Source organism: Anopheles nili, chromosome 3 (genome assembly GCF_943737925.1).
Source record: "Anopheles nili chromosome 3, idAnoNiliSN_F5_01, whole genome shotgun sequence".
NCBI lineage: Eukaryota > Metazoa > Arthropoda > Insecta > Diptera > Culicidae > Anopheles > Anopheles nili.
Genome location: NC_071292.1, coordinates 271,528 through 335,311, shown reverse-complemented (window position 1 = coordinate 335,311; position 63,784 = coordinate 271,528). Strand labels below are relative to the sequence as shown.

Genomic DNA, 63,784 nt, shown 5'->3' with positions numbered 1-63,784 from the left:
CAAACGACTGGAAGATAACCCGTTTTTAAACAAGGTGTGTGCAAATAAACAAATATATATAACAATATATATATATATATATATATATATATATATATATATATATATATATATATATATATATATATATATATATATATATATATATATATATATATGTATATATATATATATATATATATATATATATATATATATATATATATATATATATATATATATATATATACATATATTCTATTTCGAATTTTGCAGGCTATGCCGTGGGGAGAATTGTCGATTGTACAAATGGATCCACGTTTATCAAACGACGGACCAATCCTGTGGATAAGACCAGGAGAGCAGCTTGTCCCAACGGCGGAGATCAACAAAACTCCTATGAAGCGGCAAAGGTAAAATGAAAACAAATATCTACCCTATACTTATGGTGCTGTATTTTTCTTTTATTTTATATGACCTTTCACTTTATTTTCTAGGACGAGAATAAATGAATTGCGCAATTTACAGTACCTTCCACGGCTCTCAGAAGCACGTGAAACCATGATAGAAGATCGAACAAAAGCACATGCGGATCACGTTGGTCATGGACATGATCGCATGACGACAGCCGCTGTTGGTAAGAAATGTTTCTATTTACACTAGATGCATCGGATACGCAGTAGAGATCAACTATTATCATAATTTATATTTTTTAGGTGTTTTGAAGGCTGTTCGTTGTGGTGTTCCAGATAATTTAAATCGAATAACAAAGGATGTTGTGGCCTTTGATGCACATTGTTTTCCACATCTAGTAGAAAAATTGCAGCTGGATCTTCATGAGCCTCCAATATCACAATGCGTTCAGTGGGTCGAAGATGCTAAGCTAAATCAGCTTCGACGGGAAGGAATTCGGTACTCCAGGATATCGCTTTATGATAATGATATCTATTTTCTGCCCCGAAATATTATTCATCAATTTCGCACGGTAACTGCTGTGACGAGCATTGCGTGGCATTTACGTTTGAAGCAATACTATCCAGATCAAGACATTGTGCAAGAGATTGCTAACGGTTATGAGGTAGATCCCCCACACTACAAAGAAAAGCAAACCATTCTACCACATCCGGTGTCAACAGAAGAGAAAAAACACACACCCATGAAACGCACGCATGATGGTAAACCAAAGAAAGCAGAGCCGAAAAAAGATCCTCTTCCGCATGCCTCCCAGCCGTCACCGGCAGATGTATCATCAAATTTCGAGGAAAAGAAATCGAAAGCAGATGATTCCATCGATAAATGTTCGACGAACGAAGCAAAAATTGATATGAGAAAACTGATTCGCGAAAATAAGGTTTTGTCTAGCGAATCAATGCGTACGCCTAGCAAATTAGGCAAAGAAGTTTCGGTGTCGACAAATATTTCTGAGTCAAAAATAAGTAACACTAAACAAATTAGTAGCTCTAGTAATCGAGAGCATAAAGGCTCTCCAATTGCTGCCCAGAAGTTGAAAATTGATGATGGATTAACGAGTAGCAGCAAGAAGGAAAAACATGTATCCAGCAGTGGTACTAATCGGGAGCGGTACCGCAATCGTGACCGAGAACGTGGGCAAGAGCGAAGGAACCGAGAAGATTGTAGTGGAACGAAGTATAGCAGTAAAGATAGAGAACGGGATCGTGACCGAGATCGAAGACGAGATCGAGAAAAAGATCGAAGACATCATAAACACCACTCCAGTTCTTCGTCGTCAACTAGCAAAAAGTCATCCTCGCAAAAGTCACGACATGAAATGACATCAACTGAGAAAATTGATCACAGTATGCGCAAATCTTTGCCCAATTCAACGCCATCCTCCCATAGCGGTAGTGCCAACAGCAGTAGACGTGAATCTACTTCAAGCTTGCCAAGGGACAAAGAGCAAATGGCCGGTCCGCTGCCTATGGTACCAACAATAGCAACAGAAATCGAAATCGATTCTATATCAGCATGCACTAGTACCAAAGCAACCATTGTTTTTCCCACCGAATCGCTCATTCAATCTTCTTCTGAGAAACTGAGCAATAGTAAAGTCGATGAAGAAAATGTTAGAGATGATGGAATGAGAGGAAACGACTCGAAGCAAAATGGCTCCGAATGTTTGGATGATCGGTATTGGAGCCAAAATAATGGCTGCGTGAACAATGTAGAGACTGTGATAGCTCCAATTGAAACACAAATGATGGTGTCACGTGACCCTGCGCACACATCAGATGAAAAAGACTCTTGGAAAACGGACAAAGACGAGGTGAAACAAGAAACGGAAACTGATATAAATTCTACCAACGTAAACCTACAAAAAGTTAGCCAGGCATTATCAAACGAGGTAACCGCTCCTGTATCGCATCTATCGCCGAATGTGTTGAGTTCATCATTGTTCCAAACACTTCGTATAACATCACCTCCCGGGGATCATACGCCGACGCCCCTTCAAGAAAACTGCGAAAAAAAGATTTTAACAACTAAGGAGTATAGTACTTCATTCACAAGCGATTCTACAAGTAGTATTCGTCAGCTTGCTACCAACCACAGCAATAGCAGCAGTAGCAGCAACATCGATAGCAGTAGTCTTAGTTATAGCGATAGTAATAATGGCAATATTAACAGTAGTAAAAGTTGTATCACTGAGTACAGAGGCGATGCTGCTGGTCACATCCAAAAACAGTCAAGTGATTTACTAAGCACGATAATGTCTGATATGCAAGGATCGGGATCGGTGAATAGCAAAGCTTCTAAATTTTAGTAAGATGTTTTCCGTTTAACATGATGTGGTTTCGGGATATGAAATCCTTGAAGAAGTGGCACAAAAAACTAAATTTTCTTGATAAATCTTTCTTTAAGGTAAATTTTCTTTTACCGATCTGAGAAGCTAATTGTGATGAAGGATGGAACTTTAGATCATTCCTCAAAATTATCAAGCATTGAAGAAACACATGCTTATTTGCTCCCTCAAACAGCTATTTTCAAACTATGGACCGCAAAGAGTTTATAATTGATGTAAAGATTGTAATATTTATAGGCATTTTGCCTATAGGAAGCTGTGTATCGTCATTTTGGTTGTTACAGAATAAAAAGGATCACATGAACTCCTTGAAGCAAATGTTACTTGCAATTTTAAAGTCATATCGTGCTACTTCACTGTATTATAGTAGTTTTTTATCAAGCCTTCGGTTTGGTCGTTTAAGTAACTCTTCCTTCACAGATTTGTTGATCACTTGTCTGATAGACATTGTTTTCGAATTGAATACTAACGAGACGAGATGTAATGTACTTATCTGTAATATCATTATTATATTGCATCTTAATAACTAGTAGACAGGCAAATACCATACAAAAAATCACAACGAGACAAATATTGCTGTGTCGTACTTTGAGTCTTGTTTGATCTCTGATAAGCTACTACATATTATGCTTCACTGTATCAGGTAAAAGCAGCTTATGTTTCTTGAATAGGACTGGTGTCATCCGCATCAAAAAGTGTGTACAGATATAAAGTTTTTAATGTATATTATATTGTGTATAACAGTTTTATGTTAATGTTAATCAACTTTCAGAGTAATCAATGATCTTTAATATATTAATTTATCTATCGCAGTCAATAGAGTAATGGAATATTTTTTGTAAAGCGCATGCGATACGATATAAATCACAGATAACGTAATCGAAAGATGTGAAATTTAATTGATAATATGAAATCGAAGATGATGAATAGAGTGCAGTGTTAGTAGTTTAACTTCATTTCGTAATCCTTAGCACACAGTAACACGCAATGATCGGTTTTTCTTATATGGGCATGAAAATTTTTACAATCCTTATTCTATGCCTGCGTCTGCCTTAGATGCATCTATGCGCGTTTGGATTTTAATGCTAGTTATTTTTAACTTTTATTCATCCTCTGAATTTCTGTTTACGTTACATTCACAAACGATACAAGGGTGGATGATGTTAACGTTTTATTGATTATCAGTAACAATGTCTATAAACATTGAATCTATTACCAGATACAGATACTTCATGATGCATTTTGAGAAGTGGCATGTTCTCGCATCCAGCCGTGCAACGAGCTGAGTGTTAAATAATAGATGGTATTGTTAAAAAGAAAAAAGATTTACATACATTGAATACATAAGCTTTCCCCGAAAATTGATTTATTTTCTTTAGATTTTCATAAAACCATACCATTTTCAACGAGCTCATGGTTATGGTTACAAATTATCTCTAATACTATTGGCAACTAGCAATATTGGCAATAAATTTTAAATCGACAGATTACTTTTTACATAGGAGTTTGGCTTATCTACTAGATTGTCTAAACTGAACGTTGCAAAACACATGTTTCAACTACTTTCGCTAGGCAGAGTTCTAGTTTCCTTTAAAGCAATGATTAATTCAAATAATTGGTTTGATTTTAAAAAAATTTAATTTTGTTTCTATAGCTACAACCATACGGGAAACGAAAATCATACTTAACTGCTACCCGTACTAGATTGACAAAAAAAATGATAGCAAAATCATTTGAGAGCGAAAGAATGTTATTTCGTTAATTAAACAATTTTACTTATACATTCTTGAATTAGTACCAGATCATTAATATGCTAATTACTAGATAACGAGCAGTTATACTTTGTTTTGGTAAATAGTTCATGAATTTTCAGACAGATATAAGCATGTAATTCATGGTAAGATACACTTATGATTTTTAAATAAACGATATAATTTAGAAAGAATTGTACCTGGTAGCGCATAATATAGAGAAAAAGAGATTAAACCCAAATTGAAAAAAAAACACATATAATATGCTTTTAAAATATACCCCAGAAAAAGGACACTCATTTTTTCCATAACTTGTAAATAAATGAGAATTGTTTTACTTATGAAGGATGATCATGTAAAAAAACAATGTGGAACTCAAAAGTACATCAAACTATTGAAATTATGCATTTATATTATATGTAATAGGACATATATTTTAGATTACTCCATTTATGTGATCATAAAGCGTTTAGTTAATTATTGGTAATAAATAACGCATATTCGTTGATATCGATACATGTTTAAAGTATACTAATAGTATTAAGCGGATAAGTTTTTGGAAATACAAAATTTCACTAACTTAATAAAGTCAATTGATAATAAATGAACAATGTATGAGTTCATAATTATCGTTAAAATGTGAGTATTGTTTTGGGTAGTCTTATTTATTCGAATGCGTTGAAACTTACCCAGTTATACGCAAAATAATAATGCATTTTTTAAATCAAGTGAACCAGATTATCGTTTCTTGAATTTTTTAATTTTCGAATTGGTCTTGAAACATTAAAGCGATTTAAATCTTGTAATATAGACGCGTTCAATGCCTATGTTAATTACATGATTTGACGTCGTGGGACGATACAGATAAAACCAAAAATTTAGAGTCAATATGTTACAAATTATACAAATTTATTTTTCTTGTAACGTATTTCTGAAAGATTTCTCATAATAAGTTTGTCTAGCTTAACACTTTAGGTTGTCCAAACAGATACGATTTTGAAATTATGTTTCACTTGCGAAACATTTTGGTGTTTACGACTGTTCAATGTCGATGCACTGTCATAACCACTTGTTAAAATGTTTCGATTTGCATTTTCGCAAGCCATTTAACAAACATTTGTCGGTATTAACGGTAAAAGTGCAACTCTTCTTAGTATCGTATAACGTTTGTTAAACAGGAACGCTTATACACCTTGCTGTACTTTTTATGTTTCATTGCTATTGCAATCATCGTTGGAGTACATACATAATTTCTTCGCGACTAGCTAATATTCAATACCTTTCTTTGCGTTGTGTTGCGAACATCAAAGTGCATTTGTAATAGCAATTAATCGTACCCTCGTGAATAATAATCCGTTCATAAAATGGGTTTTCGAAAAGTCTACGTAGTTGGCGTTGGCATGACGAAGGTAAGTCAGAGTACAGAGTCCACTAGGATTCAAAGTTATGTAGGTATTACTGAAGTACATAAGCTTGATAGGTTGGGTTGGTTGTACTAATTTGAATTATTGTTTTTGTTGTTCGATACTCTAGGGTATTGTGTGAAATTATAATACGAAGGATACAAGATAGATTGTATCTACCTTCCAATAAGAGAATGATCATCGACTAGAATTCCAAATTTTCTAAGGTCTATAATCTTTAGCATTTTTGAAAAAAATCAAAACCCCATACCTGATACTATTGTTCCTATTTTAATCCACTTGTTCAGAATACAATCAAAGAAACTATAATTTTAAAAAATGTTCAATCACAAACTTTGTTACTAGTTACTCATCACACAATGCTTTCCCGTGATACAACTGTTCCTGTTCGAAACGCACCGCAGCCACAGCAAATGGTTCACAATAAAATTGAACAGGTTCTTCTCCTCACAATTTCTTCTTCTTTTGTATTCTCCTTGCGCTAGAGAACCAAACAGGCGCATACAGCAAGTCTCATAATGATTCACGATTCATGTAATATTCGTCACAATGAACCTGAGAAGGGGAAAGAGCACTGCGGTACGTCCAGCTCGAAGTAGGTTTAAATCATTATGCAATCCAATAATGTGTGGTCCTTCATACTGCTGCTCGCATTAAGCTTTGGACCATCCTCGTCACGAGCTGACTATGTGCAATGTTGATATGCTAATTGAGGATCGAAAGGATATAAGTTGTTGGCAACTAGGAATCTTGTTTAAGATTTGGACTTTGTATTAATTTTTTTTTTGGACCTGGTACTATAACATTTTTGATAAAATAATCAAAGTCATTTGTTGCTATATACATGAAATTTACTTTATCTACTAGATAAGGATTTCGTATTTCACTGTTTTGCTCCCTTTGGTCGCGTTTCGTCAGCCAAAATCCAATTGAACTCTTTTTTTTAATAACGTTTAGCGAATAATGATGGTAATAATAATAATTGTATAAGTTAAATAAGTTTTTCGCATTATCTTAGTATGAAATGTTCTATTGTCAGCGTAAAAAAATGAGTTTTTAAATGTTTTATACTCTTATCTTATCATGTACAAAAATGGCCTCACATATACCATTGAATTGTTACGGCTTGCGACCTAATAGACGAGTCTGGTAGGGCAGCTTATCTCACAGTTGCGCGTCAAGATTATTCAAATGACACAGCACAATTCATGGAGTTCACCCAATGCATCGACCCTTTCGCGTTCTAGGATGTAAGCAATATGTTTTCACATAAATGAAAATCGACTGATGCATTTATGTTTTCCATTCTGTTATAGTTTGAGAAACCGGGTCGCCGAGAGAACTTTGATTATCCACAAATGGCCAAAGAAGCGGTCACGAAGGCGTTAAACGACGCTGGTATTCAGTACAATGAAGTGCAGCAAGCAACGGTTGGCTACGTGTACGGTGATTCGACCTGTGGACAGCGAGCCCTCTATGAGATTGGCTTTACAGGCATACCCATTTACAATGTTAACAACAACTGCTCGACGGGCTCGACTGCGCTGTTTCTTGCTAAGCAGCTAATAGAAACCGGTAGCAACGACTGTGTGTTGGCGTTGGGCTTTGAAAAGATGGAACGCGGCTCGTTAACATCAAAGTATATGGATCGAACTAACCCAGTTGAACTGTTGGTGACGGCGATGGCAGAGAACCATGAAATCACCGGCGCTCCCATATCTGCTCAACTGTTTGGCAATGCCGGTGTGGAGCACATGAAGAAATACGGTACCAAGCCGGAACATTTCGCCAAAATTGCATATAAAAACCATAAACATTCCACCAACAACCCGTAAGCGATGCTCGCCACCCATAGCTGTAACGTTAGCTGTCGGTTATTATGATTTATATTTTTATATTCGCATGCTTTGCAGATACTCTCAGTTCCAAGATGAGTACAGCCTCGAACAGATCCAAAAATCGCCGGTTGTGCACGAAATTCTTACCAAATTGCAGTGTTGCCCCACCAGCGACGGCGCCGCATGCTGCATTGTGGCTTCCGAAAGCTTTGTCAAGCGTCATGGGCTTGAGGCGCAGGCCGTAGAGATCATTGCAATGGAAATGTCTACTGATGTGCCCAGTTCATTCAGTGTAAGTTCTCTCAAGGAAGTTTTATTACTGCAGGCCATGACGAAGGTTGATTTGATTTGCAGGAAGGCAGTGCCATGAAAATCGTCGGCTACGACATGACTCGAAATGCTGTTCAGAAAGTATTCGCCCAAACAAATTACAAACCGCAGGATGTCGACGTTGTTGAGTTGCATGATTGTTTCTCGGCTAACGAACTGATAACTTACGAAGCGCTCGGTTTGTGCGAACCGGGCAAGGCTGGCGAGTTTATCGACCGTGGCGACAACACGTACGGAGGACGCGTGGTGGTGAACCCCAGCGGAGGTCTGATTTCCAAGGGACATCCTCTTGGAGCGACGGGATTGGCGCAATGCTCCGAGCTCTGTTGGCAATTACGCGGAAAAGCAGACAAACGTCAGGTTAAGAATGTAAAGCTAGCGCTGCAGCACAACATCGGCCTTGGCGGAGCGGTGGTGGTTGGGCTGTATCGACTTGGTTTTCCGTACGCAAAACGCCCTGTTAACACCAGTCTTACGGCTGCTGGAAAGCTGAAGGATTCACCGGACGGTTTCATGGTTGCGCCGTACATGAAGCTGCTGGAAGAGGCGATGCGTGATGACAAAGACAATCTGATCGAAGGTGTGCGAGGCATCTATGGCTTCAAGGTCACCAATGGTCCGGATGGCGCCGAAGGCTACTGGGTTATCAACGCAAAAATTGGTCGGGGGTCGGTCCAATACCGAGGCACGGAAAAACCTGACGTTACTTTCATCATGAACGACATTGATGTTGTCGATTTGATCTCTGGTAAGCTGAATCCTCAGAAGGCATTCTTCCAGGGCAAGGTAAAAGTACAAGGTAACATGGGCCTTGCAATGAAGCTGATGGATTTGCAGAAGCGAGCCAATTCGCGCATCGAAGAACTTCGGGCTAAACTGTAAATTGAATGCACTGGGACGTAGGAATCATAGGTATGGGAGAACAACGGTTAAAATCAAAACATTTTTTTAAACTATTGTTTTTTATACACGGTGAACAACTTGGTTTTCTAATTTTGTACGTTCTTTTTCCTTTTTTATTTGTAATAAAAACAAAAACATGGTGATTGTTAAACAACATTTGTCTCTGTGTGCAGTCCATTCCCTTAAACATTGAAGGAAACTCGAAATGGAATAAAATATTTAACATCTATTGAGGATACAGCTTCGAGCTGATGTTTAGTTAGTTTTGAGTTTTTCATCACTAAAGCCTGAAACGCCTCGACAGCAGACACGCTTAAACAGCCATATCCAGCACGCATGGTAGATCGCCAGGAAGGTGATCGTCACTATGTATACGTCGAACTGATGATATTGGTACCACGGAAGTTCACTGGAGTAGGACTGTGCCAGTGGAAGACCTCCGGTGGCGGCCACATGCTCACACCACCAAACAGCCGACTGTAAGGAACTAATTGGGCGATTTCGATAGGAGAATGACACTCGTTTGGCGTTTTCCATCGCCTCGGGTTCGAGTACTTTGCGCAGGGATTCGTAAACGGAGTTGACAGTGATATCCTCGTATGCCAATACAACGCCCATGCCCCGGTTGGTCATGGCAGCAGCATTGTTATACTATAAAATAAGAACCATTCTCTCACCATACTTCTTGTTTAGAACAAGTTTGAAACTCACCTGATCGCCATACATTGGCGTGGCCACGACTGGCACCCCACAGTAGGCGGCTTCGGACGATCCTAGTAATCCTCCATGGCTCATAAATACGCGAACCTTGGGATGACCTATTGAGAGATAGATGAAGAATTTCATCGCTATCGATCTTCCTATCCGTTTCAAATATCACCGCACAGCGGTTTCTCGCAGCGATTCTCTTCGCAAAGCAGACAGATCAACGACCAAAAATAATGATCATTTTTCGAATGGCTTTTTCTCCATAGTGAGCATTTAACCTTGAAAATCTATTCATCTATCTAATTTGCATACATCTGTTGTGTTGAATAAGATGGTAGTTCGTTTCTCTCTTTTTAACAAAGACGAGATGTTAAATGTCGTTCAAAGTGCTTCTACGTATTGTAAGAATGGTTAATTAGTCAGTGATAACTGGCTGCTGTGGCTTGTAATTTCAATAAAAATTCTAAAAATAATAGACTGAAGGCGTTTTTTGTTTAATAACAAATATATCACTTTCAACTAAGAAAAGTAGAAAATGCTCAATCACTCCTTGGAGCGTTTAATTGTCTTCCTCTTGTGGTGTACGAATATCGTATATCAGCGTATCTTTGAAACTCCTTTTCCATTTTTGATGGAGGTAGAAAAAATGATTCTCCTTTGGTTAGTTTTGCTTACATTTCGAAACATGTGCAAAACAACACAACAAAAAATCAATATCTACCAACATTTCTTTTGTGTAGCGTCGAGTTCCGTTTATATTTTCCATGAGGCACGAAACTTGAGTTCGCATGCGTTCAAGAAACTTGTGGCTGTACGTTTACTAAATAACCAACAAATATGAATGCGTATAGAATCAACATTTTGGTCTTAACGTTTGCCCTCTGCTACAGCGAGCAAAAATAAATTGTTACTATGCCCATACTGATATTAGATTACAAACAATTGGCCATGAAGCTTTGCTTCCGGCATGGGTAGCGAAAAAATGGTTGCCCTATAAAAAAACTTTAGCCAATCATAGGCTATGTTGCAAACATGATATATTTGGACTCATTGTTTTTTTTTATCAAATCAAGTCATCTACGATAGATGATAGTATGGTAGAAGAGATCGTGTACGTTCGTTTGAAGATCGGAAATATACCGAGCCAAAAAGGTAGCTACCAATTTCAAAGCAATCAAGTCCTCACGTTACTACTTGATTGATGGATATGTGCCGTAAAGGAAATGAATGGGCGAAATATCGTGTTACTAAATAAATGGTTGCGATGGACTAGAAGTATAACAAGCCTGTAGCACGTTATTGGCAACGATTTGCAATGGTGGCGCGTGGTTGTTTTCGCCGTTCAATGTTTCGTCACACTCTGGCGATCCACGCGATGTACGGTTCGCAAATGCAGCCAATAGCGGTAAAAAATGGAGAACCTGTCGTGTTCGCTGTTCCGAAATCGTCAAAATGTTGGCGTACGCCTAATCCAGTCGCGTAACTCCATTGACCGATTGGCGATCGGTTTCGGTTAAAAATGCAATGGCGATCAACATGCTATGGCTGACAAATATCAGAGAAAAGGTTACAAGAAATACGCCAAATATGCGATATGCGAAGAATGAGAATCCGTTTCCGACACCATTTCATTCATAACAAATCTTTGAATAAATACTTAATACTTACAGAGAATCTCTCGTTGTGGGAGCCATTTCCGAATATGCACATTTGAAGGCTGATTTGGTAGGGTTTCGTTTTCCCACTTCCAGATAACACGCTGCTTGAATCGGCCCAGCGCCTTCAGAAGAGAATCTCGTTTCTCTGCTGGCAATGTTTCCGCACGTATCATCGAGCCCCAACTGATGTAGATGACGCCGTGATCAGCCGTGTCGAGCAGCTTCTGAAGGTCTGCATCGAGTGGTTGAAAGTCTTGAATGTGAATGCCACCAATCTCCAGCACGGCTGGGCTGAGCGGTTTGGCGCCACTGAGGGAGTAGTGTTGATTCACGAACATCATTGAGGTACGCTGCTGCAACTCGCGCACGTCCGGAATTGCACCTTCGCCAAATCTCTCGCGCAGCAATTTGTTGGCCGCGGCGTCGTTAAACCAACTGTACAATGCCTTGAACGACTGCACCGTGATCCAGTTAGCCAGTCGCTGAGAGAAGTCCATCCGTTCGGTGTATCCCATGAAGAGACTCGGAACGTATGAAGGCAGGGTTGGGTTACCGACTCGATCGTAATGCCAAGGCATTAGAGGGCAGCTGCTAAGACCGATGTAAGGTGCGTTCAGCTGATGTGCAATGCCGAGCATGCAATCGCTGTTGAATTGCTCCACCAGGATCAAATCATACTGAACCTTGGATTCAAGCACCGTTTGAATGGCATGCGAGTTGAGAGCGTTAGAGCACGCTTCTTTTCCCCATCCATAAAGCATGAAAAACTCCATAAAGTGCCCAAAACCTGGCCGGTACTCGAACAGCTGTAAGGAAAATTGTGAAACGGGGTAATACGTCCATTTATTTTACATTTTAAGCTCCAGAAAGTTTCTAAAGAGTATCACTGGCGACTGTATATATAATTAATATAGTTCCATAATATTATTCTCTCAAATTTGTGTTAGGGCATCTTCATAAACAGTTTGATTAAACTGCACGCGAGATTATAGTCAAGTATATTTATAAACAGTACTATTACAAATTGTCAAAACCACACGGTTATCAATAAGGAATGTAAAACAAGATTATTTTAACGAACGAATAATCTCAAACGAACCGTCTGTTAAGCTATGGTTGGGTCAATCAAAAGCATTAGAAAAATTAGTACCATCAGTAATTAACGCTTTTAAGGAAAGCTATATTATGCAAACGAATAATGGGATTTCTTAAGTAGAAAATTTATATATTTCTTATTCTACAAAGGTTAGGTTTCTCAACATCACATCGCGGCTCTAAACAATACTTCTATTTAACCTACCTCAAAGCTTACAGAATCCGAGAGTGATGTCATTCCTTCGAGCGGTATGTCATGATAATTTGGCGGTGGGTTCTTATGAGGGAAATGGCTAACGACCGTTACTTCGTGTCCAGCCTCCACTAGGCCTTTCAAGACAGGTTGAAAGAAATGGAAATGACTCTGGCCGGGATGCGGGAATAGCCCGAGCACTTTATATCCTAGTGCATTATGGTACACTGCTAGTGCCAAAAATATCACAATTCGCAACATAGTGAGGTTTTCTACCGAGTCGATAACGATGATCCAATCATACGAATCCTAAGCGCAGAGAAAAGAAATTGTTTCTATTTCAAATATTGATTCCACTAATACAGCGTATAGAAGTATTTTTGAAAAACTCATTATCAAGGTAATAGTTTTTTTTTACTAAATACTATTTTAAACGTTAAACAACCCCTGTGAAATTTGTATGAATACCATGAAAAAATGATTCAATTTTTAATCTCATTTACGGTACATACATTCTGACTCTACAGATTCATTTCCTCGAGGAATAGTTTCATACGTGCTATGTTCAGATACGATGGTCTGCATTATGAACGGAACGGGTGATCGGTCGATCGGTTTTCATTGGTGTCATTAAGCGTAATCGTTGAGTCCGGACGTTGGATCTTCTACTTAAGTAAGGCTTAATAACAAACACTAAGCTAAAACACTAATTATGCACTACGAACGACACTTCGTTATTTGAACGGCACACAGCTTAGCCCCTGACCATGATGTGATTAACTAGATCGACAGTTTAACGCTGCCTGTTGCTGTCAATCCTTGGAGCTCACATTCGTTCCTATGCATTTTAAACTACTTTTTACCGGACCGAACGATCACTAGTTGCTTGTCTTTGAGGGATGGTATAGTTATGGTGTAGAAAATGTTGAAGCATTTAGTCATTTCCGCACACTACAATTTCACAGTGCCCACATTTTTGGTATATTGCGAAAACATAAGTTTGCGCACTACCTAGCTTAGGATAACGATATTTGTGTGGTGATATCAGTTACATAGGTTTAGGTTACCACATGAACTCTTATTAAAGGCTTGTTGTACTTTTATGTATTGCTAAGCAAATACCTTTTTCACTCTTCATTGGTTACCATTCCTGCGCTTAGCCGCCATCCATCCGCATGTTTCTATTGCGCAAATCACTTGCGCTCTTTGTGCACCATAGTGAAAGCAACAGAAGAAACATTCACCGCCTTTATGCTCTGCATTGTTACTACCAAAAACATTTCCTCAGAATTATGTAACATAAACACAGCATATTGGTAGTACGTTTTAAATATTTTTTCTGTTTGTTTTTGCTTCAATATATAGTTGTTGAAAACGGGTAAATTTGTGCCACGCCACGTATATGATGGACATGCTTGCCGGTAAAATTAAAAACCTTCAAGGCGACCCTTTTTTCTATTTTTGTTACGACCTTCACCAATTAGCGTCGTATAGGGTCAAATTGCCAAAAATAAAAGTTACTGAGATAGATAACACAAATGTATGCATCGAAACCACGCTAAGTTTTGCCCTATTACATAATACTGAGTGACTAATAGGTTCGATTAAAGCACTAGACTATGGAAGCAACGAAAATCAAGTTGAGTGTTGATATTAAACGTGATTTTTATTGAACACTACACCTAATATAGGTTTATTCAGTGATCCGTATGGAATGTGCTGTTGCATTTAGATAAGATAATGAAGAGTATCCCCAGTAGATTCCATATTGCTTACATTTATCACTTGGTTCAACTGAATATTCAGTTAGCAATCGTGCTGAGTTAGCAATCGTCTAGCAAGCCACAATACGGGCCGTGATTTTAGTCTTCAAGTCACGACAGCACAACGTCCGTTGCGATCAACACTTTGCGGGAAACTGCTTTGCGATTTCTTAGCGCTCTCGAGGCACCATCTTCCGCGAGGTAAAGTTCCCGTGATAGGAGAAGCAACTAATATTGGAGAGAGGAAAGTTGTGTACGCCTTTGTATTACAGAGAGCTATGGTAGGTGTAGTTTACTATATAGTAAATTTCATCGAAGGATATATGAATAAAAGAAAATGGAGTTGGTTCAATATTTGAGAAGGCATCAACACTGACAATTTTAAATTGAATGGCACTTGCACTATTTTAAATTTAATAAAACTCCCGATATATTGTACACATTCTGCCTAGCCTAGCACTGAAAGAACGGTATGTGTTCATATCATGCGGCTTATGTATAGTATTGATTTCAAACCGAAATGGAGTATGGAGAATTTTAATATTCATCGTTTGCATGCTTAAGATCCTCATGCATTCATCATTTAGATTAATTTTTATTCATCATCAAGAAAATTTAGATTGATTTAAAAGTTTATCAAATTTGATCTCTATAAAGGATTAATTAGACTAGTTATAAAGTTAACATAAGATACATGATTAGTCGTCAACTATTTTTTGAAAACACCTACGATTTCGCGATAATCAGCTTCGTAATTTAATATACTATTTTCCAAAGAATAAAGTACCAACAGAGGATATACACAAATTGTTCATATTGGATGCGAAACGGTTAGTTTAAAATAAAGAAAGCAAAATATTTTATTTAGTGAATACTTTACTATCTTTGCAAGGGCATACTGTTCAGAGCAATAAACCATTGACCAATTTCGGGTCCACGTAACCCGTATTGAAACGTCAAAAAGCCGATGACAGTTCAAGTAAAAAATACAATTTTAATAAGTGATGTGGCTCCATAGCAGAAAACCATGAAAAGGTCTATAGTTAATTGTTTTGTACAGTTTTTGTGTTTAGTTATAGTGTTCCAAGTTGCTTACACGTTAGGTAAAGAATGCGGCGACCCACAATGCAAAAGTAAGTTAATCTAAATGATAAAATGTGTTGACTTTAAAGCTCTCTCTGGTCTGGCAGCAGGTGAAGGTATTAAAAACAGACAAAATTGTGGGTCATTTAACGGCTGGCAAACATTTCGTCTGCTGATTCGTGATATACTGCCCAAAGTAAAGTTGTATAGCAATATTAAATTATATGTTTGTGAAATTATCAAATTGAAAAGTCTACGCAAATGCATCGTAGTTGAATTTTTCATTTGTCTGTAATTCAATAATACTGACTCTCCGCATATGCAAATGTTTACGTCTCATGCATTTTTGTTACATTGTTCTTTTTGCAGGTGTAATAGCTCTAGGCAGGGCAGTCATGAACTTTCGGGGCGGTGGTGGGCAAAAAGTAAATCTGGAACAAAATGAATCGCTTGAAATTTTGGCGAAAAATGTCGGCAAGGATAAAGATTTCTTTGTGCGAACGTCCAAAGGCAAGGAGGGCTTAGCTGCTAAGCAATTTATACAAGAAAGTTCGATCGTGATAAAAAAAGCCGACAGACTTTGGTTTAAGGATGACATACCTCGAGTAGATCTTGATCCTATCAAATCAACGCCATCGACAGTTTCTGGCAATGGTGTCGAACAAGAGATAGTAGTGGATGGAGCAGTGTTAACAAATGATGTACCGAATAGCTTAACGCCAAAAGTTCCTATAGAAAATGCGCATGCTAACGCCGAACCAATACCATCTTTGGAAGTTGTTCCAAATTCGCAAGCTCCCAAGGGTGAAGAAACGAATGAGCAATATGTTGCTGATGATGAGAATGGCAAAGAAGAAAATATTGAATCTGGAGAAGAATTGAACAATGAAGAGGAATACGATGACGAAGAAGCAGAAGATATCAGCGACGAAGATGAAGACGAAATCCAAGAAGATCAAAGCGAGGAAACAAAACTCATGAAGAAAGTTGATTTTATTACTCATCATAATGATACAGCGAAAGACTTTACCCAAAAAGAGCAAGCCGGAGATAGCTCTAGGATGACCAGTTCGAAAGAAGAAAGCCAAGAGACATTGGCTCATATATCCAATCTAGATCAAAAACAAAAGCTAACGGCCACAAAAAACGACCTTGAGAGTCTTGCTGCTCTTCGAGAAAGCTCCGAGAAGACCCATTCAAAAGCAGAAAGCCAAGAGATTTTACAGTATGAATCCAATTTAGAAGAAAAGCAGGAGCTATCGGATAAGCAAAACAACATTGAGAATCCTACTGCTCTTCGAGATAGCTTCGGAAAGACCCATTCGAAAGCAGAAAACCAAGAGACATTGCAGTATGAATCTAATTTAGATCAAAAGCAGAAGCAAAACAACATTGATAATTATGCTGTAATGCATGATTTTATTAGTGATAAACAGGAAATATCCAATCAGAAAACACATTTAATTCAGGGTGTGAATAATTTAGAACATGACGTTTCCTCAACTGCCCCCGAAGAAACGGAAAATCCTTTGAAAGCTGCAATAACTTATGTATCAAACACACAAGAAACGAAGAATGAATCATTTGAAGAAGTTCAAAATATTGAACACGCTGGAGCAATAAAATTGTCCAAAGATACAAAAGAAGCAATTTCTAGTACAGACAAACCAGTTTTGTTGGATTCGAAAAGCATTCCAAATGTGGATATGTTACCTGAGGAATTTTTTACTTCGGATTACTCTCAAAATGTATTCACCACAGAATCTTCCGTATTGGTTAATGATGAAACAGCTGCATCGGCTGCAATATATCCTGACATTTTTGAAACAGTTACTCCCGTGGAAACAACTGCTGATAATATAAATCCGGTAACAATTGAACCTGCACTTAACACTTTGGAGACAGTTGCAAGTTCTGACAATCAGCCTACTCATCCTAGTCGTATCCTTGCTGGTGGTTTAGGCAATATTCTTGCTCATGGCCATCTTCATCATCATGGTCATCATCATCATCATCATGGTAGTCATTCACATCATGACCATGCAAATGATAATCACCATTACGCTACCCAGGATAAACAAACCACACCTGAAGTTGATCCAGTCATGTCGAATGCTCAATCAGATGATGATAAACATCTACGACATGTAGTAGAACAAGCAAAACCAGATCAAGATGATAAAGATTCTTTAAATAAAGACGCTGATTTAGTCGAACTGAGTACACCTCTAACGCCGGTTGAACACGAGCCTACTGGTTTCAATGATAAAGGTAATTAAATGGAAATGGATAATTTTTTGATCGTATCAGTAATTCAGTGCTACATAACAGTTCAGATTTTTTTAGATTAAGAAATGATCAATGTTAACGTTACTTACATTTCTAAAACAAACGAAAAGTTTTATTTGGAAGAAATCATTTGAATACTACTTTTTCTTCCTTTTCAGTGCTTATGGATAACGAATATTGTGAGAATGACGTAACCGATTGTTCCCCAATCGCAGCATTTGTTCCACCGTCGATACAGCATTCAAACGGCGATGCGGATTATATGAATTCACTAGCGAAACATCCGATGGAAGAAACTGTCAAAAGAAATGGAGGTGGTATTGAGGAGCTTCAAGATGATGGCAACAAACAGCAAGATTTTCTAAGCTTTGAACAACAGCCCATTGGATACTATTTAGAAGTGTTTGTACAAGAAGCATTAAGATTGAGCGATCTTATTTTAATGTTAATGATCACTTCATTTACCTTGCTGATGTTTTCTCTCGGGCATTACTTAATCAACAAAAATCGGCAAGACAAACGTTTAATATATAATCTAAATTTGGCTGAACGTGACTTGATGACATCTTACAAAGAAATCACGTTGCTAAAAAATGAGCTTCAGGATACGAAGCATAAACTCGTAAGCATTGAAAATAATTCGTTTGGTTCTAACGATATGGTGATGGCACTTAAAGCTGAATTAGAAACTGCCGAGCAAGTAAAATTAGAGATGCAGGATCAAATTTCGGGTCTGGAGAAGGAACTTGAAAATGCAGCCGAAGCTGGGCTAGAGTTGAATAAAATGGTAGCGGAGTTATTGAATCAAAACGGTAGCAACTCGATTGCATTAAGCGTCGAAGAACTTCAGCGACAACTGAATGAGCAACAGCAAACAATACTCTCAATGAATGTTTCGCTTGCAGAAAAAAGTCGTGAAAACAGTCAACTACAAATTAATTTATCCAATCAGGCGAGTAAATTTAAAGATCGCCTAGAAGATATGGAACGAGCAAACACCGAGCTGATTGAACATCGCTCACAGCTTCAACAACAAATAGATCAGTTAAAACATGAGAAGTTGACTAGCTTGAATAATCTACGCCAAGAAACCAGTGTTGAAATTGAACGACTTACAAAAGAAGTAAAAATTTTCCAGGGTAAAGCAGATGAAGGTCGTAAAGCATTTGCAGTGGCTCAAGCCAAATGTGAGGCGTTAGAGCAGTGCCTGAAAGAAAGCAAAACCGTAACCGGAACTTCCGGAATGCAAATAATTGATTCGATTGAATTGAAAACTCAAATTGCACTCATAACAAAAGAAAAAACTGATATCCAAGATAAACTACAAGGGGAAATTGTAAGTGCTACCGTTAGTAACAATCAGCAGCGTATTGCATAATTTTATTTATTTTTTTATTTATTAAGATTGCACGTCAGCTTGTAGAAGACCATATGAAAATGGTTAATGAAGAAATATCTACGCTTAAACGAGATTTCAGCACGATAGAAAAGGATAAACTCGAAGCGGAAACAAGGCTTCAAGTGCTGTCGTCCTATTTCAAGGACAAAGAAACCCAACTACAAAAGTATGTTTGTACAAATAGTTTGGAGATAGCTCTAGCGTCGTGAAATCCGTGTTTTAATATATAATTTTTATTATTTTCAGAGAGTTGAGCGTGAAGGAAGCCATGTGGATGCAACAACAAGGTGAAACCACCTCAACAGTAGAGAAGATACGGCACATGCAAGATGAAATTCAGCAATTAAAGTAGGTTACTTCATTTCAATTTAACAATGGCATAGTTCTATCATGTTCTGTGTATGCCTGTTTTTTAGATCACAAAACGATAAGCTTCGTGCCGAAATTGAAGCTCAAGCTACTGCTCACAAGGCTCAATATACAACACTTGAAACCCGGTCTCACGATGCTTGGCTTGCAGCTCGCCAAGCGGAACGACGCTTGGAAGAAGCACGTAGTGAATCTAGTGCGTTACGGCGTAAGCTTACAGCTCTGGGTGAAATTTCAACTACCAGCGGTAAGTATTTTTGGTTAATTTTTTTCCAATTTAGGTACTGTGAATCAAATTTGTCCAATTCAGTATACTGTTTTGGGAATCTAATCTAACCATCGCAAAACTGATAGTTCAAAAATAATTGTTAATATATTTTTACTTCTTTCAGATGGTTTACCGAATGCATCCATCACACAAACTGATCTCGGTTTAACTGCCCCATCTCCTATCCGTGTCGAGTCGCCAAATGTTTCTTCATTATTGGGCGTACTACCACCTCCTCGATTCATGCCGCCTTTTATGCCTGGCCCTCCTCCTCCATTTATGACACCTTTCATGCCACCTCCTCATGGGCCAGGAGAAATGAGACCACCCCCACTTGGACGGCTTATGTCACCACCTCCTCCACCAAACAACCGATATTCTCCTAACAGCATAATCGATACTCGAGGTCGCTACAGTCCCGATCGGGGCCGGTATTCTCCAGACAGCCGATACGACTATTCCGTTATGTCTACGTATGAAACTGAGAATGATTTCAGTCCTCCACCGTCGCCACCGCACCATTCGCGTCACGCAAACTATGATCGAGATCGAGATCGAGATCGAAATCGTGTCAATGATCGCGAAAGACCTCATAGAGAAGGACGTAGTAGTGGAGGATATTCGAGGGACTTTACTCCAACTGGTATGCGTACTTCTCCACCGATACAGGATCCGAGGAATAAAAAATATGCAGGTACTAATAATAACCATTACTCAGATGATGAATACGACGGTTGGTAGTGATCGTAATGTATGGTGATAGTGTAGTATCCTACACGTGCTGATGCTGCTATGTAATATGATTTATAATTCGATTTTGTATGTTTGCTTAGGATACCTAAGAAAATTTAATTGGATTGAGAGTATTGAAAAAATCACGATGCAAGAGACGGGGTTGATTCGGTATTCTCTAAAGCATTCGACTAGAAATCATAAAAAACCAGCCTTCGTTAACCATATCATCAAGCACTAATAATCACATTTAAAGGCTAGTTAGGATACCAAATGGTTGCATGTTATAAACATGCTGATAATGTGTCCAGTCAATAATACACTGATATCCATTTCATTAGACACCATATCCAATAACTTCAAATTAACCCATTAATTTGATCATACTGTCGCTACAACGAATACCTTTGTTCACAGCATATCGTTACAACATCAACCATTGATAAACATCATTTGCGCTTCTGTATTCTAGTGGATATTTCCATAATGCTTTGTTTATCAATTTGCAGTCAAATTATATCTAGCCTCATGCCTCAGTTTGTTCATGTCGTAGGTTTGCAATATAGCGGTGATTAAAAATGGTAGCAGATAAAGATGAATTTCTTCATTTTTATACGCCTTATTGAGTCTGTACAGAGCTTTTTACGCAAAGGGGAGTTAACACGTCAGAAGCGATATTGGTCGGAAATGCAACGAAAAACGGAAACGTTAGCGTCAACAAAGTGTTGATGCATATTTTGGTAGTATGTATCAAACTTTCGTTCCTTCGTGCATGCAACTAACCGGATGTCCAACTATTACTTAATTCTACATGCTCAATTGTAGACCAAAACCTTTCAATCATGTTTCTAATTGCATCTATTAGAGAAATATAGTATTTGTTTTGCTTGCTCATATTCAACAAGAATTTCTAATTTTTGCTAGTCTTGCATTTCACACATACAAATTATTCTAGAATAATCGGGCTTGCATTTTATCAAAGATACATTAAATACTTCATATATCTTAATTTGCTTATGTTTATTTTCGTAATCTTTATATAAACGAAGATAGGCGCCTATATTCGGCCTCTTCGTTTCAATCAAGAATAACAAAAAAAGTTTTGTTAATTGTTTTGCAACCTCGAGACTTGATTATTGATTTATTTTTTATATATATTTCTGTTCTCTTTGCATATTTGTGGAATGGTCGGTAAACCTCCCTCTTCCGGCATTATAATGTCATCTCTACTACTGACCTTGGATTCGTTTCGCGTCCATCTTAAACATTAATTTGATTATGTACAAAATAATAAAAATCACTATTATGATCTACACAGGAGACTTCAGTTCCGGCTCGCAGGACTCATTAGGAACTCGAAAAAGTTCAGGAAAATATAAAACAACTGGCAAGTCACCGTCATAGGCAAAAGGATTCTTGAAAAGAAAAAAACGATTAAACATGCCTTTATTGCAGCATCGCATTCAAAAAAATCGCGTTTTACTTATAAGGTGTTACTCTGAAAACTAGCCCATAGAAGCAAACATGTGTGTGAAAATGTGGTAAAAATGTTTGAGTTCATCAGATACATGAAAACATTGAAAGCAGACAAATAAACTGAGCTCAAAAGTGAAACTGGAAAAGTATAAAAATAAAAAAATCTCGATTGTTACAGTTCCTTGTTTCTAGTACATCCGACGGTTGTCGAAAATGGAAAATAAAGTTTGCTGATGTGTGGTGATGGTATCAAATACTTGCACATATTTATGATACATTTAGCTACATTGCTATGACAATTTTTCAATACATTGCCCAAAATCACATTCGATTTATTTAGCATCAGAGCAAACATTGCTGAATTTGTAATTCGTGCATACGGCGCGTCAATGTCTGTTAGTTTCTTGTAAGTAGCGTCGAATCCTAGAAAAATGGCGAGTTTTGTAAATTTACAACCATGTAAAAAAACTTCTGTTGGGGATGTGTTGCGGAAAAACTCTGTGTCACCATATAGTCATAAAACATCGCATGAAATGGGACACTACATACGTGAAGCTAGAAAAATTACCCGAAATAATACATTCATTGGCCTAGAAACTTCCAAGAACGACAACGTTAAACATGTAGGAGATCTAACGGATACTCTCAATCGTTGGAGCAGTGCCGAGCATTTGTCCAACGACAGAAAAAATGATGTCGCGTGCAATCCTCAATCTATCAAAGGATTGGTAGAAGTTTCAGGATCATCGATTTTTCAAACATTTTCTGAATGTACTAACGGGTCGGATTCGAATGATGATGACAGCAACCAGCTTAAGGAAAACACTTTATCTGATCGTCGTTCCAGCATGATTCCTTTAATGATCCAACCAAACATTCGCCAGAAAACAGCAATATCATATTCTGATAACGAGAATTTGCTTGCAAAGCGAAAAATAGTTCTAGCTTCAAAAACGTTACCAAAACCTAAAGATTCCGTGAAAGTCTACCGTACAGAACGCATGAATGAGAGAAAAATGGAGATGGAACAACAATTTGTCGAGCTAAAGGAACAAATTGCTTGCAATGAATTACGTCGGCAAAAGGATGAACAAAAAACTAGAGATAATATCGAGCTAATGAGAAATGAAATCTTTGATTTAAAGTATGATTAAAGTTCTGACTGCATCGTGAAAATGTGATAACAAAGTTGTTTTTTATTTCTTTTTCAAACCTATTACAGATCTATTTTGGAAAAATCAGAAAAATCCAAGAAGAACCATGATATCGCAAGCGACTTATTGCAAGAAGAATATTCTCTTTATTCCCGTTCATGTGAGATGTCGAAAAGAATTCTTACAAACACATTCAGAAGAAAGAAAAAAACTAACATTTCCCGGGCTTCATGTATGCAATCGAACGCGAGCAATGATCAAAATACTAACTGCACACTTGAAAATGATGTGCAACGTCTTAGCAATAATGCTTCTAGCTTAAACGAAACTAACGTTGCTTCTGAGGGTGGTGGGGACTATAATCAACTCCATCCTGATACCAACTCTCCAATTAATGTGGTAACGTCTCTATACTATGTTTCAAAAATGCAATCGGTTGATATGCAAAACATGGCACAAGAACCAGATGGCGCTTGTGAGTAATGAATGTTTTTAAAAATTTAACGACAAGAGTTTAAAAATATTTTTAAACCGTTTTAATAATTTTTCTTGTTGTACTCTTATTACCTATCCACCACAGCTTCGCTTGAATCAATTGAAAAGGATTTATCTTTGAAAAAGAAGCCGGGAATCTTTAAAATCGGATGCTGGTTCAAGTCTACTAAACATTAGAAGGTCTTGTTTCTTAATATTTATTGTTCTTCAAAATTGAATAAAATTTCAACAAAAATGTTTTCTTCTCAAATGTTATGAAAAATGTTCCACTAAAAAATGTTTACAAGTTAGACAAATAGTTTACAAAGTATTCGTCAAGGCATTACATTCCAAGCTACATGTTGAAGTGTTTCAGAAGCTTCTTTGTTAACGAAGCGCTCGATGAATTTATCTTGACAAGCAGTACGAATGCGCGCAGAAGTGGCCGGCGAAATTAATGTAAATTCTTCATTTAAGGTTTCTTCCTTCCTAGCAGCAGCTATTGCATCCCGTATTGCGAAAAAGATTGAAGATGCCAGGAAAAGAGGCGGTTCACCTACCGCTTTCGATGAGTACACGGCACGAGGATTGGGAGCTCCAGTTAACAGTGATACGTTGAATTCTCCGGGAATATCGGCAAACCCAGGTAGTTTATACATTCCAGGCCCCCGCGAATATACGTGTCCTTGGGGTGAATATATCATTTCTTCTAGAGCAAACAGACCATAACCCTGCATAAAACCTCCTTCGATTTGACCAATGTCGATTGCTGGGTTAATGCTGGAGCCTAGATCCATAACGATATCAGTGCGTATTACTTGATGATCCCCCGTTAAACAATCGATTTCCACTTCCGAACAAGCGGCACCATATGTGTAGTAGTTAAATGCTTTTCCTGCATTTGTGGAAAAGTCATATCCAAGTTCCGGTGTGGCATAGAATCCGGCTGCCGATAAAGACACACGATTGAAGTAAGCCTTGCTGATCCAAAACTCCCAGTCTTTATCTGGGTATTGCTTGCGTATGGGTTCCAATCGTTTCATGATGATGTTGCATGCGTTAAGCACTGCCGCGCCATTCAAATCGGAACCAGCACTAGCTGCTGTAGCGGATGTATTTGGCACTTTGTCGGTTGCAGTTTCGGAAACGTGGATTCGATCGAATGGTATTTCTAGGGCTGATGCAGCGACTTGAATCATTTTAGTGTGCAGCCCCTGTCCCATCTCAGTGCCGCCATGGGTGAGAAGAACCGTGCCATCCTGATACACGTGAATAAGTGCTCCACTTTGATTGAGATGTAGTACGGTAAATGCAATGCCGAACATGGTTGGAACGGAATGGATACCGCGTTTACGCCAGCGATTTTCTATATTGAAATTATCCACCGCTTCTCGACGACGATAAAAGTCGGATGATTGCATCAATTCTTTCCAACACTTGCCAACATTGCAGCCCTCGATCAGCTGGTTGTAATGGGTAGTGTCACCTTCCCGGTACATGTTGAGTTCAATTAGATCAACGTAGTCTCGTTTAAGCGTTCGTGCGACGTGACGCATCATTGTTTCTGCCACCATCATGCCTTGTGGTCCTCCAAATCCACGGAATGCAGTGTTTGAAGGAAGATTTGTACGGCAAACCCATCCTCGCACACGCAAATTTGGAATGCGATAGGCGTTCTGAATGTGAAACATGGAACGTTCCAGTACAGCAAAGGAGAGGTCCATAGAATGACCAGCGTTGTTGTAAGCCTTAAAGTCTCCTCCAACCAAAGTGCCGTCTTTGTTGACCCCTACCTTGTAGTAAAAATAGAACGGATGTCTAGTACCTGATACAGCCATGTCTTCATCTCGATCTAGCATACAACGCACAGGTCTTCCTAACCGATAAGCAGCTAAAGCAACAGGTATGGCGACGATCGCAGCTCGAGACTCTTTTCCACCAAAACCTCCTCCGAGACGTTTTACTCGTGACACCACCTTAGAAGCAGGAATGCCCAACGTTTGCGCTACATGCATCTGTATTTCTGTAGGATGCTGCGTGCTGCTGATTACCTCAATCTCGTCACAATCTCTGGGTACAGCGAGGCACGCTTGGGTTTCTAAATAAAAATGCTCTTGTCCGCCAAGGCGACAGTCACCTTCAACTATAAGATCTGCCTCGGCTAAAGCTTTGTCTACGTCACCCTTGGCGATGGTTCGAGGAAAATCAGGAAAGAAAGACTCTTGTTTGATGGCGTCTTCCAGTGTAACTATCACTGGCTCTAAATCTTCGTACGCAACTTTCACCAATCGTGCTGATCGCTGAGCGATTTTTTGGTTGTCAGCTACGATAGCGCCGATTATCTGTCCCTGGGCAGTAACGGTGTCCTTTACAAAAACAAACTCATCATGAAACACAGGACCAGCTTTGTTTTGTTCTTCGGTCAAATCTGCTGCACTGAAAAATCGGCTAACACCCTCAACTTTTAACGCTTCCGAAGCATCAATAGATAAAATTTTGGCATGAGCCTTTGTGCTGTACACAAATGCTAGGTATAGTTCGTTCGCGAACTTTGGAATATCATCACAGTAGACAGCTTCTCCCGTGGCTTGCTTGAAGGCCGATGCGTGTACCTCTGGTCGTCGGATTGGGTTGGTGATCAGCTGATCACTTGCAACCTTTTCAAAAAGCTGCGCACTTTTGGGTGCCAATGTATGGAAGCTATTGGACCCACTCTTTTCGCGATCGCAAAGAGGCTGCCGACCTGGAATTAGTTGTTTATCGAGCGCCTGAGCTATTGCGAGATACGCTTTGAAAAAGAGGCTCAACGTCAGTGAACGACGATACACAATCATTCCGCCTGGGGCCGAGGGACTGAGAGGGAGTTCCTTCACCAGTAGATCGTTGCAACGTTCCACTAGCAGTGCATCCCATCGGGCCCCTATCAAAGCGTGTGCGGTCTTCTTGGCCAATACCGTTGTAGGCGCCATACCACCGAATGCCAAATGAAGCTCCTCAACGACGTCCGAATTCGGCTCAAAACGGACGTTAAATGCTCCGTTCACAATGGCTATATCATCGTCTCTGCGTTTGGCTTGCTTATGTGCAATAAAATGTTGATATTTCGTTGTCCGTGGAATGAACACCGATACAAGGACTTCATGTGATTGAATCACATTCTTTCGATAGCCTGTAAAAAATCCATCACCCATGTGGACCGTGCGGATTCCTCCACTCAAACTTGCCACCGTCAACTCAACTGCAGCCGCAGTGAAGATAGGATTTAGATCCGAAATGGGGCTCCCAGTCATAATGTTTCCTCCCACCGACGCAACATTACGAATTTGTTTGCCTGCGAACCAGTGCAGCATGTCGACAATAGCCGAGTACAGGCGCGTCGCTGACTCCGGTTCAGTTGCAATTTCCTTTCGTAATGCATTTTCCATGTCCTTCAACGTGACCGCTGACCCTATCTTCAAACCATGATCATGACGCTCTATGGTAATCAGCTCCTTTATCTGGCATGGGTAGGCAAGAACGGGATACTCGAAATGTTTGAATTTAACCTCGACGCCGACCTCCGTGTTGCCAACTACAATTTTTGTCTCTGGATGCACTTGCTTTAACGCAAGCAAATCATTAAGAGTTGTTGGTCGGTACCAGGCGGTTTGAGAGTTTCGAAAGACAAATGAATTCAAATCCAACTTATCGGAGAGCTTCAGCTCTGGTGGGAAAATCGGTTCTTGTGACGGATCGTACGGAACAAATTCCCGGGGCTGAAAAAGCACAGTTGCTACCTCCAAACGGTCTTTGTTACTTGCGCAACCGTTGCCGTTTCCATTGCGACAGCACTTTTCTCCCATAGCGCAGCTGTTACCATATTCGTTGGTGAAAGTTTTATATCCCTCCAAGATTGGGCGATACCCGGTGCAGCGGCATAAGTTACCCTGAAAGGCCACCTCGAGCTCTTTCATTGACGGAACGGGTGAGCTGCGGAGCAGCGAATACATCGACATCACAATGCCGGGAGTGCAGAAACCACATTGCGAACCATGGGCTTTGGCGATGCGCTCCTGGACAGGATGCAGACGGGTTCGAGTACTGCCGATTCCCTCGACAGTTGTCACGGCCATCCCATGGACTGCACAGACGGGCGTGAGGCAGGCATTGACCGCAAGATGATGCAGCAAACCCGTTTTTCTGTCTACCTTTGACACCATGGCGGTACACGCTCCGCAGCCTCCCTCAGCGCATCCAAGCTTCGTGCCGCAAAGTCGCAGCTTTTCCCGCAAATACACAAGTAAGGTACATTCCGGGTCAGGACTATCGTCGATAATCTACAAACAAGGTAAAATATTGTAATTAATTATTACTCGCGCGATTGAGGCATCAGCTACTCGGGCGAATTAATCAACGCAATAAATGAGAAGCTCGCTAAATCAAAAACATGCACAATATCAAAAAATGACTTCAATCGAGCTGTAGCAAAGTGAGAGTGATTTGCTGTACACAAGAGTGATACGAATGCAGTAGAGTCTAGGATTTGATTGACCATCGACTCACACGTATGAGATGTTTACGGTTCACAGCCGCAGAAATCTGTCGTCGCTACTTTACACGCTACTACGGCACTGGTTGCCTGGTAGCCTCTTGCTCACATGTGTACATTGTATTTGATTAGTGCAAATAGCCGTTATCAGCGCATGCCATCGTGTTTGTTGCCGGGTTTCTCTACTAAGAGTGATTTTCATCGCCTACGTTGGTGGACATTGGAATTATCATCACTTTCATGATCTTCGACATTGTGGAGGTTGAGTATGATTACAAAATCTACATTATTAATTTACCTTCTTTCCATTGACAAAAAATACCAGGGGTTGTTTTGTAGCGAACCGTTTTTCCAGACTCTTGAGTTCTGAGCAGCCATTCGTTGGGTCCATTATTCGTCTATTTTTTGCAACGTTTGCAAAAGAACACTCACAGCTGTGGTTGGTATCACTTGGTGTTTCAAATGATTGTAAGGAAATGCACACACGTGTGAAACTGATACTGTAAGTTACTGGTTCCCAGCGCACAACCGTATGTTTTCACTGCAACCGCTCAAGCACAAATAACTCTTTGAGACAGGAACTCCGTTTAATGTACCTACCTAAATTAGTGAGCGATACAGACTAAGTGAGACCCAAGGGGAAACTGATCTGAACATGCCGTACGTGTTTTGATCAGCCAACCATGGCGCTATCAGTAATGAGTATCATCCTGAGAGTAGAGAGTATTGTTGGCTATCTCTTTTGAGTTGTCCCTACGAGAGTAATGCTCTTAATAATGTGCTGGTATGCTCAACGCGCCGAGCATATTGAAACACGCCACACGTCCAACGAAGCCGATTTTCTTATTATGCGCATTATGCATTCGCTTTTGACCTCCCCCTCAACTTTTCGCTTAATTTTTGATTATGATTTTGAAGGCTTTCCTATCAATGCAAAACGATCAAGAAATTAGGAGATAAATTGTACAGATAGCGATGTGTAGTGTATGTATTTTAAAAATTCTAAAGATATTACAAACAAATGCACCAAATGTAGAATATGTGAGCATAATAGAATACGTTAATATTAAAATATAAAACTACAATGTGTGTTAACACGTGGAATATGTTCGCTTGGACAATCTCAATTTATTTCCAGTAAGTTATAAATGGTAAAATGATTTCATATTCAATGTCTCTTGAATAAACCAGCCACTAACCAAAGAAATGCACAAGTCTCAAGTTGTTTTTTTTCTCTCCTAAATATCACTATCACTTGCTACGTAAGGCCTATCATATCCACAAGCTTTTGTCACATTCTATTTACATTCAAGTGAGACGTTTGCTGTTCTTCTAGCAACGAATGAAACAATGAATCGGATTGCTGTACAAGATCACGCGGGGCTCCATGCTCGATTACCGTGCCATTCTGCAAGACCAACACTTGATCGGTGTCTAAAATTCCTCTCAGTCGATGAGCCACCATTATGACAGTCCTACCACGGAAAGCATTTTTCAAAACTAAGTGAATGGCGGATTCTGATTCGAAATCTAGGTTTGCGGTTCCTTCGTCAATTAGCACAATTTTTGATTTCTTTAGTAAAGCACGTGTTAGACACAGCAGCTGTTTCTGTCCCGCTGACAAGTTTGCTCCGCTTACGTCTAAAGTGGCATCTAACCCACCGAGTGCTTGTACGAGTGGGCTTGCTAAACAACTTGTTATGGCTTCCCAAATTTCTGAGTCGATGTGCACAGAGCGAGGATCTAAATTCTCTCTAATTGTACCGTTGAAAAGAAACGGGTCCTGAGAGATGAGAGCAATTCTACTTCGCAATACATCCAATGGCAATACGGCTATATTTACAAAATCCACTGTTATTGAACCCTTGTCCAAAGGAGCTACACGCAGCAAGGAGGCCAACATAGTAGACTTGCCGGACCCTGTCCGTCCAACAATACCGATACGTTCACAAGGCTTTACACTCATATTGATCTTTTTAATTGAATACGTCAAATGCTCGCGGTAACGCATGTGAACGTTATCAAACAAAACTACGCCTTGAGATGGCCATCCAAAAGGCGGGTCAGTTGATCCATCTGCATTTACTTCTTTCTCGAGTTGACAGTATTGATTGATTCGTTCAACTGCAACAAATTCTTGTTCCGTTTCAGCCACGGCATAAAGCAACGCAGACAAAAGTCCAGTGACAGACAGAGCGTATGAAATAGCCAACCCTACTAGCTCTGGCGAAGTAACATGCGCTGAAGTAACAGCCGCTAGCAATCCGGATCCCCCAACAAGAAAAGCGCCCAATAGTTGTAATCTTAACCCGAGCCATTGTTGAGTAGCGGCTGCGGATAGTTGAGCCTTGATACTTTCCCCAAGCTTGAAAAGAAAGTCTCGTTGAAATCGTTTTTCGCCGCGGAGCGCCCGAATAGTGCTCAATCCTTGTAGTGTCTCGGTAAAGTGAGCATATAGCGGAGACAGGGCGTTACTTGAAAGGCGCTTAATGTCACGAGAGGCATGGCGATATTTGTTCTGCAGTGAAAGATATATAGGAACAAGAGGAATAATCAATAATCCAAGCCACGGCATGGCATAAAGACTGATGAGCAGTGCACCGAGTAGCCCAAAAAACTGAGCTAGTAGAATATTCATTATGAAGGGAAGTGTGTCGTCAACTGCGTAGACGTCCGAGGAAAACCGATTCAAAATTCGTCCGAGTGGTACAACATCAAAGAATTGAAGTTTGGTCTGTAATGAAAACAAAACACATTATTGTTCTCTTCGGTATGCTTTGTTTTGAGAGTTTATGAAGTACTTACGTAGAGCACACTATTCAGCAAACGATCATGTATGTATTTGGCAGCCTTTAAACCAGCGAAAGCAAATATAAATGCTCTTACTAGCGTAAGTAAACTGTTGCCTATTGCTAGGCCCGTATACACTCCCAGATAGTAGAAACTTGCTGTTCCATTGCGATCCTCATTCAACAACGGATAAATTAAGTGATCTATTGCTGCTACCATTCCTTCCATTCTCTCTCGTGAAAGCACAGTTGAATCTTCTACCAGTTTGGTTTCATTAGATGTATTTTCGTTTGACAAGCCTACCCAATACGCTAGCCACGCGTCGGTTAGATTACGAGATATCTGCATCATCAATACTGCTAGAATGACCCAAAAACCAAGACCACGGCCCATTGCTTGCCAATAAGCACCAAGTACTGTTCTGTCGAGGTGACCAAATTCTCGTGTTTCCTCCATCAATACGCTATCGTTGCTTGGTTGATCATCGTCTTGCCTTATTGCTGCGCACGAAGAAACATCTCCAACTTTGCCTTGCGTTACGATGGTATCTTCATCATAATCATCGCAATCGCTTAATAAAGATCCAATGTTTGAGGAGTCGCTCTGAGTAACTTGGCCATCTTGAACGTGCAGGATTTGTGTTGCTCGATTTAGTAGCATTGAGTGCTGCGTAACTAAGATGCGCGTTTTGTGTTTTAACAGTCCAAACACACAGTGACGAATGATGTGTGATGCCACGTGTGCATCCAAAGCTGATAAAATGTCGTCCAGAAGGTAGATGCTCTTGTTCTGATACACAGCACGTGCCAGCGCAACTCGGGCCTTCTGTCCGCCGGAAAGGGTTCGACCTTGCTCTCCAACCGAAGTATTATCGCCCCGCAGTGCATCTAAATCGTATTGTAATGCGCATGCATGAATGACCGAGTTATACCGAGACTCGTCATATATTTCTCCCCAAACGATGTTATCACGTATTGTGCCCTGCTGCAGCCAGGCACTTTGTGCCACGTAACCAAAGCCTTCTTCAACTTCTGTTGATATCGCTACCGCTCCCGCGGTACAATGTAGCTGGCCCATTATTACCTGCAACAATGCTGTTTTTCCACCGCCTACAGGTCCTTCTAGGCAAACTAGTTCCCCCTGATGCACATGAAGTGTGAGATTTTGAAAGACAAAATCGATGATATCTTCATGTACCAATTTCAATTCTTTGCGACTACGCTTTACTTCGAATTCAAAGTCACCATTTTTAATTGCCAGTACAACTGGACTTTTCGATGAATTTGCATATGATGCGTCCGACATGGTTAGTGGTCGGTAGTATTCAGTTAAGTTGACATTGGGTAAATCTAGTAGTTCCTGAACGCGCTGTAACGAGACCCATGCTTCAGTCAATCCATTGATTACCCAGGGAAACGCATTTAGAGGACCGATAAGCATATTCAACAGCGCAACACTAGTGTAAGTCGAAGAAGCAGTCAGCCGACTACCGAGCAGAATCGATGCACCGAAGGTAAACAGACACATCAGCACCGGCGTTGTGGCCCAAAAGTACACACACAATGCATCCAGATACTTACGCTTGGCAAGATAACTCAATTCTTCGTCGCGGTTTTTTTTAATTTTGGTAATAAAAACGTCTTCCCACGCGTTCAGTTTAATATCTTTCGCACCACTGAGAGTTTCCATGGTGATCATAACTCGCGCGTCCTTTGCCGTCATCAACCCTTGCGAAAGATGCCCAATTTTCTGAGCAATCTTTCTATTGATTGGGATTAGCAATATTGCAAATAGGACGCCTGCAATAAACGCGATGCCAAGCTGTGTATAGAGTAGGTACAATGTGGTGAACAGTTGAAATGGGATACTCCAGAACGAGTGAAAACTTATGCACGAGTTTACGATACGGTCTGTATCTGTGGACATCAGATTCAGTATTTCTGGACGAGCCGTTTGCAGTTGAGTCGCTGTCAGTGATTTCTGATAAATAGCCGTTACGATGGACATACGCAATTTGCTACTGATGAAAGTCATGCGCCAATTAAAATGAACTGCTGCAAAAGCACTAACAATAGCTGATCCGAACAAGCCGAGAGCATAGTAATATGGTCGAAAATCGATAGGCCCATCAGTCTCCGACGGTACACCCGGTGTACTAATATTGCCATAGTTCTCCGCACGCAACAAACCACCAAGCAAGATCGGACCCGCGAACCCTGCTAGATCTCCTAGCAAACGTAATAATCCTATCGTGTAGAATTCCCATCCGAAGCATCTATGCAAGGCTTTCAACAAAGAAGTTGTTTCGTTGAGTGCTTTTTGTAGTTTATCTGTTATTCGATGTATAGTAAGTCTTTCTGGAAGATCGAAAAGGTCGTCGCTGCGCCTTAATTTTCCGCTGACACCTTTAGCGATCAGTGGTCGTACCCAGTAAAATAAAAATTTGGAAATAATGTTGGCATCGTCCTCGATTGGTCCCAGAGCGTTTTCTTCAATGTCATCGAAGAAACGTGTGTAGGAGAGCAGTGGCTGCCGTTGGTGATCCAATCTTTGAAGACGTACGTAGTGAGCATTTCCTGGAGCAATAAGAGTTCCACCATAGCACAAGTATATCAACAAATGGGCTGCATACCACAACCAATAATCGGTATAAAGATTCGTATGCAACCAAATAGTGCTCAAGGCTAATAGCGATGTCCACAGAACAATCAGAGCCAGAGGTCCACGGTGACTAATTGAACCTTTTCGTAAGGATGATACAAGAAAGCAACAGTGAATAGGCCAAGCTACAAGTTGCACACACGCTAGTAGTATATCCACGGGATACAACAGCTTATGAATGCGGAAAATGTAAATAACTTTTAATGCAGGCAAGATACTGAGCCCCAACGTAGCGAAAATTCGCACTCGTAAGGAACGCACTTGAGTTTCATTTCTAGACACCGTACGTTTGTGTGTTCCATAGTAATATGATGAAAAAGTGGCAAAAACAACGAGAATAGGAAGCTGTAGCACGAGCTCTTGAAAACACGGTGCCAAATCACTGTTACTTTCTACCCATGGTCTGAGACCAGTTGGGCAAATGTTGTCCCAAAACTGATCCCAGATAAACATGATTCACACCATGCACTTTATACAGCCAGGAACGCAAAACCAGTGGTATTAGGTTTACTGCTCAGCGGCGTCTTGGACGTTCAATCTTTGTGAGAAACAGGAGAAAAAAATGAAATATTGTACTTTAATCTAATCACACAAAAATACGTTTTGATACGCACTTGATAACAACAATTATGTCCATTCAGTGGCAAGTGATGATGACACATCTTCTGTTGGTTCACTTTTCATTAGCAGTGAATTCGAGCAGGGATAAATTTGTAGTAAAACGAATGTTTTAACACAACTGTTAATAATTATACCGGTTCTAATCGCGATTTCATAGCACTTAAATTAGATTTGACGCGTTATCGGAGAAAGAATTCAGTCAAGCTAACGGCAACTTATGTGTTTGTTTTGCACCATTTCATTAGATGCAAATATTGGACTTTTAAGAAATATTATGCTTTTCACACAAATTCAATACCTACGCCAGGTATATCAATCACTATTAAGCAATTGGCTTAGTGTTACTTTTTAGCTAGTAAGTTGATTTTTACCGACAACATCTGTATTATAACCAATCTCACGTGGTGGACATGAATGGACAGCTGAACAGATAAATAAACAACACGCTCTCGAAAGACGGATCAAACGTCAAATGGTGAATTCTCGTTTTTTTTAAATGAAGAACCTTTTGAATGTCGTTATCAACAAAAAATGTAATCCAATAAGGAATTGAATAAAATAAGTTCATGAAGTAATGATTACAATAGTCAATTTACATGTATGTTTGTTGAAAAAAATCGATTTGGGCAATAAGTCTTTTACTTATTGATCAGTGGTTATAGCAAAAACTTGCTGTGCATGTTTACATGCTTTCCAAACATTAATTCGGATACATGTATACATTTTAATGTATACAATCTATTAGTATACATTTCGTAAGAGACTTCAAGCTTTTGTTTGTTAAATTTTATGCAGTCCTAATGAAATAAATATGTACCTTAAACTAACGTGCTTGTTTTGTCGGTTGCATACATTCAGGCGTATGTCCGAATTTAAAATAACAGTTTGATATTTTAAGCTACAAAAGATAATTTTATTGAGTAATCCATCATCCAAAACGTTCCAATCATATAAACCGAGGTGTAAATAAATAAATACCGCATACCACAATGATATTTTCAGCAGCTAGATGTACAGTATTGAGATGCTGCGCAATATTTTTGCCCAGATGGACAAGTAATTTTCATCTTGACAAATTTTCTCTGATTTTTTCGGTGACATACATAGTAGCTGTATTCATCCATGGGATTCGGTACGCGCCCCTCAGCCCGACAACGAGGCGCTTTGCGAACGGAATTGCAGCACTTTGCAGTTGGAGTTGCGGTCGTTGTAGTGGTAGATGTCATAGTCGTTATTTGGGCGTGTTTTTTTTTTCCCGAGGATGACTTTCGACGAATCTTCCCGGTTGGTTTCACAGCATCGAGAACAGCAGTGCTAACAGTGTGCATCCCCGGCATTACTACTACCTGTTCCGGTGGTAAAGGCATGCTATTACGGGTTAGTAATTTGTTTGCTTCCAACCGTATGAGCTCTGCGTATTTCTGAGCAGTTAACAAGTCGTTCTTTGAGAGATGCGAACTATGCTGCGATAATGAGCCCTTGTAAAGTATAGCCGGCCGATTTGTGGAAACATCAATCTTTTGGGTCATACAGACTTGGTACGATGCTGTGTCACAAAGGCGGGAATCTTTGTTGAAAGCCGTAAACGATGGACAAGTAAACGATTGGAAAGCTCCATTGTGAGGATTACAGACAAAGTACTTGAAACAATCGGTCTTGTTAGGTTCCCGACTTCCAAGTGTACACATCGCGACCGAAATTCGTACATCACTTGGATTAGTATCAAGAAGAGGCACTATACTGTCTTTGTAAGAATTGTACTCCAAAGTTACAGGGGCCTGAGTATACAATTTATGCTTGAACGATGCATCGGGAACACTACTTAGCTTAGACGTATTCTCCGCCTCGATCTGTTCAGATTCATCTGAAGATTCATTAGACAGTATTTTTTGATCACTATCCAAATTAATACTATCACTACTTTCATCAGATTCCTCTACACGATCGAGGGCGTTGCTTGTCACATCTTGACCCGTCAAATTGTGCTGCATTTGAAGTAAAATTGGTAATTGATAATTCGTGTTCTGTGTACTCATTATAGTTGAAGCTGCAGGTTTAAAGCTTTGTGTCGGTGATATATACGGTAACATAAAGTTAGGATAATTTCGGACTGGAAAGATATGCAACAGTGATGGTGGTGGAGTCGTCGAAGATAAGTACGGCCTATACTGATTAACCTGCGGTGTTGCTTGCGATAAAGCATCTTTAGAAACGAATCTGTTGCCATATATATCGTAGAGCATAGGTTGAAACGTACTGTAGTAGGTCGACTCATTTAAGGGTTGGTTGCGCAGATTATCGTACACAGCAGTATGACTTAAGGAATATGGGTTGGTGAAGCTTATCGAGATGGGCTTCGAATTAAAGGTAGCTGTAATTTTTGATTTTGAGGGCGTGACACGTTGTAATGCAATAGGCAAGTTTGTTGAGGTATTTTCTTCGGTGATAGTATACAAATTATGTTCCGATTCTTGTAGTTCCTCTGCTACTGATGGTTTGTGGTGGTTGGCGATCATTTGATGCGAAATTTGAAGAATGCTTTTAATTATGTCTTCCGATACATATGGCTCTTTCCCTGTGGGATTTTTGTCTCCTTTGGTGTGAAACTGCTGGTGGTGTAGCCTATGCTCACCATCATCTGCAGCTATATGATCGTCGGTCAGTGCCGGCTGGCGTGAAAACACTAACTTATTTTCCAACGGAGCATAGCCATCAACTCCGCTAATGGGTACGCCCTGTTGTTTTATATGAGTAACAAATCGATTCAGTTGTTTCTGCTGATTAATAATCTGCGTCAAATGCTCCGGATGAATTTTGCCATTTGGCGGCAATGGTAGTTTTCCATGGTTGCTTTGCCCAGCGCTCAGAATGGTATAGTCCATTTGCAAGGGACTCTGAAACGAAGAGCTCAATATGTCCAAAGGTTTCGGCGGTGACTGCTCCACGCTTGATGATAACCCGTCTTGAACATCACGCGGGAGGGGAAGCGTCTTAAAATTCGAGGGATGGTGCATAAATGAGTTCGTATTCGAATGTTCAACCGTCCTTTTCACGCTGCTAGACTGTAATTTCTCACCCTCTGAATAGCTGTTAGCTAAATGTGTCTCGTTAATAGGTTCTTGGGGAAGTAGAACGAAAAATTCGTTTTGTTCAATTTTTGGCAGCTGGTGCTGTGCAAGTTTGAAATCCATCAACTGGGCATTTCGATTCGTAGTTGGAGGCGATCGACTAGGCGGAAGTGCCTGTTGGTGAAGATTGTCGGTGCTATAAACGATTGCTTGATACCGGTCCGTGCTATTATTATGTTCCAATTCCGAGGGAAGATCGCACTGCCAATCGCTGTCTGTGTCGGTTACAGGAGAAAGAATGGGAAACAAAATTGACCAATCAGTCGGTGCTAGGAAGTATGATGGGTTTTGCATCCACGTATTCTGGGAAGCTGTAAAAAGTGCGAATATTAAAGGCGGCTATCGACAGCCTATTGCTTTGTGTGTGTTATTTGAGTTAAAAAAATCTATCCTACTGAACGGTACCGTAAAGCTCATTTTATAACTTTATGAATTGCTTCATCTCCTAGGTCGATTGAGGTCAGAGGTTCATTTTTTGCTTAACATTTTCTAGCAGTATTTTTTACCGTTAGCGGACAGTTCAGTATTTGTTTGATTTTTTTGGATCGGAATTTGAATAATTTGACATAAAATTCAGATCTTATATTCTATGCAATTCCGTTTGAATCGTAGCTTGTATGTTATGAATCTTGTAAATTGAAGATGAATTGTAGAAGTAGAGCACCAATTAGTCACAAAGACAATCCATCTCAAACAATTGATGATGGTACTCTGCTCTACTTATTCTATTCAATTTTTTAATATATTTTTGCCGAGATGCTGATCTTTACGTTAGCATGTCATTAATTTCATACGCACCTGGAACAACACAGGAGTTGAGATTATGTTGATACACCAAACCCTTTCGACATTGGGTTGTAATCCAAACGGCGGTTTTCGAAGGTAAAAGCGAACAGCGAAAGTACAGCTCGCAACGAGATTTGTGCGGGCGTGTAGGTTCTAAGCAACCTTCTTGCGCAGAATGTTGCGGCAAGGTTAAACCCAACGGGATGCTAACAATAAATAGCACAAACTCAACATATAATTGCAGCATTTTGTGTAACACAAACTCCCTTGATACAAGAAAAGATAACCGAGCCACGGAATCGTTGTATTTTTACACTATCAACTCCACCACTTTTGCACGGAACACAATGTGATTTACATGAACATGGAACTATGGTTTTTTGATATTTGCGAAATTATATGTTTTGTGTTATTATTTTAGTTATTATAATTTACCACTAGTTCAATATCTCACTTTAACAACGTCGCGTAAGCATAGCTGCAGTTCGTGCACAAAGACTCGAGGAAATGTCTGCATTCTCTGCCTTCGGCAGGCGGAATGAAAGCTTTCACGACTCCACGACGCCTGCTCTCAGCATCACACGCCCGCGAATATGAACAGAAAGCAAGAAAAGGTAGCAGCGGGAATAGACAGAAATAGATGCTCAAATGGAGCATTAGAAAAGCTGAATGTAGACAGATGGAGCAAACCCTATTCATCATGCTCTGCTAACCGATTCCAAGCAGCGGCAGAAATGCTTAACGTTATTTACGTTTTAGCCGCTATTGCAAAGCAGAAGGATAATTGCCAGTGTTTTTACAAGAATTTTGTGATTACTTTCGATTGATCGTTAAAATGAAATACAAAAATGAGATTATGAATACGGTATCTGCTTATCAGTAACCGTGCGCTAAACAACTAGATGTAACAATTTTGGTGATGAGCAGAAATGAACCTTTTCCGCTTTGCCATGGTGTACTCATTTCCTTGCCTGAGGCATCGTTGAAGTTACTTCCACTTTTGCACATATCTGCAGCGACATTTTTTGTGTTCTGTATTATTTATTGGAATTATAAAAGTTCAAAGTGCTGGATGATATGCACCTATGAGCCCCAAGCGTAAAATGAGTGTGTAAAATAAAAGGTTTGTACCAAAACTTGGCCCATTTTTGAATTTAGTCCAATTCGCTTCAATGAAAAAAAATCACTCGATCCATGTCTGCCTAACATCTTTTTAATCTAATTAATCTCACATCCCTGAACTATGTTTTGTGTAGGCTTGTTAGCTACCGTGTTGGTATAATGCCACAGTTTTCTATCTGTTGTGCTACATCGCCCCTTGCTAGACGCTTTGAAAAATGCACAAGGAAACATAAGAAAGTAAAATTACAGCAAGTTAAACAAGAGTCGCTAAGCGAGCTGAAATATATGTATATATACACACACATATATACATGTATATAAATATATATATATATATATAAATATATTTATATATATATATATATATATATATATATATATAATATATATATATATATATATATATATATATATATATATATATATATATATATATATATATATGTATATATATATATATATATATATATATATATATATATATATATATATATAGAAATATACATATATATATATATATATATATATATATATATATATATATACATATATATACATATATATATATATATATATATATATATATATATATATATATATATATATATATATATACATATATATATATATATATATATATATATATATATATATATATATATATATATATATATATATATATATCAATATATATATATAGACCTTTATCCAAGTGAAGCTTGTGCTGGTCGAAAAATAACGAAGCACGCGGGCATAAACGCTATGTCCGTTTTTTATGTGATCAACTCAGCAACCAGACGGTGCGTATGCAGCGTGGCCGCCGTGTGGTAATTGGAGTTTTTTTTCGTGTTCTCTGTTTTGGGGCGTATTTCGGTAGAAAGTGGTAATAACTCATTCTTCCCACCCATGGCCAAGTAGTGACTAGGAAGCCAGTGGTCGGCCTACATTAAAAACGTTAACCTCTCCAGGTCAAATTTGAATTGTTTTTTTTGTGTATTTTTATTACGTTATGTTGTGGATCGCTTCATCCTATAATTTTTTTTTGTTTACAGAAAGCGCAACTTACCGAAACGATTTAACGGATCATCAAAACTACGTACAGCATATGATTGTGAGTACTTGTGAAATCGGTCGTATTGGAGTAAGCAGAAATAGAAAACATAAAAAAACACGAAAATAAACCAGTTGTCCGAGACTCGACACGTATTCATTAGATGCTTTTTTTCTATCGCTTTCGTTTCATCTCATCGGCAGGAACAACTTAAATTAAAAATAAGTCTTACCTAATTCCATCTGGTGGATACATCGAATAAGTAAATGTGTTGGAAAAAAATTATTTCAGTGTGTTTTTTTTTACAATAGATTTACAATATAGTTCAAAAAAACCTTGGCATAAAACCGAAGTGCTGGTTGAAGGTACGAAGGACTGACCAAGCTGTCCAGTTCACAGTTTAATGGACGGTCTTACGTTAAGGTTTCGGTTACACGATCAGGCCCCGAACGAGCAAGCCGGTCGTAGAAATAGGATATCGATAGTCATTTACCCAGTTCAACCGATGCGTTAAGCAGGAGTGTACTAATAAACCACAAAAAAAAAGATATCGCTGAGGCAAAACTGGTTCCGTGAATAAAAAAAGGTATAACCCCTCGGCCGAACGGACGAAAAAGGGTTGCTTCGAGAAATGGTCAGAAATGAAAGGGTGCAGCGTCTTAGTGTTTGTAAATCAATTTCTTCCGCGCAAACAAATGACAACTGTCGTCATCCTTTCTAAGGATTTCGTAACCTTTCCGTCTACATCGCTTTTGCCTTGAGACAGGAACTGTTCTTTTGCTACCATTATTATATGATAATGCATCAGCTTGATGTTATGCGTCCTTTTTTCGTGATCCTGCACAGCTTGTGACTCTGCATCGTTACGGAAAGGTAAACAACCCTTCCTATTACGATGTGACCACCTCGCCAAAGGACGGCCAAAGAAGCACAAAACCAAGAGTAAGAAAATTTGGCTGGACAACTCGACTATTCTCGGCTGTTTTCCTTCAGGCGATCGGTTGGTCATTTTGCTTTGGTTAACAGTGAGACAAACTGACCGTTAGGGTTGCAAAGAAGGTTCATTCGTGGGAAAATCCCTTCGAAACATCACCAGTAACTCAAGGGCATCTATTTTGGCACGTCGTTGTAGGGAGACCTCCAGTACCTGTAAAAAGAATGGCACGTTTGTCATCCTATTTTATGGCGTATTCAATTAATCCTTTCTGCGTGAGTTTGTATCGTTTTTTTTCTTGCGGACAAGGCTCGCGTAATTAGCATACGCTCAAAATTTGGCCCAAGGCAAAGGTCATCGTGAAACTTTCCAGCTGAGAGCGTTCACACGCTTGAAGCACGTTGGGGACTGTCCAGTGGTATTTCTGCGCTTGACCGTTAATAACCGTGGAGAGTTGAGGAAACCTTTCACTGAGAGTTCGTGTATTCAAACTTCTCTTCTCGTATTGTACAACCAACCCTTCCAGTAATTTTCCATCAGCCGACCCAGATATGTTCTCGGTGCATCAGATTAACACAGAAAAAATGAAATTAAGCTGCTGTGAGCAATTAGAAAGATCTAGCAACTTCGGGGCTCTTCTTTGAACAGTTACCTAATCAATCAACATACCGTAGAGGAGGAGTGCACTGGGTGTGAGGGAGTGTACGAGCATTATGAACATTATCGGAAGTTGATTGAGAAAGTAGAAGATGAGAAGAGTCCGTTGTACTCAAACCCGTGCACTGTTTCTTCCGTTGCATATTGTAGATTAGATTATTCATATCAACGAAAACCGAATTCAGATCGCGCTCAAAGAACCAAAGTCTCGATGGTGTTGAAATGAAGCAATTACGTACTCTCTGATAGATGGAGTAGTTGCTAAAAGGGGGAATGGTTGTTGAAAATTGCAGCTTTAAGAAATTTACCCTAAGCAGTTTGTTATTGCTATCTTAAATCTTTCACCTGATATTTTAAATTTCAATTCACCGCATTACAGGGTTTGTATGCTTCATGCAGAAGAAAGAGAGAAACGATCTTAGCGTGATAAGCACCCACCGTTCTGGTGATGTAAATGCCGCAATCGAATTCTATTCTCAATTATTTCTTCAGTTCACTTTTGCAGCGGTTGTAAACGACGAATAGCTTCCGGCACTACATTTTTTTAAAATTTTTTCCTTTATCCTGTGAAACGAGTAAAGAGACTTCCTGTACCGGTATCATAAATATGAATAAACATAGCAATGGTAAAGATTAAGATCAACGGGTGTATGCATTTTTTTGCAGTGCAGAAAAGAGGGGTGAATCATTTATTTGTTACAACTGGGCATCGGAAGACTGTTTTTTCCCTACAAACCCAAGTGAATTAATTGATTGATTTATGATCGCTTGCGCGTGTGCACAAAAATGGACGTGCTGTAAAATGTTGCTTGCAGTGTGCACAGGAAAACAGTCAGTTTGATTTTCTCGATAAACAGGTGTTGTTGAGATAATCCCTTTGTGTTGCCACCACATGAGTATTTTCTAATCCATGCGTTAAATGTTGTCACTGATTCATAACACAGTTTCTTTCCATGTGAAGCACTTCCCCTTTTTATGTTTCGATTTGTCTTTTTTATTTTTTCGTACTTTTTGCTACACATTTCCTTGGCGAACATTTTCTGCAAGAACTCAGCATAAGGTGTTCACCGCTTGTGGTATGCACCGTTTGTCATCTGATTGGAAGAGTTAAACATAACCTGATGTACCGTCGACCTTTTATCGTGCAACATTTTAAAAAAATCTTCTTGCTTCATTTCTTGGAATCTATCCCGTCTTCTTTCTGTCCCGCATGGACTTTTGTACAAAATGTTTGTTTTCTGTTGTCGTTTCCTATCTGTTTCTTTTGGCATTTATGTTTTGTTGTTTTAAAATACTGTTAAGTCGAAATAAAAAAAACTTATATGTTTGTTAGGAATCACTTTATCGGGGTTCAGAGTACCTAATTAGCGACACGATGTGGGGTGAATGTCTTTCGGCATTCGTTTAATTTTGTTTTGCTTATATTTTGGGTGGGTGGGGGTGGAGGGAAGGGAGTTGTATTTTGGACGTTGCACTATTGTTCTTATGGCCTATAGTCGGTAGTTGGGCTTCTATCTTGCTTGTACCTGCTGCATGTGGAAGTAATAGTACGTGAAATGTGGCTTGGAATAAAATCGCTGTATGAGGGTTCTGATAATGTATGTGGCTGGTAGAGTGTCAACCTGTATGACTGTGGGGATTTGGGGCTGTATATTGAAACATGAATTATTTGCACACGTTACTTTTACATTACATTGGCTCTGAGCTATATTTATATATCTATATTGTATTGAAGTTGAAGATGGCTTATGGCTATTGAAGTTGTTATGAGATGTAGCTTGGATTGCGTTGAAACAAGTGGTGTTACATTTGCGCCGGAAGGCGGTATAACTAGGATAATTTGAGTTCTAAAGGAAAGACTTTTGTGTTTTCACAATTAAATCTGTACCAGCGGAAGCCCCGGGCCGATGCTTCGCATAAGTACATTAACCTAAACTAAATTTCGTTGTAGCCGAAATGTCAAAAAATCGACAGCTATAGCGACGAGATGTTACTTGTACACTACGACACCACGAGCATCTAACGCTACCAAAACTGTTATGGCAACGGGTTTATGGGGTGTTGTGGGTGAGTTATATTTTACGTGTTGAAGTGGTGTAAGCAGTAGTGTGTGTATATGGAAATGATGTATATCGAAATCGCTCATGCACTCTGTGGACACGGATAGGGCACCAAACGATACCTTCGAAAAAAAGGTTAGAGAAACAAAGGAAATAATGGCAGTTGCAGTGACGTCGTCGTCGGCGTCATCGTGCTTACAGCATGCAACTGCAGCTCGTCGGGAACCGATCAGTCTAGTTCTGCTTGATGTGTTTCTTGAGGTGATACTTAAGGGCGTTTTTCTGAGCGAACGACTTGCCACAGCTGTCGCACTCAAAAGGGTGAATGCCGCTATGAATGCGCCGGTGCACGATCAGGTTGCTAACGCTGGAGTACGTTTTTTGACAGATCTCGCAGCGGACGCGATCACCGGTGTGCAACCGGGCATGCTCCTGCAGGGCACGCGAGTCCACGAAGGCTTTCTCGCAAGAGGTACACTTGTACGGCCGCTCGGACGTGTGCCGCCGCCGGTGGATCACCAAGTAGCTCATGGTAGAGAAGTTCTTACCGCAAATCTCGCACTGGTACGGTCGCTCGCCGCTATGAGTTCGCCTGTGACGCACCAGGTATTCAGATGACCGGAAGCACTTGCCGCAGACGGGGCATTTATACCGATTGTTGCCATTCCCCGCTGAGTCCTCTCCACAAGGTGTCTCCTGGTTGAGATCTGCCTTGCCGTTTTGCGACAACGCCGGGTATCTTAGAATCGCCTCGCCCCTTTCTGGGGTGGTTGTAGTAGGCAATAGGGCCGTGTCGTGTTTCTTGAGGTGGTATTTAAGAGCTGTCGACTGGGCGAAGGACTTTTCGCAATAATCACACTTGTACGGATGCACGCCGGTGTGGATTCGCCGATGTACGATAAGCCCGCTGGAGCTGGCGAATGTTTTCTCGCAGATCTCGCACTTCACCCGCTCACCAGTGTGCAGCCGCGTGTGCACTGAAAGGGCGCGGGAGTCCACAAAAGCTTTGTCACAGTATTTACATTTGAAAGGACGCTCTCCCGTGTGCCGGCGACGGTGGATGATGAGGTGTGATGAGCGTGGGAATACCTTCGAGCAGAACTCGCATTGATTCGGGCGATCCTTGCTGTGTTGACCGAGGTGCTCCTGCAAGTCACCGGAGCTTTTGTACAGCTTGTTGCAGATATGACATTTGTACTCGTAAGAAGAGCACGTGGTAGAGCTGGCGACCATGTGGCCGTTACCGTTTATCTTTCCTTCCGTCTGGACCGATTCTAGGCACCCCGGCACGCCAGCTGCTCCATTCGTGGTGCTCACTCCGTTCGCTAGTTGTGCAGCTACTAACATAGTCCTGTTCGGTAGTTGTGGCTGTTTTTCTGGAGTGTTGGCTTGGTCGTGTTTTTTCATATGGTGCTTCAAATTGTTGTACTGCGGGAACGTTTTCCCGCACAGGTCGCATTTGTACGGGTGAATTCCTGTGTGCAAGCGGTTGTGAACGGTAAGGGCGCTCACGCTGGAGAACGTTTTCTCGCACTTTTCGCATTTGAGCCGTTCGCCGCTGTGCAGCCTAGTGTGTACTGCCAGGGCTCGCGAGTCGACGAAAGCCTTCCCGCACGTGCTACACTTGAACGGCCTTTCTCCAGTGTGGCGTCGACGGTGAATCACCAAGTAGCTGGATCCTGAAAAATTCTTACCACAAATTTCGCACTGATATGCCCGAATGCCCTCATGGACCTTCAGGTGGGATTTGAGATTTTTCTGGTTGCGGTACGACCGCTCGCAGATGTGACACTTGTAGGGTCGCTCTGGGTTGAAGCTTTGGCTGGCCGAAGAATGGGTGGCTTGTAGATCGCTTTCCCTCACGGTTCCTTCCTGTAAGGTGCCCGTGAACATACCGAGCGAGGACGATGAGTCACACTTTCCGTCTTCGTCATCATCCGGTCGGGTCGCAGACACAGCACTATTCGAGACGTTGGTCTGCTGCTGCAACGCCTGTTGTTGGTATTGATGATGGATATGTTGATACTGAGCGACGCCTTGAGCTACCAGCAGTCTATCCGCAAGAGCATTATCTCTGCTTTGCCCGCCTAGGGCTAACGTCGAAGACACAGGGATATCGTTGACGCCCGTGCTGGTATCAACGATCGTCTCCTGGATGGGTAACTCGGTTTTGGCGTGATCCTGATTTGGTGATTTGGCATACGGCTCCTGTAATTGAAAGATACCAATTAGCTACTGTCGTATATAAAACCTCGACATATTTACTATTGGAACAATAGCTTCATCTTCGGACATGGACGAGTAGTCCTCATCATCATAGTGATCGTATTGCTGGAGACTAGTAACTTCGTGCTCGCACGATAATAGTGAACTCGTCGAAGCCGGTGCCGCACTCTGCAGAAGAGTTGGTTGAACCAAAGGTTGTTGAAGGCCTGGTGCGGATGATGGCTCCGGGCCATGATCTAAACTACCGTTTGTCGCCGGAAGAATGGTGCTGGGTTGGTTTACGTTGGCCGCTGCATGCATTTGTTGCAACTGCTCTACATTCCCGAGTATGAAGTACGTCTTTGCCGACTCCGGGTGATGCAAGGAAGTTGTTTGCAACAGAGACTCAATATTGGTGTTAGTATTTGCGCTGCTCGCAGGGCTTGTGGTACCCGGCGAGCCTGAGGTTAAGTCAGCTGCGAAAAATTTACCAAGGCTTTCACTATCCGACTCGAACGGATCAATACTGCTGAGAGCGTTCTGTTCGATAGGACTATTCGCAATGGAGCACACGTTGGTATTGCCAGTGGTATCACTCCCAGTGGAATGTTCGGGAGATGTAAGTATCATCGTTGGTGCCATTACAATCGAATCTCCGGTAACATCACCTATCGGAGCCGCTGTGGATCTTGGAGCCATCGGCGAGGTACGAGTTTCCACAAGTGGACCATATGCTGCCTGTTCCTCTGGTAGAGACTGCACGTAGCTGCGATGGCAAATATCACATTTGCCTTTTGGTTCGCAATGGCTGCTGTTCGATAGAGCCCGCGAGCCGCCGTATTCTTGGTGACAGTTTTCACAGCGATAGGTCTGGATATCCGTGCTGCCGCATCGATGGTTGTTAAAGCTGGTTTGATTGGAGAATCCTTCTCCACAAAACTCACACTGAAATAAGTGATCCCCGGTGAGAGATATCCGATTCGCCTGAAGATACTCGCAGAATTCGCATTTGCATGGTTGCTGTTGTTGCTGCTGGGGCTGGGGAACCATCATTGCTAACGGTATTGTTGGTGCAAGCTGCGGTTTTGTGTAATCACCAGAGAACGATTCGTAGTGCATTTCATCGGTGGGTTTCTGGGGCTGGAAAAAAAAGATCAAACCCTCAGCATGTATCGAGCACGACTTAAAGAAGCCAAATAGGCGAGAGAAAAACGCTTTTAGCTATGACGAATCGCTCCATCGAACCGATCGTTCGATTGGTTACAAGCAGTCAGCTCTCTACCGTTGGATCAAGGGCACTGTCGCTTTTTGAATCAATTCCGTCTTGGCATCATTCACGCCACGAACGTGACAAGCGATTTGCTAAATTAGTGAAAGGTGAAAGCGTTCGAGAAATGTATAACACCTGCCAGTTGTAGATCGGATGGTAAATTTCAACATAGTTAGAAACAATACTCGATATCACCTTGTCTTGCTTGGCAGTTTCATTAGGAACGTAAATTAAATCTAGACGCAGAGATCGTCAAAATTATTACACTATAACGCGTAGAGCAGTATTTATTCGCTTATGTTTTCAATCTTTTCCTATGCGAAAACATCGATTAACTTCAACATGATGAACCGGCCAAAGAATGCTGTACAGTAAAATGTGTATGCAGAGCACGTACACGAACAACAAATGGACAAGGATACCGTTGAGCGCATTTTTTATTCCTCTTTTCAACCATCCCGTCGCCCAAAGACCGAACCCACGGCGCCAACAGGTTGCACGAAGCGCAATCAAAACAAGGAAAAGAACAAATCATTGGGGAAAAGGCAATGAACTAAGCTGAAACTGAAAGCAACTTCCGGGCAGTCGGGGGAGAAGCAACAGAAAGAAAAGAAAAACAGTACCCTTTCATTCTCTGCAAAGCCCTGTGGCGTCGAATCCTTGCCAGCTAAAACGATATTCCCTGGTACCACACGACAAGGCCCGCGGAAGTCATCCACCTGCGAATCGGTCGAAGGGGATTAGCACACTTCGTTCGCTAACGACTGTTTGCGGATTGCTGATGCAGAGCGCCAGTTTTGGAAACGGCGCAAAAATAAACACCAGGCTAAAAAATCGTTCAACAAAAAGCATTTTCCCGCCAAGGGCAGTGTCCGTAAGGACGGTCGACAGGACAAGCTCGATGGACCGGTGAACCCAGGCGATCCCGATGTGTCTCGTGCTGGAAGCGACCGATTTGTACCGCCAGCGATTTAAACGGTGAAAAATCAACGCTGAAAAAAAATGGAAGAGTTAAACAATTATCCCACTCCATCGTGCGGTTGGCCACCGGTTGCGGCGACCTCGGGACAGGCGGAGATGGATTTTTATTTGGGCTTTTTTGTGGATTTTTTCGCCCTCACCTAACCACGGGTACCGTGTGAGAAATGTGCGAAAACGAGCTGCAATCCCAGCGCACCGCACTCGCCTTATCCCCTTCTGGCTGGTAGGCGTCGAGGGTGATTGGTCTTTGCCACGGTCGACAGTGGACGACGACGCCTGACGGTCCTTGCTGGCAAGCGACCGAGCACATGGCCAAAAACAGTTTTGCCAAAATTAGCATCTGCTGAAAGAGCGTGGCGGGAAAAAAAAGGAAAGCACTCCTCACTTGTTGCTTGCTCTCGGCGGCAGGACGTTATTGGTCATCGGGCGATTGGTTTACTGGGAATCTGGCGCGAATAAAAAGGGAAACCACGTGGAGGCGAATCGCGACGACAGCGATGAAAAAAAAAATAAAACACAACCATCAAATATGCTCCATTCAGTGGAGTTCATTTTTTGCTCGTTGCCATTTTTTACCGGTTCCTCGTTTCCGCATAAGTGGCACGTGGCCGTTGGGGAGATTGGCAAATACAGGCGGTTAAGCTGTTACATTGCCCGTTCCGTGCGTCGTTTCGGTCCATTCGCCGCCACCTTCGCTAAACGGTTGCCATGCAAAGGGCGTGCAATCAAAGTGTGTCCTTTTGATGATCGCTTTTATTTTCTTTCCCATTTGGAGCATTCCAATGTTGGCGGTGCGGCACGACGCGATAAACCATTTCTCCCTCGGATGACTACAATTGTTTCAAACAACTGGCACAATGTTATCTTTTTGCAAGGCTATGGAAGCTTTTTTCGCTCTTATTTTTAATTGCATTTTCGTGCCTCTCTTCTGCTCGGCACGCTTTTTGTGGTCGTTGCTTTTTTATGCTTGCTTTGCGCTTTGCTGCTCGCAACCTTAGTCAAACACCGGAGCGTTGTGTGATTCCCCACGAGGTGATTTAATTTGACTGATTTCCGGATTTATAGGTGAGGTGCGAACGAAACCAAACAAAAAAAAACACGATACAACCTCGCCGCTGGTTACGGTACAGATTCAATTAGCATTGAAATCGCAACCGTGGATCTTATACGCCAATTTGAACGCGCTGTTCCCTGGGGCTCGTTTGAACAGTTCGGTTCGGTGGGGTTTTCACACTTGGCCCTTTATCGCGCCGCATTTTTTCACATTTGGCGTGAGATATGGTTTTTATTTTGTATTTTACAACGTGTCCTTGTTGAACTGCGGGATTTTATACGTAAGAATACATATGCGAAACATAACGGAATGGATGGCAAATCGACTGGGGCAGTGGTGCTTCTGCAAAGGTATTTAGCTGTTTATGCTGGTTGTTATTTGTTTTTCTTTATCAGTTTCTTTTTGTTCCAATATTGAGCCTTCTTTTTTGAGATCGAGTACTACACAAAGATACAGGGACATCAGCGCAATGGGGACCGGTAGATTCGCATGTCTACGAAATATTGAGCTAAAGTGATTGTAAAACGTGAAGAGCGATTATTTTTATACCTTTGTTTTTTACCAATGTCAATGTTCTGTTTTGTCAGTGAACGGTAATCTAGGTGGTTAAACGATTATAATACGTCGATTAAAGAGTCTGTGAAAAGTGCTGAAGTAAAAGATACAATAAACAGACTTCGCTACAAGCAAATGAGCGTCTAGTAAAATGTACCCATTCGCATATTTTTGGTAATTATAATGTCAATAAGTGTGTGTGTGTTTTTTTATTGACTAGTTAATGTTTATTGTAGAGTTTTGCAACATGTTCATTCAACATCACAATTAATTGAATCAACTTGCACGTTTTTTGTTGTTGTGAAATTATGTTATATACCTGTATATGTTAGCAATTTTATTATGTAAAACCAGCAAAAATGTGTCGTGAAAAAAGGTTTCTTCGTGAAAATGAGAAAATTTGATGAAATACTTGAGATATGTTTGCCAAATTACGCTATCTCTAGTGCAACCGTCACTTGAAATTATATGAAAGTTCCAAACTCCTTACATCCTAGAAAGTCATAAGAGACTAGATTTCCATCACGACACACACTTCTGACTCATCTATGATATCAACTGCCCGGGGCTTAGCGACAGAAAAAAGCATTGAGCAGATCGGTGGATGAGAAACTGCCACTTTCAACATTTTGCCTATTAGCAATAGAAACTGTGCCTTGTCTAACTCTTAGTTGTTTTCTGACGTAATTATAAAAGCGGAAAAATAGAAAAAGTTTTCCAGATTCATGACAACCCGTAGGGCAATATTCTATTTTGTTATTAAGGTAAAAAATCTAAATTAAGGATTTTAAAGGTGATATGGCAATAATTGCAACAAAAAAATCTGTAGGGGTCAAAAAACTACAATTATGTGAACAACTATGGACAAAAAACTTTGCGTTACAACTATGTGAAGTTCAACTGAGTATGCCCGGGATAAGGCAAAGAAAGGGAGTAAATGCCCTTTGTATATTACGTCGGCGGCTCACGTAGAGTCGTCCATACGGCTTGTCCGTCCCAATAAAGAAAAAAAAACTATGTGAAGTACTAATACAAATAAACGAAATCGGTTACATTAACCGTGCACGCGCAAGGAACAGATGTAAAATGATTTTGTACATTTAAAGTACACATGTGTTCTCGCCCTCAAGCAATTTCCAGGCGACCGAATAACTTTGCCGTTGTCTCGTGTCTTGTTTTTCATTACTACATTTCGTAGTGGAATTGCTTTTAGTGAAATATTTTTGGAAATCTATCGCGGTGTTGGTGAGTTTTAAAACATTTTTTTTCTTCTTATTCGTTCCGTAGGTGCCCTACGATGCAACTTTTTGTACCTTTGTCCACCACGGCAGGCCTGCTATGAATGCACAGCTTGTAGATTCGACGAATACTTTGGCAACGAGTTTCGGGATTTGTAATGTGAAGCGGAAAACGGGAAAACTAGTTTGTGCTGAAATTAAAATAACGAGACTGTGACCCTAGTAACAATGTGGTTCTGGTGTTAGATTCGGTGTGATTGTGTCTGACGGCAAGGACTCTTTGTGATTCTTCTACAGTAAATGGCAGGTTCGACCGCACTTTCTTGTCCCTTTTTCGTGACGTCCCGTAACACTGGAAATTCCGGTATGAGGAACTGATGAATGCATCACCACCCAATTTCCCAGATCTGTTGTGTGTGCTGCCCGTTAGCCCATGGTCCGAAAATTGGGGAATGCCAAGAAGTGTGAGGCAAAGGTTAAATTAAAACCGGACACCGTCCATCTGCTGTGCAACGCGACTAGGATCATGATATTGCGTTTGGCAAAAAACCGGTACAAGAACGAGAAGCTAGAAACAATAACATGACGAAGGGTTCCAAAATGGATTTCAGTTGTTTGGGTGGTGCGAGAGGGTAGAACCAAAAGAAGGTCCGTAAATCAAGTGAATAGTTTTTCGAATTCGATGTGTTTAGGGCCCATTTTCCACTACGTCTATTTAGGATAGACTGATGCTACTCCAAAATCTGCTGAGAACCCTACAAAACCCTCTACATAATTCGTGGCTTTGTTACATGTCGATAAAAGATTTGGAGAAAAACAATGTGAAATCACTCGTGATAGAACAGTTTGGCTTCGTCAAGGTTAGTAAAACTGTCAAGATAATCCTGCTTACTAAAGTCTAGATCAAATATTCCAGGTAAGGTGAAACAATCTAACTTCTAATGTATTTTTTTGATGACGCAATCGTGATAACGGCGAAACTTTTTCAACATTCTTTTGAGCATAAACTTAAACTTTTCTTTTTCATGCCATTCTGTTCTGTACTACTGCACGAGTAGAAGCGGATAAAATATGCTAAGAGGCAAAAATTCGCACTTAAATTTCCACGCGTACATACGCTTGATGAAATGGTGGACACCGGAGAGCCCAAAGACTCATTTGATTGGGAATGGTTCCTAATTTTTTTCCATCAGCTATCAGTACCGCAAGGGTAGATGAAGGTTGTTAAATACCTTGCAACGGAACGTTGGAACGGTTGGATACATGGTTATGGTGGGTGGACGAAAATCATCAGAAGCCTCGCGGTGTCCCGGGTCCCGGCTACAATTGCACATGAACATGCAGATGCAGTTTTAGTTGCATGCGTTGGTACGTCTTTCACGGCATAGTGTGTGTGTTTTTCTTTTTTATCTGTTACCCACACACGCCTAATATCGGATTATGTCCTTTGCGATTCTATTGTATTAGTGCGTGCTACGAACTAGAAAATACACCCGGGAAATTGAGCTCTGGACAGACATTAACTGCATGCCACTCTCTTAGTGTTTGTATTCTCTCCCTTTCGTTCTTTCCTCTCTCGGACTCTGTTACGCTGTCACTTGATACAATTCTCTTTTTCTATCACGTACGTGCTTCAAAGATTTTGCATAATTTGTTGGATGACTACTGAAAGGACCTTTTTCTAGCCAACACATGGAATTTAGTTGAGAAGGATATACAATACAAATAGCAATACCAAAAGGGAGCGTACGTACGCGTGTGTGTGAATAGTTTTTTTTACCGATAGTGTTTGTTACATTCATACCTCAAACACTCGGCGGAAGGCATATTAGCACATGCATCCTTCTCTGGCCAGTTTGGTTAGCGTCGTTCGGTGGATTGAGGTATAGTGCATTTTTTACGTTCTCTATTTAGAATGTTCGACGCACTGGAAAACTGGCAACCGGGCCTAATGAGAGCGGTTACACACGCATTCTCAAACTGGGCACGCGCTCGAGCGCAATTTGCACCGAGGGTAGAGGGTCGAGATTTTATCGCGAGCGAAATAAAAGGGGCTGGACGTTCAAGAGTTTTTCTGAACACATTTTCCCTAGTGTAGTCGGATCCCTGGAAGGGATGTGCTGGCAAACAGACGACACAAACGCGCTGATAGGGTGCGTGTAGATCGAGAACGATGCAATTGGAGGGCGAAAGAGAAACATAACGTCTATCAACGATTCGGCATAGGGAAACGGGCTCCAAAATGAGAAAATGAAATATAGAATGGAGGCTGGGAGTCTATGCCGTTTCTCTAGATTCATTTCTTGCTACATGCTGCGCTTAAGAAGGTGTAATTTACGATAGGTTCAAATCAGAAAGCATCTGTGGATGTGGTGAATTACGAAGCAAAAGGGTAAAGCATCACACCAAAGGGTACGCCTCCTTCCTCTGAGGCGTAGAACTTCAAGTGGGGAGGGAATTGCCTGTTAGATTCCGTCTAAACTTGGATGCCTTAAATTTCGTTGCTGACCTTGCTACACTGCATTTCATTCGTTTTGATTAAAAGCAACCGTAAATTCTAGTTTATTTCAATTTTTTTTTAATATCTATGTTGATATTTTCAACGTAAAATACCATGTAGGCTATCATTTGCAACTAAAACATTCTTTCTACTAAAAAAATTTCAAACTAAAAATTTTCTTTTTAAAATTCCTTCGAACTAAATTCTATGAATTGTGTAGCACATTAAGTGTGTAAAAAACGAAGATCCTGCATTGTAGGTTGACTGAGCCTATAATTGGTTTATGTTACATTTCACTTTCCATTACGCCCTTTCTTCACCATGTAACGGTGTTTGCTAGAATAAAAAAAGCACTCTTTAATATCCACGAGGAAGCAAAATAGCTTAGTTATGAGCAGCTCTAAAACTTTTGCCTTAAACGCTGTAAAGTGAAAAGGTTGTGAAGTAGCTGATAAAAGAGAGGACCAAATGTAACGTTCGGACTACTCTATAGAGTTGTTGCATCAACGAAGGAAACCCGGTCTCAGGCAGCCCCCATGGGCCCCCGGGCAAACGAGAAAAAAAAGTTACAAAATTGCTACCTATAGCGTCAGGAGATTACTCCATGATAAAAAGGGTACTTCCTTCTCATAAATAGAGTATGTCCCTGTAAATGAGGCTGCACAAAACAATTTCGAGCAGGCATGTCAAACTTAGTCGATGCTACGATACTTGGGATACCATATCGAAAGCCATTTCGCTATACGTTAGATGGTAAAATAGATTTCAGTTATGTAAAAAGACATACTGGATGTTTTAATTAAGTGAAACTTTTTCCACGTTAGATAAAAGATTAACGAATTTTTTATTAAAAACAAGATATTATAGTAAGCAATTTGGCATTTCTAGTGAATTTGAAATATAATGCTAAATATTAAATTTGTCAATCACAATTTAGCAATATTTATTTGATCAATTTGGTTTTTTAACATCATTGAGGGTATAGAATCGTTTAACCATCGTGAGCTATTACTCGTATTTGATTCTTCTTGAATGTTTTCACATGTGTTATTCGAACCTCAGTTAAGGTTAGGCACTCCGCTTTTCGTATAAACAGCATCATGTTTATCCACGCAGAACTTAATTCTTCATTATAAAAGCACATGGAAAAGAACGGGAAGTTAGCGTGTGCCAGCGGATCTCTATGAGTTTCTTGATTATGGAAATTTTCCATCGCTTCAACCAATAGCTAAGCACTTTGAATGACAAAAATGTAGAAAATACTTCTTTGTGAGCCATATATCCTCTGAGCTGACTTTGAGGACCATCACTCATTGCAACCATGTGCGCCATGGCTACATACATTCTGCAGTGCAGCTGCTTTACCGTTCGTCGTAACAATGCAATTAACAAGCGGAAAGAACAAAAATGAAATAAAAAACTAAAACAACTGCACCCAGCGTCACTGTATCGTTATTCTTACTTGCAGCAGGGTGGGCGCTCGCCACGCTTTACTTGCTGCAATTAGGGCAGAATGCGGTAGACATTTTTGGTAAAAGGATTAACCCACACTCATTTCCTCTCTCGGTCAATTCTCAATTCGTTGTTTTCATGCCGTGGATTGACGTTGAACGGATGGACTACCGTTGCGATGTGGCATTGCGAATGTTCGAAAGTGGAAAACCGCGCGTAAAGTGGTTGATTGGTGACACACTTTTCGGGACAGCTTAAGTCCTACGAACAGTAATACGAGGTAGACCGGCTTGTCGCTCGACTTCTGCTTGCCAAATGCTTCCTCCAACGGAAAAGATCCCGAAATATATTGCCAAAGGCATGCAACGCGGGTTCACTTGATGAAGAGAAGAAAATAAAGAGAAAGTAGTTCAGCAGACATTCGGCTGACTGTAACTGTTCCTTGACTGCACCTCAAAGCTGCCAGTTTGAAGAACATTGTTTTGCAGACTGGGGTGCCTGAATTGATGTGTTCAAGGGATCTAACGCTCAGGCACGTTGTTGCTGTTAAACTCACGGTCAAGTGAGTGAATGCAGCACACAGTAAGCTCTGAAGCCGTTCAGTTTGGAACTGATATTTTTCGTTGCATTATTGTTTAGTTCCTTCGTTTCTTGTGGGAGTCAGCTGAAGCATAGTCAACGAAAACCACTGAAGAAACGCCGGCAATTACATCGAAGCAGGACTCATAAAACATGTCACGTGCTTTTATAAATCGTGAAAACGTGTAAACGTTAGACAATTCTGACGGATGAAGCACTTTGTTTGATACATGATCCTTTTATCACCAGAAAGGCATTTTTGAATTTTGCCTTCTGAAAGAATCAAGATAATATATATATATATATATATATATATATATATATATATATATATATATATATATATATATATATATATATATATATATATATATATATATATATATATATATGCAGGAATAATGTGGATGCTAAAAATAAATAAGTCCTAATGGCTCTAGGCACACCTGAATAATGCCACAAAAATTCACATTCATCTGCGAATTGTAAAAAAGGACTATGGTGAACATGGCGAACAAACCTTTCCCATTGCTTTGCCATCTGCTGACTGGCGTAAATTCAATTAGCTCTGTAAAATTAAAAGATTCATAAAAACATATAGGAAATTGAATACAAATTATATGAAAAAGCGTAAGGCGTACTTTTTTTGGTATGAGTGATTGTGTTTGAGTGCTACACACTCCGATGTAATGGGTTTTTCAAAAAAAAATATAAAGAATAAATAATCGTGGAGGTATGGTAAATCCATCCATTTTCCCGGTTTATGGTTAGAATTTGTTTAAACGGTCCTCGAATTATTCTACCGTTCTTGGGAACCGTCTGCATCTTCTATCAAATCCTTTAATTTCAATAAAAAGTTTGATATGCTACGTTGGGTTGGAGCGCGGAATTAATCCCTTCCAATCAAATCAACAAAAAATGTATAAAAATGGATAGCATAGAAAAAAAGGATGCGGAAAGAGAGTAGATTTGAGAACGTCGACGAACAGGACTCGTTTTTCTGATAAATGCTTCATCTCGCACAAGATGAACTCGCTTTTATTTCGTGTAAAAAGGACCAGGACAAGCGCGTTATAAGTAGGGCTTGAGGGTTGTGGTGCTTTCAGGTAGGTCCATTTTTATGGCGGATTCATTTGGAAGAGCATGAAAAATATAACTCAATGATAGGTGAAACGTTTTGGATTTTTTCACATTGCTAATTCTGTTGGATTTTTTCTAGCGGAAAATATATTTTAAAATTTATCTTCTGCTCCAGTACATGTTTCTGTTGTTGGATTTTGCCAAGCTTCTAATAAAATTATTCAGTATACTTTTGTTTTGCTTGCTTATGACCTCGACTTTTGATTCTGGAGCGTGAACACCTCGCGATAGCATGGGGATGGGGAACGATATTTTTCATATTTATTATTTGTTTAGAAAACATGGGATAGAACTAGCGGTATTTGGAGTCAGGCCATTTTTGAATGGCTGCTTTGATTGAATAATATATTATCTAATTATAATTTCACATGCATCATACCCCGGAGTAAATTATGAAACAAAAAATCGTTTTTACTGTAACGATTTAAATGAAAAATGGAGTGAGTTTTACCATAAGTTGATATGCTGTGAAAGAAATGCTTTGTAAAAGAAATGCTACAGTCATCACTCAGATAAAAAAACCAAGAACTATCAATCGAGATCAATAAATCTCTGATTTTGTCAATTAAACAAATATTCGAAATTCTGTATTATACCATCGTAAAAGACTGCAGAACTCCGATTAAATATAAATCCAGCCTATCAAAAAAACTCCTAAAAATATCCTTAAACATTTCTTTGCTATTTACGCATATTAAACTTGCATATGAAAAGCCTATCAATCCTACAAGGCAAATAAACCAGAACTTATTGAAAAAAAAATATTTGTCATAAAATTAAACCAGTTTGCAATCAAGCCAAAGGATTTCTAACGAGCCGGAATATTCACGTCGGGTTAGTATGTACTAGCGCAACAAATGTGTACTTGATAAAAGCAATGTGTTATCTTTAATACGTTCAAAAAGCAAACAGAGCAGAAACATGTCTTTAGAATGTTAAAATTTATTGTATTTTCAACGTACTAATGAACCACTTTAATCACACATCCTATTGTTATTTACAACACTCTCTTTGTTTCTTCGCCGGTATACAAACGGCTTACATGTTTTTTTGACAATCGTATAACCCTATAGATTTTGGAGTCATCGGTATGTAAACGTTTTTTACTTCTACAGTAACCTCCTGGTTAGATGTGTTCAATTAATATTCTATGAGAAAATGCATGAATCCATTGGCTCACGCACTTTTCAATCTGTAACTCTAGATGAGTATAGCAAAATGTGCATCTGCATTGTACACATCATCACGAAATTGTCATAGATGAGTGTTGAATGAAGAGATAAAATATGGGTAGACGAGTTCGTTTCGATGACAACTGTTATACATACAAGAAATGAACTACGATGTTCTCACAACCATGGAACCGTATACCGCGGGAGAGAAACGAGAAATACGCATAGATCATAGCGTAGAAGGGAAGAACAATATTAGTTGATATTTTTTGTTATGCGACTGTTTGTTGTTACATTCTATCCTCGTTTAGAAAAAAACAATTTGAAATTGTTCAACAATCACTGTACCAATGCACCAATACAAAAGAACCACGTTATTTAGAAAATTGGATATATAGTATGAATTATTTAAAATTTTATAAATAATAATATTAAATGAAATATAAACTATCTTTTTTTTACAATTCTTCGATGAAATGTTCTCAAATTCAAATGGAGGCGCCTGGTAGCTTGTGTATTTTTCTTTAAAATCCAGTGCAACGATATTAGCAAATCAATGTCAAGCTATTTCTAACTACCAGACATCATCAAATCATAATTAACCATTAAAAATATTGGTTGCATTTATTGAAATTATGCATGGAATGTTGGATGATATTATAGCTACAGTTACTTACCTCCAAAGATACTCGCGATCTAGGCAAGAGCATAGAAGACGCTTGATGTAAAGCGAGATGTTGTTGCTGCTGGTGGTTGTGTTGCTGCATTTGTATTTGTGAGTGTTGGAGATGAACATCATTACCAGCTACACTGCCAGAGTTGCAGTTGTTACTCGGTGTAATATTATCAGTATAGAAAACAGTGCTTCCTAACTGCTGCAACAGATCTGAACCTATGATATTATCACCAATATCATCGATGTTGGTTACAAAGTCCAACCCAGAATCTAGGAACACACTGGACAGGATTAGTTCTGGATTAAAATCCGCCGTATCGAATGCGTCGATCATTGGGATTCTAAGAAAAATGAAACAGAAATCATACGAATGAACATTTAAAAAAATTACTTTCTAACAAATCCGTTTACTTACTCTTTCATCTTGCTTGTAAATTTCTGATAATTGCGTTAAGAATTTTGTACACAACAATTTTAATGATATGCTCCAGACCGTATTAATTAAATTTTCATAATTTCAAAAGTTTGGATTAGCTTTTGAATGCGGATGAAATTTCTGAACAGACCAGTACATGTAGTTTTGATTTGCCAAGTTGTATTCTGTTATTTGTCGAACATATTTTGCTTGCATAAGTCAATTTGTTGTTAATGAGCGTATTCAAGAGACATACATTGCAATGGCTGTATCGCTTATTTGATCTCATTCCACGCAGTACTTTTTTCACTTCAGAGTTATTTTTCTAACACCTCAGAAAGAGATATTGCGAAGCAGAGTATACATTCGCAGGCAGCTTTCTAGGGTGATTCACGTTGGGGCACAGGTGATGGTCAACAAATATAAAACTCATTTTCTTAGCATAACTTCATTTCCATCTTTCATCGCTTCACGGAGTAATCTCTCGCTTGATACAATATCATTCATCATTCATATTGAAATTCGTCGTTGTGTGCGTGCGTAGGTCCTTTTGGTGTTTTGTAGTAGTAAAATATACAGGCCGGCTAGAATTTACATAAATTGCATTTCAATTCCCGGGATGGCAAGGATGGCGCAATCGAGTTGAAGATGTCGATTTTCATGCAAAGATCAAATTCTGCGCAAGAATGCGGCTCCTTTCTTCAGGAACTGAGAGAAGACCGTTCTAGCACTTCACTCAAAGTGTCTTATTCTTCCTCTCTTGTTGTTATCTATGGCTCTACATTTTTCACAAAACCGATCCAGTCAGTTGTTTGTTGTGGATCTGAATCACACCTTCACAGGTCGCTCAATCAAACGAAATTTAGCTAGATGTTCGAGTGAATATCTTATTGCACATGATTTCATTTATCCTAACCTAGCCATAAACAAATTCCTTATATCGAATGAGGTGTTAGGATATATTTTTGATTATATGTATGTTTCCATTTCCCGACTAGAAAGTAGCTGGATGTTGCACTTTTACATGTTGTGCCTTACTCTTCAGAACTTTTGCTTATAAATCTCACTTTTTGCTTCACACGCGTCACTTTCTAATTTACCATATTCATCAAGACACTTATGACGTTATGAGATTTTTTATCGATACACTGCACGACCTGTGCAATCTTTCACACAACGTATATTTACAATATTATCAATTTCTTTAGCACTGTGCTACCACTATTAACGACTTGTTTTGTGATAATTTTTAATATGCCCCAAAATCGTTCGCAGTATCGATAAATACACTGATTTGCATGGAATCTATCCATTCTCGCTTATTGCGAAAATTATCCTGGGCACTTCATGAATTTTCTTACAGGAACCATTTCAAACGTCGTTTCTTGATACGAGTCGTTTATACTACTGCAATCCTAACGTGAATTTTCTCACCAATGTAGTCAGCATCTCAGTGATCAGAGTAGTCTTACTCTTGTTGCCATAGCACTCGTTGCAATGGTAGTGGTATCAGTTAATAGTAGTTGTAGTTGGAATAGTAGTGAGCGGTTGTTCTCTTGCTTTTCCAGCAGTTTGGAGGAACACCAAAGGAGAGAATGTTCGCTTCCTTATGATTCAATTTATCTTTAGCAAGTGCTGCTACGGTTTGAGTGTTAGCTCCGAGTCAAACGGCATCATGGTTCGTTTAAGTGTAACAGAGCATTGTGTTATAGCTGTGAATTTGTCTTCACTATTCCTCAGCTATTTTTTTTTTTCAACATTTAGAAATATGGCTAGAGTGCATGATCAGATTTGTCAGCTGATTTTGCGTTGTAAGCAAACGACCGCAGAACGGAAGTGTCATACGAATACATTACTGGATGATTGGTGCTTGTTCACTCAGGTTATTTGTCAGGTTTTGCAAGGTTCGTGTAACGGATTTATCCGCTTAAAGATTCGACTAGTGCATCAATTCATTAATGAACATTTTTCCACAAGAAATCTGAAAAAAAAAATACTATTACAAACAACCAATATCATAGGCAAACAATAGTATCATAGGCGTTAAGCGCACACGATGTCTTAATAATTATTAATATCTAACTTCAAAAATAAATTATCCAATCGTACAAATCAAACCTGCTTGATTCGGTGAACAAAAGGATGGTGCAATCCTTAACCTCCTACCGGCAATAGCGTGCCATGTTAAGATTCATACAACAACCATCGCGATAAAGTCGATGCACCACGAACTCCACCCGCACAAGCAAAGATGGGATGCATTTAAACTAAAAGCGCCTAGGTCAGGATGGCCCGGAGGGCCTCGAACCACAATTCATATCCCTACTACTGCTGTTGCCGCTCCGGTCCAATCCATATCGTTGGTAATTGTGCACTGACGTCGTAGCGTACACACCACCTGCATCCAGCCGGTAACGAGAAGTCGTGACAATCGGGAGAAAAAATAGATTGCAAAAAGCAAAAAGCGTGAGCGAAGGTGCAGCTCCGGTTGCTGCATCCCATCGTTGCTGTACTTGTGTTCCTTTCAGTCCACGTTCGACACTTCATTCTTTTCTCCTTCCGATGCAATGTCACGGTGTGCATGTGCGTACCCATATTAGTAGACCAGTGTTGCGAACCTATGCACATCTTTGAATTATATTGCCACGATGCATCTATGCACCAAATGCATCAGCGGATACGTTGAGAGGAAAACATGCGTGCGTTGTTTTTTTGCTCTATTTCTCCTCATTTTGCTGATTATCGTACGCTCTCGTTTGTTCTTACTCTTTCGTAATATCTCTCTTTCATTATTTCTCTATTTCTGTCTCAGTACACTCATAATTTCTATACAAATCGATCTCGCTCTATTTTCTTTTATGCATTTCCACCGTCTACTGCGTTTCGTGGCCAATAGTGGCTGTATGAGTGGATATGTATTTATATACAAACAAGTACATACATTGGACACATCTGCGTTGCCACATACAGATGAAACATATTCGGTGACCTCTGAAGCCTTGTTAGAGATAAAGGGGATTTCTAAATCAGGATCGATTCATTTTAAAATATTAACAATTATCTCTTTTCCTTTCTTATATCAATCAATAATTAGGATTTTTGCTATCATCTTTTTATCCTTTTAAATCACATGTAAAATACATTAACAAAATATAAACTAATATGAAACTTGAACAAATATTTGAAGAAAATATATTCCATGATATATTCGAGCGATCGATGCAATATTTAGTATATAAAAAGCATACATAAAAAATAATTACATTGCCATAAAAATATGCTGAAATTGAAGTTTGAAAAATTTTGACTTGTCTTTACACAATTCAATAACTAGATTTTGTGTTTCTGCTATAACCTGATCTCTATTATTCAGTAATCAGTTCAAAATCATGTTTTTCTTGCGATTCTTTCTTGTTTCCTGCTTTAACTATCAATACCACACATTAAAAATACCCTTTCTTCTTGATAAACATATCAATTTTCTACACGTATCATAATGTTGTACTTCAAGCCCTATTATTCTTTAAACCAGTCAAATTATTAAGAAAAATACTTACTTCATTCCACCATGATACATTCCATGTCATTTATTATTGCAATAATCATCACATCGAAATCGTGATTATTGTAAATTAAACAGTGATTTTAGACTGCTCACAGTGCATAAACTATACATCAGGCTAATCAAGCTTGTTAATCTTATTTTTCGAGCTGGTATTATCAAAGTAGAGGATAAAAGATAACATGAACATAAAAATGGAAAAAAACCATGCTTTGAAAATACAGCGAAACACGATAAAATTATGACAAGTATAGCAGGCCATCAACAATACCTTAATTTGCAGCAGTTTTAATTTTGTGCCTTCTCTTCAATTTTCCTCGACTTGAAAGGATAGTCTTTTACTAGAATGTAGTTCTGTTGTTGCTCAATTTTTGCACATTATTTGAACATATGACAAATTCACAGATATTTCACTAAAGATGATTGATTTTCTTTTGAGATAATCAGCTTTTTTAATTCAGTTGCGAACATCACTTTATAATTACGAAATATCCGAATCAGATGATTATGAGACGGGCAGAGATGAAGTTATAATTAAGAAACCATACTTTTGATCGTATCTTAAGCTTCAAAGCACCTGCACTTGCACTTGCATACTGAAAGGATCAAATAGGTTCTTCAACCTATACTCACGGTGTAGCGTCACTGAATGAGGTGGAAATCGTTCACAAATTCTTGTTCTCGGTCTTGGTATTCACAAAAAACGAAATCACATAATGAGCAGCGAAGAAAAACATATAAAAAACCGAAACACTCTTGCCGCTCTGCAAGTAAACGAAGATGCGCTACGCTAAGGGCGCTAAGGAAATTGTATCTTGCTTCATATCGCGAGAGGAAGCTGCGCTTTCTCAAGAAATAATATAACGGTAAAATGGCTCAGTATTTTTACTTCCTCATAAAAAGGATATATGATTCAAATCTTCACCCTTCATGAGAACAAATT

At 39.7% G+C, this 63,784-nt stretch overlaps 7 protein-coding genes across 7 annotated transcripts; 3 read left to right on the top strand and 4 right to left on the bottom strand.

The window, feature by feature from the left end:
• The first annotated feature begins 5,693 nt into the window (after positions 1-5,693).
• Positions 5,694-9,199, top strand: LOC128725191 (sterol carrier protein 2). Its single transcript, XM_053818915.1, has 4 exons — positions 5,694-5,957; positions 7,289-7,803; positions 7,886-8,102; positions 8,165-9,199. The coding sequence occupies exons 1-4, from the start codon at positions 5,913-5,915 to the stop codon at positions 9,020-9,022; spliced, it is 1,635 nt and encodes a 544-aa protein (XP_053674890.1). The 5' UTR covers positions 5,694-5,912; the 3' UTR covers positions 9,023-9,199.
• Positions 9,200-9,295: 96 nt separating this feature from the next.
• LOC128725192 (UDP-glycosyltransferase UGT5-like) lies at positions 9,296-14,603 on the bottom strand. The gene is made up of 5 exons (XM_053818916.1): positions 14,474-14,603; positions 12,710-13,006; positions 11,420-12,215; positions 9,755-9,861; positions 9,296-9,694 (listed from the first exon to the last, which is right to left on the bottom strand). Exons 2-5 carry the CDS (start codon positions 12,956-12,958, stop codon positions 9,299-9,301), a joined length of 1,548 nt encoding a protein of 515 aa, XP_053674891.1. The 5' UTR covers positions 12,959-13,006; positions 14,474-14,603; the 3' UTR covers positions 9,296-9,298.
• Positions 14,604-15,487: 884 nt separating this feature from the next.
• On the top strand, positions 15,488-22,324 carry LOC128727634 (transport and Golgi organization protein 1). The gene is made up of 9 exons (XM_053821564.1): positions 15,488-15,593; positions 15,913-16,611; positions 17,305-17,814; positions 17,991-19,168; positions 19,237-19,397; positions 19,478-19,579; positions 19,648-19,847; positions 19,993-20,562; positions 21,919-22,324. The coding sequence occupies exons 1-9, from the start codon at positions 15,488-15,490 to the stop codon at positions 22,002-22,004; spliced, it is 3,612 nt and encodes a 1,203-aa protein (XP_053677539.1). The 3' UTR covers positions 22,005-22,324.
• Positions 22,325-22,507: 183 nt separating this feature from the next.
• LOC128727632 (uncharacterized) lies at positions 22,508-23,902 on the top strand. Its single transcript, XM_053821562.1, has 3 exons — positions 22,508-23,220; positions 23,299-23,705; positions 23,811-23,902. The coding sequence occupies exons 1-3, from the start codon at positions 22,508-22,510 to the stop codon at positions 23,900-23,902; spliced, it is 1,212 nt and encodes a 403-aa protein (XP_053677537.1).
• Positions 23,903-23,972: 70 nt separating this feature from the next.
• Positions 23,973-28,715, bottom strand: LOC128727693 (xanthine dehydrogenase). The gene is made up of 2 exons (XM_053821632.1): positions 28,531-28,715; positions 23,973-28,020 (listed from the first exon to the last, which is right to left on the bottom strand). The coding sequence occupies exons 1-2, from the start codon at positions 28,621-28,623 to the stop codon at positions 24,040-24,042; spliced, it is 4,074 nt and encodes a 1,357-aa protein (XP_053677607.1). The 5' UTR covers positions 28,624-28,715; the 3' UTR covers positions 23,973-24,039.
• A 633-nt stretch (positions 28,716-29,348) lies between these two features.
• LOC128723270 (ATP-binding cassette sub-family C member 10) lies at positions 29,349-34,381 on the bottom strand. Its single transcript, XM_053816990.1, has 3 exons — positions 34,298-34,381; positions 31,038-34,221; positions 29,349-30,966 (listed from the first exon to the last, which is right to left on the bottom strand). The coding sequence occupies exons 2-3, from the start codon at positions 34,134-34,136 to the stop codon at positions 29,524-29,526; spliced, it is 4,542 nt and encodes a 1,513-aa protein (XP_053672965.1). The 5' UTR covers positions 34,137-34,221; positions 34,298-34,381; the 3' UTR covers positions 29,349-29,523.
• Positions 34,382-35,302: 921 nt separating this feature from the next.
• LOC128727626 (uncharacterized) lies at positions 35,303-36,340 on the bottom strand. The gene has a single exon (XM_053821556.1). The coding sequence runs from the start codon at positions 36,338-36,340 to the stop codon at positions 35,303-35,305; it is 1,038 nt and encodes a 345-aa protein (XP_053677531.1).
• Between the last annotated feature and the right edge of the window lie 27,444 nt (positions 36,341-63,784).

Coding starts and splice junctions, on each gene's coding strand:
- LOC128727693 (XM_053821632.1), bottom strand. CDS start 28,623: ATGGACCCAACGAATGGCTGCTCAGAACTCAAGAGTCTGGAAAAACGG. Junction 28,021..28,530: donor TTTTTGTCAATGGAAAGAAG/GTAAATTAATAA, acceptor CCTTGTTTGTAG/ATTATCGACGATAGTCCTGA.
- LOC128727634 (XM_053821564.1), top strand. CDS start 15,488: ATGAAAAGGTCTATAGTTAATTGTTTTGTACAGTTTTTGTGTTTAGTT. Junction 19,398..19,477: donor AAAGAAACCCAACTACAAAA/GTATGTTTGTAC, acceptor TATTATTTTCAG/AGAGTTGAGCGTGAAGGAAG. Junction 20,563..21,918: donor GAGGAATAAAAAATATGCAG/GTACTAATAATA, acceptor TGATCTACACAG/GAGACTTCAGTTCCGGCTCG.
- LOC128727632 (XM_053821562.1), top strand. CDS start 22,508: ATGGCGAGTTTTGTAAATTTACAACCATGTAAAAAAACTTCTGTTGGG. Junction 23,221..23,298: donor AATGAAATCTTTGATTTAAA/GTATGATTAAAG, acceptor AACCTATTACAG/ATCTATTTTGGAAAAATCAG. Junction 23,706..23,810: donor ACAAGAACCAGATGGCGCTT/GTGAGTAATGAA, acceptor TATCCACCACAG/CTTCGCTTGAATCAATTGAA.
- LOC128723270 (XM_053816990.1), bottom strand. CDS start 34,136: ATGTTTATCTGGGATCAGTTTTGGGACAACATTTGCCCAACTGGTCTC. Junction 30,967..31,037: donor TGCTGAATAGTGTGCTCTAC/GTAAGTACTTCA, acceptor TTTTCATTACAG/ACCAAACTTCAATTCTTTGA.
- LOC128725192 (XM_053818916.1), bottom strand. CDS start 12,958: ATGTTGCGAATTGTGATATTTTTGGCACTAGCAGTGTACCATAATGCA. Junction 9,862..11,419: donor CCCACAACGAGAGATTCTCT/GTAAGTATTAAG, acceptor ATCTCTCAATAG/GTCATCCCAAGGTTCGCGTA. Junction 9,695..9,754: donor CGCCAATGTATGGCGATCAG/GTGAGTTTCAAA, acceptor CTTATTTTATAG/TATAACAATGCTGCTGCCAT.
- LOC128727626 (XM_053821556.1), bottom strand. CDS start 36,340: ATGAGTACACAGAACACGAATTATCAATTACCAATTTTACTTCAAATG.
- LOC128725191 (XM_053818915.1), top strand. CDS start 5,913: ATGGGTTTTCGAAAAGTCTACGTAGTTGGCGTTGGCATGACGAAG. Junction 5,958..7,288: donor TTGGCGTTGGCATGACGAAG/GTAAGTCAGAGT, acceptor ATTCTGTTATAG/TTTGAGAAACCGGGTCGCCG. Junction 7,804..7,885: donor AAACATTCCACCAACAACCC/GTAAGCGATGCT, acceptor CATGCTTTGCAG/ATACTCTCAGTTCCAAGATG.